Here is a 72,089-nt window from a genome sequence, read left to right as displayed (position 1 = left end):
TTGAAGCTGAAATATTAAGGTAAAAATACTACATAGAGTTCCTTTAAACTGAAATCTCCATTTAACAGAGTGGAACACTCTGACACTAACCCCAACCCCCTGAGGAACAAAGCTTCTAAGCCAGTTATTCAGAGAGCAAATACTTCAAAAATATTGACCTCAGCAAACTATTAATAACACCATGTCAAAGATAAATACCTCTGTTAACACTCACAAGAACTTATTTTCATACACACACCTATTCTGGGATGGTCAGCTCAGTATCAAAATGAAGACAACTATTTGAAGAATTTAGATGGAGTGCTCAGACTCTCAAAGGCTGAAATGTGTCTTAAGAAAGATCAATGTGTTTTCAGCCACGAGAGGTTATCTACTTGGGTCACAAGATTAATGCTGATTCCTTCACCCAGTGGAAGAACAGGCCATGGCTTTGAAGGTAAGAATGACAGTCAAAGAATAAGACTGAAAGGGTTTTTTTAGGGCAAATGAATAACTGTGCATGGTTCCAAGCCACAGTTAGATTTAGTGTTAGCTCAGCCATGCAGTGCAAACAAAAGAGTGCATGTGGAATAATGGAGAAAGAAATGCTTGAATCCAAGCTACAGCATTTCAAGTTCAGAGAAATACCAATGACACAGTGGGCGCCTTGATAGCTTCTCATGGGTCACAAGCTAAGAACACAGAGAGCAGAGAGCAGTACAGTTCAAAACAGTAAAAAGCACAGGTTCACAGTAGAATACCAAGAGTAGTCATAGTGAGAGATCAGAAGTATCCTTTCTAGGATATTCGCAGGGGTACCAGGATCAAAGGTACCAAAATTAAATAGGTATTATTTCATCATCATGCAAAAACATTTTTATTTTTTATTTTTTATATTTATTTATTTTAAAAAGGGGGGTATTTTGGTTGTTGTTTGTTCGTTTTTTATTAAAATTAAACCATTTACCATTTCACTGTGTTCATGATATATATCTGCAAAAGACAGCACAGATTTAGATACATAAACATCTACAAAATGTAGAAACTGAAACAAAGTACGGATTTGTTAAATAGAGAAATATATATTTATGGAAATTGTGAATTTTGGTACATTAATGAATCATGTCAAACAACACTCATGTGCAGAATCTACCCGGATGATGCGATGGCAGCCAATCTGCACCAGTATGCACACCACATATTGGCTATTAGATAGAGAGAAGGAGAAGCCAAGAGGGACTGATTAAGCCAGTTGAAGCTGGAGATGATTAGGCCAGAAGTAACCGCAGTGGTTTATTTAGCCAGACATCAGGGTAGCACCCAACTCTTTTCAAGGAATTGTCCAGTGATATTTTATGACCTTAGAGAGCCAGGACTTCAGTTTTACAACTTACCCGAAGGATGTAGTGTTACAAATGCAGAAAAATAAATATATTTACATTTAAAGTTAGAACATTTTGCAAAAAGTAATTAAAAAACAAGAATCTGTCATGAATCCTTCGGTACATGGCACATTAAGAGTGAAATATATTGTGAAACATTTCACTGTAGGCAGGTAAATGTAAGAGGAGCATCCAACAAAGGTAAATATTTTTCAAGCAATGTTGTGTAGTGGCTCAATTGTTTGTGTCAAACCTCAGGAGTGATTTGTTAAACAGTTTTTAAAAAACACTTTTCTCAACACAGGACTGCACAGAATGTAGATACTTCACCATTTACTGCACATTGCATTGTGAAAATATTGAGGAAATATGGAAAAATCTATAGAAGGCATGGGAAGACACCACTGTTAAATATGTTTTGACAAGACATTTATCGAAATGGTTCTAGTGAAAGGTTCAATGACTAATGTCTATCATGGAACACGGATGCATCATTGATCCTGTCGTGGGTGACATATATATGTGAAGGTACAATTGATATAAAGGTGGATATTGGTGTTTTATAGAGACATACTCTTCCATCAAGGTGACAACGTTTCCCAGGAAATCTAGAGTTACATCAGCAAGACAATTCAGGTCTTATACTGCACAAGCTTGAGTACAAAAAATTCTATTCTATAAAATTTGAGTTGGTCAAACCTAAACACCTGCTTTATGCTTTTTTTTTTTTTTTTTTTTTTTTTTGCAATTATTTGCTGATCATGGATCCCTAATCAGGATCTCCTGAAAGTATGGATGACAGAAACCCATCAACTTGGAGCAGCTGTTAAAATCTGGCTCGACACTCATGAAGGATGTGTTTACATGTCCTACCTCTTCTTCAAGTACCACAACAGGAGATAGCATCAGAGGCACCATTAAAGCAATCACCTTGGCAATTGGAACCTTCTTGGGACCAGAATACCGCTGAAAGTCAACAGCTTGCTTGTTCCCATGGAAACTCGGACACCAGAGATGTTGCTCTCAGCACACACTAAAGGCCTGGAGTTTCTTGAATTTGTAAAATAGTTGGAGAAGGCATTTGAAGACAGAACAAAACAATTCCTTATTTATTTTGAAGAGTAGTTCTTGGCCAGCATTGAATATTAATTTATATAAACCTTTTCTTTTGTGAATGTAGTTTATATTCTACCTTATCTTAATTTCCTTTAGAATCTATTTGTATGTTATCTCTTCTTTGGTGATAATGTTGAAGCAGGAGTTATAGGACAAATGCATTGCTAAGGGAGTTCAGTGCCTTAAGGGAAAGGAAAGTGATATATTGGATTTATATAAGAGCTAACATTCAGACTGGACAAATAGGACAAGGAGGGGTACCCTACCAAGCCAGGTGTACACAGATGCCTGCTCATCCAACATTTTTTTGAAAAGGCTGTTACAAACAGGTATTTTAATGGCTTCTTCTAATTAGGGAGGGCTTTAGACTTGATGTTTAAACATTGCTAAACAGATTTAGGTATGAGAGCATTAGTGAGAACAAGTACAGGTGCCTGACGATTAATTTTGAATCATAAAACCCACTCTAAACTCAATTCCAAAGGTAATGGTTGGGAACATAGCTCCACTTGTTCACAGCCTAGCCAACATTTAGGACTTAGCATGGTGATAATTAGCTCATGTGCAGCTGTTCTATAACAACCTTCTATTGTTCTATAGACTCAATGGATGGAGAAGTTACCCTTCAGATGACCTTAAGCTAATGCTTACACTAGAGCTGATAAGAGCAGTGCTGCTCCCTAAATCTTATACCTTTCTCAAAATAGTAATGTTTTAATTAATTATTTTGGCAAATTTTGTGGTGAGCAGTTCTGTCCTTCATTTGATGAGTCTGCAAGTAAACACACAATTACAACAAAGCAAATATGAAAGCGAGTTAGCATTATTGAAATAAAATACTAGATTGTTCTTGCTAACATTCAATAATTTTTAACCACAGCAGAGTTAGCTGAGCACACAGTGTATCGTTGACCTTAGTCCTTCAAGATTAAGCTACATTTAAAGGTTTTTGATGATAAGCCACACATTCACAGTAGGCTACTGAAACTGTTAAATTAATGCACTCACTGACATGAGCAGCAGTGTGCACTATAGGAAGTCTAATTCGACACATCTGCCGGCAATTAGATCCACCAGCTATTGAGATTAATAAAGACAGTCTGATGAATACCCAGTCCGGGTCTGGGCCCTTGGTGAACTGCTATGAGTGACTTGGCTACATGAAAGCCCAATAATGTGATGGAGAGGCAATTTGCTGCAGCTCTCCATCTTTTTCTATGACCTTTTCCCAGATGTGTGTAATGTATGTGTGTGTCTTCCAGCACGGTAAATAATGCCATGGCAGAATCTAGGACCTGTCAGTTCACCTGTGTTCAGCACCAACCCCACACAACCCAGTCATCAGCAGACCAAGGGGAGATTGATGTCCAAATTCAGCTCTGTTCGCCCACAAAAACATCACTCCGGCAGCACGAAATATGGAGCCCATTATCCCCCCTCATACAAAACGTAAATGAAATAAATAAGTAAATAAAAATAGCTAGATATTCCACTGGAGTCATCAGATGGATGGAGCACTGCTTAATGAGCAAATACAGTATTGTAATATGCTTTGTTATTGGTCAATCACATGACCAAAACATGTCTGAAGGTATTTGGTGCATTAAACTTAGATGAGAAAAACTAAATATATAGGCATGTCCACTTTTCCTGCTCAAGGCTCTGGCCAGAGATATATTACTCTCCAGGCCAATGGGACCAGTGCCCAAGGGCTAGGGCTCTCATGGGCCTAATGGGCCACAGAAAACAAGATCTGAGGTGACTTCAATGCTGGAGCTATTGAACATGTACAAATGACTATATAAATGAAATAACTAAAACAATGTTAGCGTTTCCATGGAACCTCTTATGTAAAATTATTACTTGTGGGACATTGATATTGCTATCTAAACTGGAAGCCTTAGACAAAATATTACAACTTCGTCTAAAAAAGAATTGTGCACAAATTGCTGTGCAGATAGTACACTATAATACACCTTTTAGAACGTTATTATTTTTATTTTCAAAATAAGATGGGAATGAATTTGCATTGCAGATAAATAGTCTAGTCTCAGCAGTCTTCCGTCTAGGCAGCAGCCTCAGAAGATAAGGTCCTTAGGAGGACAGTCCTCTGAAGGTTCCGAAAGCTGTCTTAAATGAAACAGTTTAAAGAAGCAGCGCCTCTTGCAATTGGGCTGTGAATATTCTTTTTATATATATTTTACATTTTTGTGGATTTCATAGGAGCACTGGACCAGTTCAACAGCATGAAAAAACTTTCATTTGGTGGTTTGCTTTGCACCAAGTCTATTTTTTTTTTCCTCCATGTCACACATGTGCAACAAACCAAAGGATACACAGAAAGTGTTTGCCATATCTTTTAGAAACAAGGTTTTATTGAAGGATCCTTCATACTGGATAAAGCAGCCAAGCCCATCTAGGTTGCAGGCAAGGCTTTAGGAAAGCAAAGTCAACCAAAAGAATATACACAAGAAGCTAATGATGAGCAGATTTTTCACTCTTGTGCTGAGGAATTATCGCATGCAACAACTCCATCCGTAGAACCTTTGCACAGTGAGGACTAGAGCAAGTCTATGAATAATTGATGGAACCACTGCTTAAGAAGTGCAAACCTGAAGAATCTTCAAATGAGCTCTCAGGTGTTAAGAAGATCAAGAGGAGCAACTGTGATTTTGGAATTGCCAGCGTTCCTGGGAATCCAACTGGGATCTTGCTGTCCTTGTTCTTTATCCTGCTGCTCTTAGCCAAGCCCTATCTGACGCACACAAGATCAGAGATAAAGCCACTTGACTGAAAAGAGTGAAAAAGTCCATTAATCAAGGACACATATTTCAAAACTGTTAATTTCTCTGGCCCTATTCGGCCGGCCCGCGCTTTATCTTCTAAGAATAGCAGACGCAGGAGATGAGGAGCTGCAGCTGTTCCTCCTGAATCTCATTTACCTGCTGTCATGTCTCTGCTCTGAGACCACATCGGTAATTAATAGAGGCCCCTTTTTTTCCACAGGCATCTTCTGCAACAGCCCCTCCAGCCACTTTCCCAGTGGGCTCCGGGACGGAGTAGAGAGACAGCAGTTGTACTCAGGAGATGCTCCTGCTAAGCAGCAAATTTTGAGGGACTGATGAAAAATTGAAGAGAGCATGAAGCCTGGTCTGAGGAAGAAAAGCGTCCATCCAAAGAGAAGCCAGCCGTGTTGTTTTATTCATTGATTGATTTTAGGCCTGAGCAATGTGTTGGCTTTGGCTGCCAATCCCCAGCATTAAAAATCTCCAAATGCATCACAGCCCTTAACCGCACCTCGATGGAATGCATTCTTCATGGAATGCAATAAGATGCAGGATTCCGCTTAATAGCAGCATCTGACTTTGGAGAACTGAGTACTGGGCTCTGTGAAATATGCATGTTCTTCTCATGTCTGTTTTGATCTCTTATATCTCATGAAATATGGAAAGCCAGTCGTGTGAAATATTCAGTCTTATTTTCAGGATTTGTCCCAACCTTTTTTTAAGTTGGATAAAGAATGCTAACAGACAGCCTGTCAGAACTTTAATAGAATTAGGGGAGTGATTTTAATTTTTGGTGCATAGAGAGAATTGAAATGATTATGCAGCACTCCATATTTGGATTCCCCTCCAACCCTGGCTCTTGGCTTCTCTGGGGCTCACTGAATGTCTCAGCATGTTCAATTAAAAACCAAAAGTCATTAAAAATGTAGACACCTCGAGAGTGCTGAACAGCACGATACACCAGTTTCATCCTGAGTTTTACGAGCTTCGCCCTGAGTTTGAACACTCCTGGAGATACAAGAAGAGGTGCTTCTCCTTGAGAAATTCCTTTGAAAATCAATAAAACAAACACAACACACATGAACACAGGGTTGAATAGTGAGAAGAACTAGTAGCTTAAGTGGATTATAACCTTGAGCCTGATGCAACAGTTAAACTGCAGCACCTGTCCAAGAGTAAACCAGAAATGCACTTCATCCAAGGACACTTTGAGCCAAGCATTACAATTTCTAAAACTTACCCTGGTGTAATTAATAACACAACAACATCTGCATTCTGCGCTGTAGCATGGGGAGCTATAGAAACTACCAAACCTGGCCAAACCGCCTCATGCCAACACTTTACACTTACTTCTCATAGCAGACCAGCAGTTGCAAAATGATTTTCGTTGTTGTGCATTGTTTAAACAGAGCAGTTTCATTATGAATACCCAAACTGAGATGCTGTAAATGTATTTAGAATAACATCTGCCAAGTAAATTCACCATTTGCTATGTGTATACATTAATTTATATTAAACATAAGAATGTGATTATTTGCTACTAAGTATGGGGGAGGGTTTTGCATAGACAATTTTCTTCCATGTTTTATATTTTAATGTGTCTTGTCATTATTTTAACTACCAGATTCAACTGACATCATGCTTAAATTCACAGTCAGCAACAGAAATGAGCCAAAATGATTTGAGGAAAAAATAATGACTTCCATAAATGCCCATTTAAAGAACGCCCTCCCATCAAAATCAAACTTTTACCCTTAATAACATATCCATGTAATATATGCTAGAAGATGTACCTGGCATGAAATAAGCATTTTGAAATCTCAGTGTCTCAATCTGATGAATTCAAACAGCCAGGGGTTCTCACGGCATAAACCGAAGAAACCAATACAGTCAAGTTTGTAATGAGGCTTTCAAACTGCAGGAGAATGGCAGTGGAGAAAGTGGAGACAAGAGTGGGAACTAATTGCATATTCAGAGATCTACACATGCTGTATCAATCTAAACCACTTTTAAGGCATTAGGGGATGTTTTTTTCTTGCAAATAAGCAGTCAGAGTTCCTAGTCAAACCCACACACTAAAGCTAAACCCAATCTTGCAAAGTGACTTTGAGTCCTTTTACTCTGGATCTGCTTACTGTACTTACTAATTTTCTAATGTTAGAATAAGGGGATTACTGTGAATGAGCAGGTCCTACGCCTGTTGTGCAAAGTCAGTGCTTTTGAAAGAGGAGAACCAACTGATAATCCTATTCCATGTTAGAATTGGACACTTTTAGAATTGGACACTCAAAATTGTTGGCATTCTGACTGTGTAAATGACTTTGTTTTCTCTTTATGACACTCATGGCAACACCCAACCGTATTAACTGTGATGCTTTAATGTTATGGACATTGCTGTTAAGGCACCTATCAACTGGATATGACCCTGAATCTGTTCCACTGAAGGCTATAAACAAAATGATCTTCCAAGTTCCTTTTTGTTATCTCAGGTATGGAGTTGCCTGTCTTTAGGAGATAAACGAGACAACACAGTAAACAACTCCTGCAGTGTAACATGAGGAATTCTCAGTCACAACTGAATATTTAATTAATCACAGAGGAATTTCATTTCTTTTTGTCATTTCCCAAATACTACAGTCACTGAATTGTTCAAGCATTCAGAACTGGTTCATATGAAATTATGCTTTCTAGAGAAACAGAGGTGCTAACAGTGCCCTGAGTTTGTGATGTGTACAATCTTTTTTAAACTTTTTATTTACTATCTAAAGCAACCAGTGAACATTATTATATCTTCTGGGTTAATAAATGTATATTACAGCTGTGGCAAAATGGTTATACATTTTTTTAAATAAAACTCTATATGCATCTCTGCCATTAATGATTTTATATATGCATTTTGCGATGAATACAGCAACAGAAATGATCACACAATGGCACGAGGAAATAAAACACTTGTTTAGTGCCACGACTGTTCTCTGTCAAAATGTTAATTTCCCTCCTAACCAGATTTGTTTGAAATTTCAAGGTCATTTTGAAGAGCTCAGGCAGTTCTAACCACTTCCTTAATTGAATTCACATTTGGAAAAATGTTAAATCTTTTTCTATCTCTCTCTCTCATGCATATGCATTTGGGTAAGGCTCATGCAAAACGTGGGAGGATTGTGAAAAGAAAATGTGGAGATATTTCAAGTGCATTAATGACATATTCTACATTTACCAAAGGTAGCGGTGGTCAATTTTGTGTGGGATTTTTGCTGCTTTTTAAAACCAGGCATAAGTAAACAGTCATGTCTCCATGTCATTGTTTGTTATCAGGAGAATGTTTTTAGCAGTGACCAAAATATAATGGCTAAACAGAATGGCAGGTCTAGAGAATGTGATTCAATGACATTAACAGAATATTACTATTTCAGTTCTGAGGGTCAGATGTATATTTGTAATAAGGATCAGGGAATATTCACTCTCAATGTGTGTATTTTTTCACATGTTGACTTGAATAATTCATTGCTCAACAATGTGTATAATATAATTGTATAATACATCATACAATGTTTAGTAGAATTTTTCTTTTTTTTTAACAATGATAAGACAATCATTTTGTCTGAATCCTACTGGTAAAGAAGCAGATGAATAGAATGTCAGCTTTTTATACTTTGCTGTTTGGCACTCTTGTTTTTTTTTTTTTTTTGTTTTTTGTTTTTTTTTTACAGTTTAAAACCTGAACCAACAGCAGGCATTAGCATGCTAGCAGGTATTTCCCTTTCTGCTACCTCTGTTTTGCTCTATTCAGCAAATCAATTGTTATATAAAGCCTATAGTGAAACAGTTCTTCTGGTTTGTACCTAATGATATTCCACATGAGCAGAGAGCATAGCAATTCTCTCATAGAAAGAGTAAAATAGTTCCACTCAGCTGTCATTCAGTCTTCTACTGCTCAAACAGTAAAACAAAACTTCTTTGTGTGTTAGTCAAAAAAATAATAATTTTTTGACAATTTTCCACAAACAAAATTAGTGTGCATCCTTAATATTGACCATACACTGTGGTGGCTTCGGAACTGGCCCACTGTGTTTTTATGGAGAAATGCTTATTGATATTACATCCTTACACTCAGTAGTAGTAATCCAGGCAAAAACATCATCTATGAAAAGGTGTGAGAAGTTCGCAGTCATGAAAACATTTGCACATCTGTTTGCTGGTCCAGGGGGAAGTTGTTGATTTGTGTTTGAGCCTTAACAGCTGTGAATAAGGAATAGAGTTTTTTTTTGACAGTTTTGAGGGTGTGATGAGTCATGCTATAAGAAGCGATGAGGAGATTTAGGTTTAAAGTGGATGGGTGAAGTGAAAGTAGAATGCCCTGGTTTAACTGACAAGAAAATCTGTTAAAGCCACACAAAAAACATGTCAGAGCCAAGTGTAAATAAGTGAAGCTCCTAAAATGTGCACATGGGTGATAACAATAATGTCAACAATATCTCTGCAGAATAGTGCAGGAGTATGGACAGACATTTTCTCAACTATGACTGTGAAAATATCTGTATGTGAAAGCTCATTTCATATTGTATTGTACCAACACTAACATAAATTACACACCCAAGGAAATTTGAACACACCAGTACACTGTCTTCTGTGCTGCCTAAGTCAGTAAACATGGGATAAAATGAGACGTTTTGATTTTGTTCCATGTCTGATATCAAGTGTGGAAACTTAAGAGTTGGCCTGCTGTGGGTATCTCCAATGGCTATATCTATATGAGAGGACAACAGCAGAGTTAAATGGAGTAACACAGACACAACAAGAGTGGAGAAATGAGAGAACTGAGGAAAAAGAGGAGCTGAGAAATATATATATTTATATAATTTTTTTTTCTTTTTCTTCTCGTGAACCAAACTGAAGGCATAGCTCTGATTCTCATGGTTCACCACTGAACGACAGCAGGGCAGGAAGTTAATGGAAGTACATGATTATTAAATTGCACTGGAGGAGAGGCTATTATAGTTTCATGTATTGAAGCTCACCCAGAGGTCCCAAATATTTTGCCTCATGCATGATCAATTTTATCGATATCCTTATTCAACTGGGGCTACTCTATGATGTGCAGCTGTGGCTAAAGCAATCAGTGAAGGCATCCACCAAAGAGTGTAACACAGTCCCTACCTTAGGACTGTCATTGCAAATGTGCACTTCCAATATATTGCTAAGTCAATAAAGATGAATATACCTTTTATTCTCTCACCGTGCTCTTTTAAATTAGCGTAGGGCTACGGCCACAATAATAATGTAACTGCTGCACTCACTTACTGTCTCCCTGCCACCGACTCTGATGATGAATATGTCCATTCTGCAATGTAAATAATTGAAGTCCTTGATTAATTCAGTGTATAATCAGTCAATAATAGAAGAGAGCCGTGACAGGTTACTTTTGGGTCTGCGTGTGAATCCTGCTGAATGTTTAATGATGTTTCAGTGCACAAACAAAAAGGCATTGAAAGAATAATCTGAATGTAATGCAGCGGGGCTTGCGCATTTGATCATCAGGCACAATGACAGCCGCTGTCACAAGTTAATCAGCTTCCTTTAATTTAGAGGATCATAACAGCGAGTGTGTGCGCTTGGCAATTTTTATCTTTGAAGACAAAGTAACATGCTTTAATTATCTTAATAAATTCTCTGCGAGGCCCTCGTGGGAATTGCCCCTACTATTACTGTCAGGGAGACCTATGGCCTTGCAGTGTTGCTGTTACATTTGTAGCTCATATTGTAGCCAATCACGGAGCAGGAAAAAATAAAACACAAACATAAAAACTACTAAACAAAGACAGTGACAAAGTAAACAAAAAAAGGGTTTCTAATAATAACTTTGTGTAACCATGCAATTACAGGCAGGGTAGGGACGCAGACTGCGGCGAGGCAGGACGAAAGGAAGGAAAATTTCCCATGCAGCCGAATGGAGGGAGGCTGCCAGACCCCACGCAATGAGCAAGCGCTCATCGCCACATGGATTCTTCATCCCTCCTTTTGCAGGGAAGCTCTCAAAGGGAGCAGGCCGAGAAGATGAGGGAATACTGACACCACTGGTGGTGCTGTTTGCCAGTAATGAGGGGGTCCGCTGACAGAGAGGCTCGAGGAGGGGGTTGGGGAACGCGCTTTGATTACACTGTTCCACTGCCTCCCTCTCATACATGCACTGACCAACAAACTAATCAGCCGAGCTGTCACAATCCGCCGCTCCAGCGCCGGATGGGAACGGCAAATCATTTCGCCTGTTTATTTCTGGGAGAAGGAAACATCCCCAAGGAAAAAAGCCCGCCAAAGAAAATAAAGAAAAAAGTTACTCACTCGAGTTAAGGGGAACATGTGTACAAACACGTTTTAAAGCCTTTCAGGTGCCCCAGAGCTGTTCGCACCATATCAAAAAAGAGAGCTTTGGTAGAGATGTTGTCAGTTAATGTTAATCGCTAATTCCCTCAGAGTGCCACACTCGGTCCCTTTGATGCAGCACATTCACAGGCCCTCGGGACACGAAATGCTGTATGTGCGTTTTCCTGGGTCGTGTAAAGGGTGGGGGGTTGCAGGGGGATAGTAGGGAGTGGGGTAAACAACATTTTTTGGCATGACTTCTATGAGCAACATGTTTATCCCATAGTGGGAGCGCCAAAACCTGGACTTCCTGGAGCTGGATTTTGCAAGGTCAGCCTGTAGCATGCCGAGAATATAGTGGGAGCAGGCTGTCGTGCACTCTTTCCTCCCTCCCTCTCTCTTTCTCTCTCTCACTCTGCAGAGGCTCTTCATCACACTCTCCTCTCAGTGGGCTTACAGCCACCTCCATTCGCCCTGTGCTCCATCAGACTGCTAGAGCAGCAGCTAACTCACTGAACCACTCATTGCATTACATTAGTGAGGTTAGACCAGCACTATTGACTTTGCATCACACAGTAGTGCTGGGAAGGTTTCAGTGGTGGTCTTTAGGAACTGTGTTCTTAAATGTTCTTTAGTGACCTAAAGGTATGCATGAATGTATTTGATGATGTCCACCATTCGCTAATTAAAACACCCATTAAAATTGTTCATGTTTAAGTGTTAGGTAAAAAGCAGAAAACTCAAAACTAATATTTCGTATCATATTTTATTCAGTATCCATTGAAACTTATTTTTTCAAAATACAGGAAATATCCAACGCATTCAAAGTTGTCAAAGAGGTCTAAGCTTTAATTTTACATATGTCTTTTCGGACCCATAAAACTGACTATCATCTCACAGTTTAAAGCCCTATTCGGACGGGATTAGTTTTACCTGTGGACGATAGGGTAAAGTAATTATTACCTGTGTATCTCAGTGGTTTTAATCCTGTCCGAAAAGACCATTTCAGGCATTTTTCCGGAGTGCGTGCTCCCGTTTCAGGAAAGATTCCTGAGCCTTTTACCTACTATAAAATGAGCAGTAAAATTGACCCCAGGTTATATTAAACCCGTCTGAATTGAAATGCTGGGTGATATTGCGTCATATCCCTGAAATAAAATGAGTTTTTCTCGGGTTTTCTCAAGAACGGAGGAGCGGACGGAGGCGTTTAGTGATGAAATACACAGTTTAAGTAAAAACTCAGCGGCTGAATGGAGTGCCATGTTCCAATCCACAAAACGACCTGTAGGTATGTTTTGTCCACATTAGTAGCCTTCATACTTGTTGTGAACGTGTGTCGTTACCATTAAACGGTTTATAATATCGGTTATAATAACTGTGTGAAGGATTAGTAAAGGTTTTTGTCACCTTCTTGCCCGTTATCTCTTACGAAGGACTAGAAAATAAAGTCGTTGAGGCCTGTATGTTTTGGTGGGAGGGCTGATCTCAGAACAGTTGTGAAAATCTAAAAACTCCAGTAGCTCTGTTGTGTCTCATCCACATTGTGTGATGGCAGTGCGTGAATCGAGTAGCCCCTCCCATCTCTGTTATTTTCACAGATTTCTTATCCAGTACGAATCCACCATAAACATTACTGACATCTTGGGGAAATTACATTATCTACATTACCCCAGCTGCACATGTAAAACTAATCCCGTCTGAATAGGGCTTAAGAAAGGGTAGAGACAGATATTTTTCCAGATCTGAGGTAAACGTGGAACTGTCATCATTGATCAGAGATGAAATATTTAAGTTCTGTTTATCATGATGGTAAGTGTATTAATTATTTACCAGCTCTTGCATGTTTTTCTCTATAATTGTTAGATTGAATTTTGTCTTTGATGCCATGTGATGGGCTGGTGCCTTGTGACAATGATTCTGCATAGGCTCCAGACCCACTGCAACCCTGAGCAGGCACTCAAAGATACAGACAATGAATAAATGTATGAATGAATGAGTCTTTGACTTTTCCTTATCTATGTGAGTAGTTTTATATCTAATTGTTAAAATATATTAAATAAACTGTGGTTTCTAACCTTCACACATTTGAAAGCAGGGATGGGACAGCCTTCATGAGAGAACATGTATTTTTTTCTTTTTCTCTGCATTTGTCTGTTTTTTTTTTCCAAGTGTTGACACTGGGAATGTTCTTTTTGTTGATATTAAGCCCGACTGTGTTTATCATGATTCCAGAGTCAAGCTATGGCTTTCACTGCTGACAAGATGATTTGGCAAGGATAAACTACTCCCAAAGTCCCTAATGCAGACATATCTTAAATAATAAATGAAGCCTTTTCTATAATAAACCAATGGTTACTTTCTGTATTCATGTTGTTGATACTTGAAAAAAAGCATGAAATTGACACACACTTTAAAGTGTGCTGGCATTTTAGAATACTGTGCAAAATGAAGATAAAAGGCAGAAATGAACATAAAAGGGTTTTTTTGACACACATATATACACATATTTATGACACATATATATATAAAAGCAGATATCTACTCAACAGTTTCAAATTCAGTATTTTTAAATTAAATACGTCTACATGAACAAATTTACATAATAGTGTCCCAACACAAACACGCTTAATGGTCTTGTTCTGAAAATGAATGAAACTAAATCCTACGTAAATCAAGCAGGGGTTAATATACGGGGCAAGTTTTAAAATAAAGTGGTCTCAGGTGGGTTTTGAACACGCTGTTTAAGAGTTATTGCCATGGAAATGAAGAAGGTGTTTCTGGCTTTCCGAAATATTGATGGTACGTCATGGGGTGGAAAGTTTTCATACAGAGTGTAACAGTATGCACCTGCTGTCTGAGAACTGTGCTGTGGAGCCCAGTGTTTCTCATTTGGCAATGGGTTAGGCTCACTGAGCAGGAATATGAGGGTGCTATCTGCAATGCTGCACAGCACTCTAGTGGTCACTGGGGGAAAGCATGTGTGTATGGTTTGTGTGTGCATCTCTCTCTCTCTCTCTCTCTCTCTCTCTCTCTCTCTCTCTCTCTCCCTCTCTCTCTCTCTCTCTCACACACTCTCTCTCTCTCTCTGTCTGGATTTGGGTGTGTGTGTGAGAGCGCTCTTACTTATGCTTTCATGTGTGGTTTTGAGTAGGCAAGAGCTTTTATTGATAGGCAGCTACTCCTATTCCATGAATGAATCTCTGACAGTAGCATCCAGATGGCAGAAGAGCAATTTTCATTACTTGTATTGTTGCACTCCACTTAAGTCATGAATCCAGTCTTACAAATCGATAAGATTTCCATCCTAAGGGACTGAGACACACTTTAACCCAGAGACGAAATGGATATAACAATCCATTCAGATGGTATCAAAGACGCTGATGATCTATTTCTTGCGATGTAAACAGGCATGAATATGCAGCGCAGAACTTTATGGTTGTCTCTGAAACTGAAGGAAGGAAGTAGCATTTTAAAAAAATGTTGTTGGATAATTACTCACATTATATGCAGAATTCTTGTGGCCCCTTTTCACTGCTCTAAGTCAAAGTGTCTGAGCTTCAGTGAGAGATGGCTGTCTCCAGGGGGTGATGTGTCATGTGTGTGAATTTCTGCATAATCTAGGAGGCAAGCGACCCATAGGGCCTCCTATTAACCTCCGCCTGTCCCCCTTCCACACTTTTTCCAGGACTTGCCCTGAGCCTAGACCTTTTTTGATTCAGACGCGAACACGTTGAAAAATGAGCCCCACGCTCCAGGCGAAGGTTCTGAAACAGCTGCCAAGCCTCTGTACATCAAGCTCCGTCGCATAGCAGGGTCAACCTCGTGCAAAGAGATGTTAAAGAGCTGGTTCGAAGCAGTTGCTAAACCTTTCCTTCTAATTTCACACACTTTTTCGCTCGTGTCTCATCAGTGCGCATAATTACTCGCCAGAGCTATGGGACAAAAACGCTTTAATGAGCCCATTTCAAGTCATATCGCCTCCGTCAAGTGAATTGGCCACGTCCATCATGCCTGTATAATCCTCTCCTCATTAGAAGGACGGCTGGAGAAGGAGCCGAGCTGAGCCCAGACAAAAGAGTGAAGGTATGTTGAGGCACTGCCACTGTATAGAGAAGGAAATGTACTTTTAATTAAATCCTGCCAGCCAATCAGCCTTTATCTCCCTGCCATGGAAGCAGGGAAGGCTGCCTAAACACCAGCGCACTTTCCCACCAGAACTTAAAACAGATATTAAAGTGATAGCCCTCTTCCACAGGCTGAGCTCATGAACAATAGATGTGCTTGTTCTTCCCTTTATTAGACATGATAGGCAGCTCGCTCGCTCTCCTCCCCCAGACTGGACCCCCAGTGGCGCTTTAGAAGCACGAGGTGTTTAACTCAGCTCTGATGGCCTAACTGTCCTCTTCATGGAAAATTGCTGGTTGGAGTTCATTTGGCTGGAGACTCTCATGTTCAGCAATGACAGCAATAGGCTATCAAGGCTATGGAGAAATGTTAGTAGGGAAGCAAGTGTACAAGCTAACTTGGGGTAAAAGGTATCACGGTGCAGTTCAGCAGGTTCAATAACGTGCTATATTATGACTATATTATTATAATCACCCTCATGAATGGTGTAATGTAACACCATTGTAGAGCACATAAGTAAGAGCTAAGCAGGCTAAAGTACAGCGTTCAAATGGCAGAGTTAGATAAAAAACTTCTACCGTGTTTCCCCGAAAGTAAGACAGTGTCATACATTCTTTTTACCCCCAAAAGTCACACTATGTCTTACTTTCGGGGTATGTCTTATATTGGTAAAAAATGTCGATTTTCGTTTTAACCATAAAATTAACATTTATTAACAACCTGAACAGTATGGTATTCACCATAAAACAGTTTTATAAAAGCAAGTGCCAAGAATGTCTTGTTACAACCGTATCATGACGGTATTTCCATGTATAACATGTAAAACAATGAAAAACGGTAGGAACGAACAGTTTGAATATGTTATACTGGAAGATGAAACAGATTTATTCCATGACAACCATGGCTGCGTGTTGGACCACGGACAACATTACTGCTGCTCCCGCGGCCTCCACATCCCTCCGCTCGTTCCGCTCCAGATCCGTCCGCATCCCGCTCTAACCGTCCGCATCCCGCAGTTAATGCAGCAAAAGGTACCGGTACTATGGCTTATATTTTTCCAACGTACAGTTTACTATGACTTACTTTAGGGGTACGTCTTACATTAGCCGACCCCCCTAAAACCCACACTGCGTCTTACTATCGGGGGTGTCTTACTATCGGGGAAACACGGTATTACATGCCTACCATAGAAAATAGTTAGAGCAGCGTATCTGCAATTGGACAAGAAACCAGTAGATTTAATGTACAAATTAACCAAAACCATAATATAAACCTATTATGTGAAGCCCTTAAGGCCTTAATATTTGCTTATTTTGGTCATTGTTGTATATTAGATTTTTTTTTGTTTGTTTTGTGCACTTTTTGATTTTTTTTTTAAACAAAATTAAATAATGATATCAATGTTCAATGAATGCAATGCTCAGCCTGACTTTGTTTTCACGCATGTTGCACGAGGTTTGATCACACTGGAGTGATCAGCATCTCCTGTTTGTTAAAGGGGACATACAAAGTCTTAATAGAATGTTTGTGGCATTCTTTGCTCATAATCAGCAAGAATCAAACTCCCCTCAGAATTCTCACCCTGTCTAGACAGCCCTTTTCAAAACAGCCTAAAAAGAGTTAGGTTGTGCCCCACTCTCCCCTGTGTTCCAGTGCTTTAACCTGATTTGGCTGGCCGCGACTGCCCAGTTGTATCATGTTATTTCTCAGGTCTTATACAATTACTCCGCATTTACTTTAATTGATATCACTAATCATTGTGACGGTTGGTGAATGATGATGATAGATGATCAATTACATGAGTGGATTTTCTGCGGGGGGCTCTAAGTAGTTTTGCATTTGGTTGCGTGTGACCCTTCCTTCACCCCTTTTCTTTGTCAGGCCCTTAATTTGCTGATGAATTGGCTGTCTTTGTTGTCTTTGACACGTTTGGCTTGGATCATCTCTAAAAGGCCTTTAGCTTGTTGAAAAATCATCTCCAACAAGCTAATATTTCTAGCAAACAGACCACTGAGCTGCACACTGTGGCAGACTGATTTCTCAGTTTCATAATAGGGATATCAGACCGGTCAATCATACACAAACACAAATCACCATCAATGACTGGGTGGAGCTGCTGCTGCAGCATAGATCCCCACACGTGCATGCAAATAGCAAGGGGATGGTGAATTGACTTTGGGAAAATGTCTCAATGAAGGAAAGCCATGCATTTGTTACAAATGAAAATGACCTACAATGAGCCTTGTGGACCTTTTAAAGAAATTACATGGGAGGATGGGATGTTCAGCTCGGGGCTAAAGGGAAGAACAACAAATGGGCAATAATCAACTCGAATGACCACCGATCTTCACCCTGAGGAGCCCATTAATTTGCACACAGAGGGGATGAAGATGTTTTGCTGAGTTATGCAAAAGAGAGAAAAACAAAATGGTGCTAGCGTGAAAGAGTATGTCAACAAAAAGAGTCCATCCTCTGCATCTTCTACAGCTTTCCACCAACACTGTTGTATAATGCAAGCAAACAGGATTTGAAACATTGGGATTATACATAGGTATGTTGCAGCATGAATAAATCAGAAAATAAGAGCCTTATGTGCTTTATCTTTAAAACAAGGCAGAAGCTAAATGCTACAAAACCTGAGTTTAAGCTCCAGTCCCCTGTCAAAGGCAAAGAGTGTACACATTGCTTGGGTGGGAGACAGAGCATACATGAGAGAGAGAGAGAGAGAGAGAGAGAGAGAGAGAGAGAGAGAGAGAGAGAGAGAGAGAGAGTTGAGACAAAGAAAAAATGGTGAGAGGAGAGAACAAGGGCGATAAAGAGAGAGAGCAGTGAAATAGATGTGTGTGTGTGTGTGTGTGTGAGAGAGAGAGAGAGGGAGAGAGAGACCTGTCATGGTTAGTCAAATGAAAGGGGAGGCAGTGCGAGGGATGAAAGTGCAGACATGGCAACTTCTTTCAGGTGGCTGAGCCTTCAGAATAGTCTGCTAGAGCACTGGCAGACTGGCATACAAAAAAAACCCTTCTGTGAACATGACACACTCTGTCAAACCAACCAGCCTCAGCAAAAGTTTGAGCCAGAGACAGGGCCACTGGACAGAAGTGGGAAGGCAACAAACTAAATAAATAATACACTTCTGAGATGGCTATTACTACAAGCTAATAATAAGTGTTGGATATCACATAATCATAAACTATGCAGGTTTGGCCCAGATATGGCCCACATCTACAGTTCATTTATTATCTCACATTTGGCCTTGAATGACTGCAATGATGTGCCCAGTGACTCTGGGTAGGCTCAGGACCCACACTGAACTTGATTACGGTTACGGGCAATGAACAAATGACCGCAATGACTCTGAATGAGTCTTGCTGCCTCAACTCGTAAAAAATTGACCGTTGGCCCACGTCTGGCCCAGACAACACTTGCCAGTGCCAAAAATGAGCCATAAGTGGCAAAAGTGACACAGATTAAGCCAAAATGTGTCGGCTATCTGGGATAGTTATCAATTAAATACAGTATAAGGACACAAATCTTCTGAATATCAAGGTATTAATATGTACTTTGTTCCACCTGTTGCTTCAGCAAAAGTTTTAGCTTAGATACTAGAACATTTCTGTGCCGTTTTAATTGCATTAATTGCAAGATTGAGGTCAGGTTCTAACGCTGATTAGATAATCCTTTTGTCCCACAGTGGGGACATTTACAGTGCTACAGCAGCTTAGGTAAAGCAAGGCACACAACAATAAAAAGGGGCAGCAGAGAGAAAAAAATATATATATTTATAAACAATGTGAACGTTATAAAGAAATAGTCTAAATACTCTGAAGTATATTTACTTTCAAAAATTGCACAAAAAATGTATTGAACATATATTGGATGTTGGTATTATATACACATATCATTTATGATTATATGAGTCTGAGTCTAGTGGAGCCAGAATCATTCTCCACTATAGATGCTATCTTGGGTAACATCCTGCTTTTTTCCCACCAACTGCACTGGGTCTAGTGGACTTCCTAGGTCAGAGCTGGCCTTCTTAATGAGTTTATTCACTTTCCTCCTCTCTACAGTAGAGATGCTGCTGCCCCAGCAGATCACTCCGTAGAAGATGGCTGATGCTACAACTGAATTGAAAAAGGTATTCCGAAGTGCACCTTGCATATAATCTAAGTCTCCTGAAGAGGTCTACTTATAAACAGAGGTGGGTAGTAACACTCTACATTTACTCTGTTACATTTACTTGAGTAACTTTTTAGATAAATAGTATCTATAAGAGTAGTTTTAATGCAGCATACTTTTTACTTTTTCTTGAGTATATTTGTGAAGAGGAAGCAGTACTTCATTACGTTGAGCTACATTCTGCTTGCTACTTGCTACTTATTTTTATTGATCTGTCCCTTAGGCTCTGTCACATAACTCCAATTCACCACAAGCAATGTTTGACTCTATTTCACCAATCAAACAGAATCAAGCCGTCACGTGACCACACACAAACTCCCCGCAGCAAACACGGGCAGAAAAGAGCTTCACGCTGCAAAACCTGAGAGCCAGCAGCTGTTAAACATGCAACATAAGTGAACATACAAAGACACACATGCGCACACACACACACACAGAGTTTATGCTTTATGTGCAGATTTCCTTGTTCTTCTTGTTGTAATCTCTACCTATTGAGCCCATTGTTTTGTTAGCGAACATGTAAATGCACAGAACTACACGCACACACACAGTGAATTGTTTACGTAAACATAAACATATGTACAGACTGCCTATTTCTTATTATTCTTATTCTTTGTAACCTCAAACCATTAAGCCTATTGTTATTGTAGCTTAATTCAATATATATTACTTTGTAAAGATTTAATTTATTATTGTTGTTTACGAGATATTCTCCGGCTTTGAAATTGTTTATTGTTTTATATTTCTGTGCATTCAGGTGTATTATTTGACGTCCTGATTGTTAAACAATGAGGTTACTCAGCAGTTACTTGGTACTTGAGTATTTTTTTCACTTAGTACTTTTTACTCTTATTCAAGTAATTTATTGGGTGACTACTTCTTATTTTTACTTGAGTCTTATTATTCTAAAGTAACAATACTCTTATTGAACTACAATTTTTTGCTACTCTACCCACCTCTGGTTATAAGAGTCTACTCTCTCAGTGTCTGTACCTGGGATGTTCACAGTTGGAAGTGTGTTTGATTCTGCAGAAATCCACCACCAATTCTTTAGTCTTCCCTAAACTGATATGGGGGAGTAAGTTCTGATTAGTTCTGGATCACAAACAATACTACTCATCCGAAAGGTATTGAATATTACACAATCACTTCAGAGAATACAGTTCCAATTCTGGGGGATTTAAACACAGTTCAGCACCACCAACGCGTGGAGCATTTGGCAAGAGTCCGCTCCTACCTTCATCTCCGTAGCTGATGTATGCAGATCCTTTACTGACATATACAATGTCTCTCTCTCTCCCTCTCAGTTGTGCCATCATGTTTTTAACTGGCCACCATTGTCCCAGTTCCAAAGACTACCAGCATTACCTGCTTAAATGACTGGCTCCCAGTAGCTCTAACCTCTGTATTAAGCAAGTGCTTTGAGGGGGTGGTTAGAGACCTCATCTGCTCTTCTTTACCCGCCACCCTGGACCCACTGCAATTTGCATATAGGCAGAAGAGATCCATTGATGATGCAATAGCCCTGACACTGCACACTGCCCTTTCCCAGCCAGAAAAGAAGGACACCTATGAGAGGATGCTTTTTGTGGATTTTAGCTCTGCATTCAGCACAATTCCCCCAAGTCTCTGCATCTGGGTCTGAACTGTTCTTTGTGCAGCTGGATCCTGAAGTTTCTGATGGACCGAAGGCAGGTGGTAAGGATGGGCAGCATCACACCCTCATCATTGATCCTCAGTGCTGGTGTCCCTCAGGGCTGTGTGCACAGTCCACTCCTGTACTCCTTGTACACCCATGACTGCACAGCCAAACACAGCTCCAAAGTGATCATTAAATTTGCTGATGACACTAAGATTGTGGGCTTGATCTCAAACAATGATGAGGCAGCCTATAGAGAGGAGGTTAGCTTCCTGACCAACTGGTGCCAGGAAAACAACCTTTCTCTAAATGTCAAAAAGACAAAGGAGCTAACAGTGGACTTCAGGAAAATCGGAAGAGAGTGCACACTCCTATTTCCATCAGTGGAACCACAGTGAAGAGGGTCAGCAGCTTCAGATTGTTCGATGTTCACATGGACAGAACACAACACATGAGTAGTGGAGAAAGCACAACAGACAGCTGAGGAGGTTTGGTATGAACCCTGACATCCTCAGAACCTTCTACATTTGCACTGTGGAGAGCTTTCTGACAGGCTGTATCACCACCTGGTATGGGAACTGCTTTGCTCACAAGAGGAAAGCTCTGCACCAGCCGATTCAGAGACAGCCTCTTCCCCCAGGCTATCAGGATGCTAAATAGCCAGTAACACGGTGATCTGGTCCACAGTCGTCACAATCCATCCATCTTATACACTGACTCTGCATCTGGACTTTACGACTGGAACAGTGTAAATTACTGCACCCTCCAGGTCTTTTTTGTCACAACACTTTTTTTTTTGGAGGGAATGTGCACCCAACTTTTTCACTCACATTACACTAGTGTTATGTGATGTGACAATAAACCTGATTTGATTTGAACACCTCTAGCACATGCCTGCATGGCAATGGGCACACTGACATTAAGCTTATTTGCAGCTGCTTGAGAAGGTCAAATTTAATATCATGCTTTTTGGGGAGATTATATACAGTGTGTATACAACTGAATGTTTGTGTCCACAGAGTGTATTTTAAAATAGGTGAATCCAGTCTTTATAATGTTTGTCTAAAATATTTTGATTTATAGTGTAAGAATCATATTCGCCTCTGCATTCTAAGTTAATTTAGACCTATATATTATAGTTGGGGAAATGCACTGTAGAGATGCTACTGTGATTGTTGGTTATGTGGCACGTAACGTTCAAATGGAACTGGTGGCGCTGAGCATGCATTAACGATGCCAGTGGGCCTAGGTACAGCCTTAGTCACCAGGGAGGCCAGTGTGGATTTATGGTTGTTGATGGTAAAGGGTAAGGTAAGACTGTAAACCTGGCCTGGTTCTGAGACACCAGACTTCACTGTTGAGCCTTCTGGAGGTATTGTGGGCTTAATTCAGGGGAGGTACAGTGGATGGTTTGTGTACTCATGGGCTGGGCTCAATGAGTAACCGTAGTTGTTAAGGATAGCTGGTTGCTGGCTGGATCATAAACAGCCACAGCAACCATAGCGTTGAGGTGTAGGATTCAACAGGAATTTTGTGGCTGCAGGTAGGAAGAGAGTGAGGTGGGCCCTATGTGAAGCTCTGATGGATTGGCATAGGATATTTTACATCTTATCTTGTGTATGATTATAATAAGATTATTAAGAACGAGTACTCCTCTCATTTAGAGCTACAAAAAGGGGGCAGTCAATAATTTCAGATAAAATGATGGATGAGCAGGTGTCTATACACTTTTCACCATATAGTGTATTACAGATTTCATTTATCAAGAAATCTGAAAAGTTAGTGACCATATCTGGACCAAAGGGGACCAAACATGTCATTTTTGCACATTTTATTCTTATTTTTTTAGGTTATATTTACTTTCCCTAAATGAACAGAGAAGAAGCTTTCACAAGAAGAGATGCATCTTAATGACTCCATAATGAGATTCATCTGAATTAGTTTATGTGCAATAATGATATGCCTAAAGCAAATTTAATGATAGCCCATTAAAGATAACAATAATAAAGCAAATGCTATTTAGAGTAAGGAACCTTACCTGCCAGTAGGATAAGATTCCCCAGAAGCTGTGTTTAAGGGAACCACGAACATAAGCATAATCATCCCTTCCATCATCATCATCATCATCCGCTCTGCAGTTCTCCATTTCACTTCACAAGTCTAAATCACTGTGAAATCATATCACCTATTTCAAAGCGTGATGAGACAGCCCCAACCGTACGAGTAAAAACGGCAAAAGAAAAATATTATGCAGCTAGAGATGTTCCAATTACAGAATAGGTTTTCAAGAATCTGTAGCTAAAAGGCAACGCTGTGCAGAAAACGGTCCTCATCTACTTAAAGATGCTTCAATTACAGACTTATTAAATTTTAAAGAGTTTTTATGGCTACCCTGCAGCCTGGGAAAGGTCAGTCCTGTCACAGAGAGATTAAAAGTTCACTAACATAGCTATTTTAATAGCCTCTGTGCAGAGGTGCACATCCAACAGTTTTCCCAGACAGTTTTGACAACCAAACCTTCAGGGAGACTAAGCATGAATAATGAGTCTTCGTTTTGATATTAATGGCAATTCATTAATGTTTTAATTTAGAGTAAACAAATACATTTACTTTTGGAAGCTCTTGTGACAGCTATCCTTCATTTTCAATACAAACAACAGCTTGTTGTAGACGGTCAGTGGCAGCCCTAGTATCAGTGAACATCCCAAGCTCATTAAACACACATTACATAGGAACGTGTTTTGTTTATCAACATGGCTGTTAGATGGATAATAGACTAACAGGCTCCTCCAATAATATTCAATGTTATGCTTTAAAGTTAACATTTAGTTGAGTAATCTATTAATGGATTTACTGAGAAACCTATTAACATATATGTGTGTGTGTGTGTGTGTGTGTGTGTGTGTGTGTGTGTGTGTGTGTGTGTGTGTGTGTGTGTTAAATGCTTGCATTTCAAGCTTCATCTGTGTCTGATGTTGCGTTTGAGTGCTCATCAGAAGGTTGTATATACCTAGTGATGAACAAGTAAATACGACATCACTCTGTTTGGGTGTTTGTCTGCAGATCTGCTCACTATCCTTAATTGTCCCATAAAAGAGATTTATCATTAAATAAACAGTAAGCCCATTCTTGTGTAATTAACAAATCTGATCTCAATATTTATTTTTATCCTTTAGAAAACATACATAAATAGACAATTTACAGTCCAATGTGCCATTTTCTCCATGAAGAAGAGGTAAAAGGTCACGTATATGTCACATCCCATAAAGACATGTGTCATCTAGACTACTGAGTTCACACATGGTAAATACGACTTGGTCAGCCATTCAGACTCAAATTACCAGTGGGGAAAATTGGTATTTCCCAGTTTCCGACATCACTAGCTAGAATTGCTTAACAGTATTAAATCCTGCATGATAAGTGAATATGCACCACTTTCAGCTTAGTGCCAAACAAACAATGCAAGCCTCATAGAGAAGCTAGTGGAAATTATTGTTAGAGTGACACTAGGCTAATTGACGTTTTCAAGTTGTTAATTTTATAAATAACTCAGGGAGAATGTAATAATATAGCTCTAAACATTTCATATTTCCCATTGCTTTTGTGTTCAGTATTATTTCTGAAAAGGTCCAAATTTCAGTATTCTCAGAAAAAACAGTGTCACTGGTGATTTGTTCATGTGTGCACCCCTTTAGTGCATTTAATTAGGGAACATAATTTTACCATATTCTATATTATTGTAAACATTTATTTAATTGAAACTTACAGATACATTTCATTTTGGAGAATAGAGTATACCATTAAAGAACCTAACAGGATCATATATACATTCATTCACTGTCTGTAACCACTTATCCAGTTCAGGGTGGCAGTGGGTGTGGAGTCTACCCGAAATCATTGAGCACAAGGCAGGAACACACCCTGGAGCAGGTATCAGTCCTTCACAGAGCGACAGACACAAACACACATTCACACCTACGGACACTTTTGTGTAGTCAATCCACCTAGCAACTTGTGTTTGTGGACCATGGGAGGAAACCCATGTGGACACAGGGAGAACATATATTTTCACAGTCACCCAGAGCGGGACTTGAACCCACAACCTCCAGGTCCCTGGAGCTGTGTGACTGCAACACTACCTGCTGTGCCACCGTGCTGCCCATTGTATATATACTTATTTTTTTCATTTATTTTCCAAATACTAACAGATATTTTGCTATTAACTAGCTTTAATTATATTTAATTGTGGTTTCATTTCGAAATTGAACAACCTGTTTAAGTCAGAATATTTGAAATATGTTGAGTATAACAAAGGATTTCCACAGCTCTGCTTGTATATCTGCTAGAATACATTTATGCACTGACACAGAAATACTAATATATTGAATATTTTTAGGCTCAGTAGTATGAAAATTATATTTGTAATATTCTATTCACTTTACCAAGCATGTGTGCTGAAAGAGAGCAGTTTACTTACCCTTCAAAAGAATGAAAAGCATACAGGGTATAAATAATAATCAATATGTATGAATTGCACTGCAAAGCATTTCTACTGATCGTCTGGTGATGTAATCCTCACAAAATGCAAATCAAGAAAAAAAATCTCTACACACATTGGACTTTGATATATAACTTCTGCAAAAAGCATTGCTTAAAGACAGATATGCTACCTGGCCAAAAGTGAAAACTAATATTTCACCATGGCATTGTTTTGATAATGCAATGCAATGTTACAAAAGTTATTTCCATCCAGAGTCCATTATTTTTTGCCTGTGACTTTATACTGATCTGTATGTAACCTGGTCATTCAGTACATTCATCTGAATGTTGGTAAGTCTAGACTTTACAAGTTGAAACAAGCCCAGATCATAGAACTGCCTCCAGCTTGTACAGTGGACACTATTCATGGCGAATGCATCAATACATACTTCTTACCCTGACCAATACATTATAGTAGAATGGAGTAAATCTGAGTAATTGAGTAAATTTCAGACATTGTGACCCTTTTCCTTTACTCCAGTGTCCATTATTTACGCTCCGTAACAAACAGAAGCCTTTTTTTCTGATTAGCCTCTAAAATTAACAAGTAGTATACAGTCCTTGTTCTTCTAGTTTTGTTTGTTTGGGAGTGCGTTTTCTTTCACTATTAAATATTTGCCTGTTTCTATACTGTCATGTTTTTTATGACTTGACCAAGTTTTAAGAGATGTCCGATCAAGATAATTGAATTTTTTTACCATATTTCTTCCATGTAAGCTATCCACCACAGGTGCAAATAATACTTAAATCAGTTCTTATCTCACTAACACAATCAAATATATTACACAGCCGTTCCATCTTCCATCATGGTTAATAATGTTGCTCCTGGGATCCCCCTACGCTTAAAGTGCAATTAACGTTTACAACACTGTACCGTTTATTTATTTATTTATTTATACATACATACATACATACATACATACATTTTGCCCGTCAATATAAACCAGACATTAAATGCAGATTCCACTTATTTTCCGAAATGTATATTTAAATGCATTATAAGTAAATAATTCAGAATGTGTTCATAGGAATAAGAGTAGTTTAAATATAATTAATTATTGATAAGATTTTGTTATAATAAATATTACATTGTAGAATAACTAAACAAATTATTTAGGTTATCTTTTTCATGATAAGTATTTTGTTGTTATTTATAACCGTTATAGAGTCTTGACAGCTTTGTAGAAGATCGCAGGGCTGAGCCTATTCGCTGATTTACAGACCATCGTCCTCACTCAGCGCTGCGGGCCGTTGGAATGTAGATCTGATGCCGTGCTGCACGTGAACAGAGGAAAGTTGCAGTTTTGAGCGCGAGGCGAGTGTTTATGAGAACCTGAACCGAGACGTGAGCTGTAAGTACAGTTATAAGTTTTAAACCGTCTGTGTTTTATATTTCATGTATATTCCGTTCAAAATGTAGTTATAATCTCGATTTAGAGCACTCTTCCGTATTCATGCAACTCAATGGAAGCCTCGGTGTTTCCTGAGCTGTGAGCCGGACCTCCCCAGCTCCTCTCCGTTAACAAATGTGGCCTAGTGCCGCTAATCGTGCTATGTTTTTAGCAAATACATTACGGGACAACTGAATGCTGAAACAAGTTTTAAACTTATTTATTCTATCGCTGATAGATACTAAACCGTCATAACTCATCAAGTCGGTGTACAGGAATAAAATATAGCAGAAGTTATTGCAAAATGCACTTAACATTTTAAAGTTTAAATACTAGCTAGATAAATAGTTACAAAAATGTTCTAAACGGGAAAATAATACAACCGTATGTGCTGTATTCTGTATGTTGCCTGTTCATTTTTATCAGTAAGTGTATTGTATGAAACGTGCTTCTGTTTTATATTAAGAGCAAGTGCTTAACAGAGCTGATGGGTTAAAAGGGCATTCCGTCCAAAAACAAGAATTCGATTTATGTAGCTAGGGTTAGGTGTATTATTGGGTATGTAAGTAAGCTATTGCTACATTCAGCACTGCTCGCGGCTCATGGCACACATTCACTGGTAATTCCTTTGGCACTAAAATCCTGACTGCTAACCGTGGATCTGGAGGCCAGTAAACACACCTATGGTGAAAGCATTTAATTGACCCCACAGTACTTGCAGTCTTTCAGAACTGCTTCCAAAAATTACTTGAAATATAAATAAACAAAGCTATACTGGTATAGATCTAGAGATATACTATCAATAACGTAAATAATCAAAATACATCCAGAACACCTAACAACCTCAGAATCAGAATAACTTTATTCGCCAAGTATGTTACACATACATGGAATTTGTTTTGGTGAGAGCACACCTATATGGCATGGACAACAGACCGGACAATCAAACAGACTATTAACAAGTTTTAATCTAAGGGAAAAAAAAAAACTAAATAAAGAAAGAACAATAATAATAAAGAGCCATGGAGAAGACATAAGGAGACGTGTGAATATGTACATACACTGCAAATTCTCCAGTGTTAAATCAACACTAATAGTGTTGATTTAACACTGAGAGGGTTAAATTATTACACCAACAGTGTTAATTTAACACTAATAGTGTTGATTTAACACTGGTGAATTTACTGTGTATGTCGGTAAGAATGTCTGTAGAAGAGCTACTGTATTAACCTTGCCACCAGGTTTTATGGTCTGCCAAAGTCAGAGGACAATAGATTAAATGAGCCATTCTAATTTTGCTCACCTCTTGACATCAAGAGGTGAGAATTTAGAAATGTATAACACCCTCAAGTGAGCATCTGCAGTCACAGCAAAGGACCCACAGTATATTGACCAAAGCAGATTACCAGCGTTTCATTAAACTGTGTTAGCTTGTAGAAAAGGGTTTTGATTAGACTTCTTTAAAGCCTGGGTGTGTTAGTTTAGCCAGATAACTTCAGCCTCAAGTCAAATGTGTCCAGTAGGGAAAAAAGCTGAGGGACATTGCTGTTTTCAACAGTTGGCTCAAGTTATCTAGGCAACTAATAAATCCTGCTTCGTAGAACAGACCCCAGGACATAAATGCAAATAACATTTTTACAACAGATGTAGCCATCTTTAACTTTTGTACGCTGGTTATGGTATTTTTTTTTCCCAGAGGAGAAAAACATAGCTACAACTTTAACTATGTCCTTTCTTTGTGTCTGTACCTTCAGGTGACCAGACCTGCCATGGCACATCAAACATTCATAAAAACAAAACAGACTGAGGGAATAATTAATGGAATATCAACTCAAGTTGTATGCACTGAATTCAGCAACTACATATTCATTGTTCTTACCCAGTATGGGAAGATTGGGACTCTTGTATCTGTAACACCAGACACAAGATGCAGTGACATCAGCACACCTCTCTACACTACAAAGGTGCTCCTAGGAAAAGATGAGGTACTGCAACATTTTAAAATGTAAAATAAAATGAATGGCAGAAAATATATTTTTGTGTTTTACATTTCTCCTTTTCTCTTTTTCCAGGCTATGACACATGTTTATGCAAAAAATATTGCAGCATTTGTTTCCCAGGAAGCAGGGAATCGACCAGTTCTTCTGGGACTTGCACTAAAAGACTGCAAGGCTGAAAATATTAAAACTGTAAAAGATATGATCAAAAGCTGCCAAGTGTGGTGACCAGAAGGGCTTCTTGGAAATATTCATGAGACAGTTTCTGGACCAAAACAAATATTCTCATGAATCTAGTTTTAATTGGTTATGTAACTGTCATATTTTCATATTTATTGTTATTACATTACTTTGCTGATATGGACTGTGCCCTCACTGCTGCTTAGCTTTTTGAAGAAGTCTGGATATTCCCACTTAGGCTAATGATTTATACATTTAGAAAATGTGAGTAATAATGAATGTTGTTTGCTTGTAGGAAAACCACCACTTTCACAGTATTTGATTGCATATGTCCCCACAACTGAGAGTTTGCTTATTGGTTTTTTTTTTTTTTTTTAATTAAAGATGTTTGTTTACAATTGTGGTTAATGAATGTAAGGGAACATATTTCATTTTCCAACCTTAGGTCCAATTGTAGTATTCATCTATTTTAATGTTCAAAAGAAATTATCATTTATTTACACATGACTCTTCTGTACCCCTCTGTCTTAAAAATGCAGTTTTTGTTACTACCACCAACTAAGACTGAAAATGTTATGAATTCTTTTCTAATAGGCTGATCTGTGTTGCTGCTTATTTAAAATAGCAGTCTAGCCTGAAACACTGCTGACAGCACAAATTAATCTGTATGATTCAAAGGTGTTTTTACAGCATATTTTCTGTAGCCTATTTGAAAACAACCTTTACGTAATTACTTTAAAATTTGGAGTTCATCTGTTGCTCTGTACACTGTTAGCACTGTTTTTCTTTTTCAGTGAGAATTATTCCCAGCAATGAAATAACCATCAAGTGGTAATGGTGTACAAGTGCATCTTGTGAGAATGATCATGGTCAGGGTCATTGCTGCATTCAGAATAGTTCACTAAAAATATATATCCAGTCAACAGCGTCATGTGATCACTGATGGTGATTAGATGTCAAAGACAAACTGCTTCAACGAAAGCTTCTCTCTCTCTCTCTCTCTCTCTCTCTCTCACTCTCACTCTCACACAGCATATCAGTGTCATTAGTGTTGAGAATTATCCAGCACCCAAGTAATGCCTGCTCTGTGGTGGGCCAGTGGAAGTCAAAACCTTTAAAAAAATAAATAAATAAATAAATATGGGTAAACAGAAGTCCTATACTCTGTAGTTACAGTCTAGTTGTGGAACGACAAAATAAACTTTTATGACCAGAAGCTGATAAAGACAACAATGAATGTTATGGCTGACTAGTCCATGTCCTTTAAAATAAAGGGAATGCATCTTGAATCTGTTTTCTAGAACCGGATCAACAGGTGCATTCACCCTAGGAGTTGAGACTGAGGCCACGTGATTAAAGACGACTTTGGGTCACGTGGTGTAGGTTACTGTTTGTGTGTACCTGGTTATCTGTCTAGGGAGGGAGAGAACATTTTAACACCCGAAAAAAATACCAAGAAAGAACGGAAACGCACTTTGTAAAACTTCGGCCTCATTAAAGGCAAATCGGGTGTATTTAAGCGCTAAACGCCTGTTTATTTGGAGCTCTGAGTTCACAGTGGACTTCGTTCTGTTCGTCCTACCTGTTCATAGACAACGAGGAAGTCTGTCGTTGGTTTCAGCGCTCGGGCGAGAAAGCCATCTATTTCCACTGATGGCAACTTTTTACGTCGAACTTTTGCTCAGTTTTAAAGTGTACACGCTATTTGCCGTGAAGCCGCGTGTTTAAGCGAAAGGAGTTGGAGGAAAAGGAGATATTCTGAGTAGAGAGCTGGTCTGGACTCCGCTGTAGTGAGACAGGTGTCTGTCTTGTCGCTGAGGGTAAGTGTCGAACGAAGTATTCATTTCCACTGTTTTCAACATTGAGTTTATTTACAAATGTGCAGCTGGGCTTATTTAAATGACGAACAACAACTTTTTAAATACAGCGTGAATACTAACGCACATCTACTCCACCCCGGCACCATTTCACCTGTTACAACGCACCTTAAACTGTAAAAATGGTTCCTCCGTTCCACCTTAAAACGCGACTGGATGTACACTTATTTTCATCATAATAATACTTTGGGTTAGACTTGGATCTATTCGATGCATGTATTTGAGTAGAATATAACTGCATTTCCTTGTCAACACTAATTTTTTAAGGTGGAACTGAGGAGCATATTAAACAGTGCTAGTGTGACTTAGCAAAAAAGAGTAGTACAAAAATAAGTTGTGTGACTTGGTTGACTTTCAGGAAATTGAATATTTTTATGCAAATCTGCAGCTTTAGGATAACAAAATATGAACCATCATAGAACCGAATCACTTTGCATTTAAATAGTTCTCTGAATTGACAAGGTTTTTAATCTCTTTCTAAAGGAACCCTTAGAGAATTTATTTTTAAGGGAAAATGTATTTAAAAGCAGGAGGTTTCAAAATGGAGAGTGACTTTTAGATTTAGATTTTTATGCAGCTAAATGTGTAGTATGTTGGGTTAGCTGAAACTTCTCAGTGTCCATGGATGTATTGTCCTGCAAATTACTGACTCTCAAATGAAACTTACTCTGTGTCCACTTGTGGTGGGTAGAGCCCAAAACTTTACTCCAGTCTGTTTTTAGGTTACGTCAAAGAAATAAAAATGCAAATTCACAAAACTACTGATATGGCTTGAACATCAGTAAATTTTAAAAGCACTAGTACTGAGGTCCACTAAGTGCTTCATATGTCAAGTATGTTCCAAGTGCTCAGGTCTGAAGGCACTGTTCTTCTCATTTTGTGATTGTGTACTTGCACAAATTGAAATGCAGCTGTATTTCCTTCACAAACATACTTCATGACAGATAGGATAGAAGTCTCTCACTTGTACTGAAGAACAGTGCAGAGAAATATTCAGAGACCATCTTTCCATTTATTTCCATTCAAAAGCAGCCACTGAGGTTTTTCATTTTTCAGCATCTGGAAGACAAAAACACACAAATGTCAAAATATAAGTTTAATATTTTCAGTATATATTGGGTCCTGCTTTTTTAATTAAAGCATTGATTCTGTCAAATTTGATTTCCATAAAAATATTTCCACACATCTAAATTTCAGTCTTAGAAGTGGCTTTTAGTCCTACTTCTCACAATTCAAGTAATCCCAAATATATTCTGTTATGTGGAGATCTGTATTTTGGAGGGGTCAGTACGGTGGCCCCCTGAGTCACATCATAACAACATTTTGACTGAGATAAATGTAATGTATAACCCATGGCTTAAGGGGAGCACACATTATCGTACGTACTAAAGCCACAGGGTGAGATGGCTACAGCCAGACCGAGTCTTTGGTTTGGTACTGATGCAGGTGGTGGCCCACTGGCCTCACCTACACCACAACCCTAGTGGTGCTTTTAAACGTGCTCCCAGATTTGCAGATGCCTGCAGTGGCTGTCTACTGACAGGGAGTGAAAAGTGAGCAGCTTATCAACCAAAGACCAAATTGTGGCTTTTTGTCATAGATGAAAAAAATAATTGACCGTGTTTTTCAGTTCTCTGCTATTCCTGAATTAACATTTATATTGGCTGTCTACAGCCTTGGCCACATTTTAAATACTGACATTGTGAAAACTCACATCTTATTACATGCAGGTGACAGGGTTATATTTCAGGTTGTTTTCAGTCACGGTGTTACAATCTATAAAGACAGATTTTATTTAGTTCTCACCAGTTGCAAGACAGTTATTGGTAAGCAATTATATATAACTACAAAATAGCATAATATGACAATATTCATAATATATTTAATTAATTAGAATTTTGCTAACATAAGTGTCTTTTTTTTCCACAGATGAATGAATCATTGGATATTACTAACATTACCACAATAATGGCTTCAAACACCAGTGTTCAAGATTCAGTAGCTCCTTCTTCATCTTCATTGTTATTGTCAAACTCAAGTCGCATGTCTAATATGACCATAATCATATCAAAAAATGGGACACCAGAGGAGGATCAGATCTTCCTGAACACAACCGCTGCCCAGGCTCTCTCAGGAATATTTGTCTGGTCTGCCCTCCTCATTACTTGTCACCAGGTAAGTGGATTTTATTACATACATTTAGAAGTAATGTATTTTTTAAGCTGAATATCAAACATTATAAATGGAACTACTTCAGTGTCATACAGTATTGACAACTTCTATGCCACTCACTACAATATTCTAATGACTTTAATTCTTATCAGTTTTAGTAAGCCAATAAGCATACTGATAGCACAATTACACATACAAATAGCGGCAGCAGATCGAAACACCTCAATACATGTCTTTCCAATTGAAGCTGAGTGCAGTGCTGTGACTGAATATTTTTAAAGCTGTTTCAAATGAGAATGACCTCTAATTGATATGTGTCATGTGATTTTATTTTTGTAAACTCTACCACCGATATAGAGATATAAGACTTTATATTAAAAAGAAGTTAAAACAATATAGAAACTTACTATTTAAGTATTGTTTGGGATTCTTAATATCAAGGTATCTGCTTTTGAATGTTTATTGTTGAATTTAAAACACACATCGCCCTAGCTCTTATATTAACTTTAACATGGCTCATAAAACATCTTTGCACAAACTCAAAACAATGCCCAGACATTCTGACTAATTTTTGAGCCCTGGGTTTAGAAAAAAGCTTATTTTATAAGCAGCAGGGAACACCTATTTTCTTAAAGATGTGTCTTGGCAAGCTTGTGAAAGCCTAGGTGAAATGTTTGCCAAGAGGCGTGAGGAACAAATCTCAGTGCTGAAGAGCACAGGAGGAGCTGGAGGTGCTAATGGCCATGGCTTGTTGAAAACCCAGGAAAATATAAAGCAAATAGACTAGGCGGAGTACAGGACTTTTGTTTGGAGCTGCTTGCTACCCCCTCCCACCGCCCTTGCCAGAGGGAGGTGGACTATCCACATCAAGTCTGGATAATACACTGTAATTTGAGCCCGACTTCTGAACTTTTAGTCTTTTTTTCACATTGCCTCAGCAACTAATTGTGACTAAAAGTGCAACACAGTTAAATAAATTCCAGCCAGCTGGTGCCTCGCATGTATTGTTAGTTCCTTATTACAGTGTTATCCATTAAGAATAATGTTGGCTGTCCTTGACCAACCAGAGCTGAGTCTGAGTAATAGCTTTGTTACCCAAGCTGATAAGATTGTAAATGCTGGTGCAATATTCACACAACTCTTTATATATATATATATATGTATATATATGTATGTGTGTGTGTGTGTGTTTTATTAGATTGATTTCAGTCAAAAGATTAGCAAGCAAGCCCGTTCATATATTAAAAACCAGATTATAGTTGAGGCTATCTTTCCAAACAATACCTGTATGAATGAAGCTGTAATCTGAGCTAAAGAACAATATCACTGTCAGTCTCCTCAGAAAAAAATCTTGTGCAGCCCAGATCTAAGCGTTTTCTTGTCTAGACAAGACACTCTGAATGGAATCGACAGATAATTACAGGAATCTAAGTGTAAATAAATTAATCACTTCAATTAATGAGTTTCCTGTGTTGAAACAATCTTATATAAATATATGAAAATGACTCTCATTTTCATATATTTGGGCGGCACGGTGGCTTAGTGGTGAGCACGTTCGCCTCCCAGCGCTGGGATCTTGGGTTCAAGTCCCATCTGGGTGGAGTTTCCATGTTCTTCCCGTGTCTGCGTGGGTTTCCTCCGGGGGCTCCGGTTTCCTCCCACAGTCCAAAAACATGGAGGGTAGGTGAATTGGCTTCTCTAATAACTGTCCTGGTGTGTGAATGAATGTCTGTATGTGTGAGCCCAGATATGGATTGGTGCTCTATCCTGGGTTAAACCCTAGTGCCCGATGCAGTCCTCCAGGTGTACGGTCGTTCCTGGTTGAGAGTACGCTGTGCGCGTTTGGCTGCCGCTTCTCACCAGTGTGTGTATGGATTGAGCGTTCTGAGCAGTGTGGATTGTAAAGCGTCCTTGGGTGTCTAGAAAGGCGCTATATAAGTGTAAAGATAATAATAATGATTTGCCCTTCAAAACCTCGGTAGAAGAACCTCACCTCATGTTCAAGTTACACTAATGTTACAGCAGTTAATTAATGGGTAAATAAATGTACACTACCTTTCCAAAAACAGCTCATGCAGCATTATAAATGTAGTTAATAAATACTGCATACGTTTTACACTAACGGACTACACATTTCAGCATTGTGTTGGTGTTACTGTTTTTTTTCCACTGAAATAAAATGTTGACACTCCTAAATGATGCACACCACACCAACCACCAAAAGTTAAATACTTGGGCACATGTAGCTGAATAAATGTAGCTTGTACCTGGCCACCTCTAATGACAGTACCCAGAAAGATTTATTCATTCATTCACTCAATTATTTCCCCAACATTACCATTTCAAAGTAAATTAAAATGATTTCTGTGGTTTGAAAACTTCCATAAGTTACAGTGTCAACCAAAGTTATGAACAGTCTCCCAGTGGCCACAGCTCTTCGCTGCACACGTGCAGTTGTTTTGTGTTAGGGGAATCATGGCGTAAGGATCGGCACATGGTGTGGTCCAAATTTTCATTCCTTAAGAACCCTTGGTTTAAGCTAATGGGTTGACTACTTCTGATTCTCTTGTAAACGTGTGGCTGTAGAAATGAGCTGGTTTAGTCATTTCGCTTCATTTGTAACTACAAACAAGACGTTTCGGGCAACAAAGATCGCTTTCCAGCCAAAATTACAAATTCTGTGCCCATTCCACCTTAAATGGTGCTGTGCTCTGCTCCACTTTATATGGCACTATAGTTATTCCCCGACAATAAGTTCCACCTTAAATGGTTTAATGTTATAATCAAGCACATTCTCCTTTGTGCGATAGAAGCTATTTGAAATAAACATACCTCTTTAAAAGGGAATAATGTTCTTGCAGCAGTTTTTTCAACAATAACAACTACATATAATAGAGTTGCTTATTAGCTTAATCCACATGATAACACTTACAAGTTCACATAAAGAAAAAAAACTGCAGTTATTGTTCAATTTGGGCTATTTTGTAATTAAACTCTATTTGCATAGTGCTGCTAATTTAATTTGTGTTGTTCAGTATAAAACTTGGTGAAATGACTTTTGTGCATCAGCAATTTTTTAACTCTTCAGCAGATTTAAAATTACCATAATACTGATAACCATGATAATTTTGGCTACAATTAGTATATAACATTTTCATACAGGTTCTTGTATACTCACCTGACTATTTTGCCAGAAGTACTTATATTTTAGGGTATTGATTCACTTGTGGGTCACAGTATAACTGAAATTTAATTTCACTGCTTTTGCTGATGCATCCTATATGTACTTTCCTTTGCTGTAGACTACATGACCTGTGGGAAAAAAAGAACCCTGTTATATAGAATATGCTTCTCAGTGATGTGTTACATATTTGCATTGCTGGTAGTGAATGTAGGAGGGGTCAGAAAAAGAATTTCATCCACAAAATGCCTGGAGTGCACCTGGAGGACATGTTTTGATTGCCTCCAAAGCTTCTCATCTTCCCTCTAACTCTTCAATGCTGTTGAGAAATAGGAGGTTTTGAAGCAGTTAAACAATGTAAGGATAGTGTTCGGTGACTGAAAAATGAATCTCCATGAAACCATGTTCCTCTGTGTATAATTATTGTCTTCATCCCAGCAGCCCTGTTTTGCCTCTTAGACCAGAAGCCAAGCAATTTGTTCACCACCATTTCATCAGAGGCATGGCAAACAGCAGCCTGTTGAGAACTGGTGGAAAGGACTGTGTGAGGAAAACGTATGTAAATTGTGAAGAGATTAAAGCAGCCCTGGTTGCTTTTAGTATTCTGCTGTCCTCCTTGATTTCCCTCTCAAAGATTTCTTCAGTGATGCTTGCAATTCTGTGTGCATACTAAAAGGGTAAGATTGGTATTGTATTTCTGAAGCACTTTGTTCTTCAGAGACTGATTTGGATCAACAGATTTACCCTAGGTGCCTGATGAACAGGATGTGAACTATGAACTCAAACACTCAAGCCTCTTATAATTGATAGCCTAAGCAATATTGCAGATATAGTATGTAAATGTAAGCTCCAATGTATGGGGGAACATTGTTTGCCTCTGGATTGACTGGTGTGCATTGAAAAATGCAAATCCGTTCTTGATGATCAGAGGGCAAGACAGTTAATATAAACAGCTCACTTACATTACTCACTCTCTCACACTGTATCAGTCCAAATCATAATGTGCTTCATAGCAACACCATAAAGACAAATTCACACAGTAGGGGCTTCTTGTTGGCAGGGCCAGTGCTGACAAAGGGTATTTGAGGAAGCGTGCTGATCTAGGATCAAGTTTTAAGCTATCGTTGCCAAGCTCTCACAATGTGCTTAAAAGCCAGTTGCTAATCCAAGTATATTTTTCCAGCTTCTTGCTGTTCTGTGAATACTTCCCCACATGAGAGTCAAAATGTTGTATGTGAAGATGTCTTTGGTGATAGAGCATAGCTTAATATCACCATTTCTTTATATATATTTTTTCACTTTTTTTGTAATTCACTATTTAATCAAATTAGGAGAGCAAAGCTATTAGGTCAGTGAACCCAACATGGATATTACAGATGTTTCGCCAAATCTGTCAATATTGGGGTATCCCTAAAACTTCTGGAAACCTAGGAATCTTCTGGAAAAAATCTTCTGGACACCCAGGAATGCAAGCCGCTAGTCATCTGCAGTTCCTTCTTATATAAACAAAATGACTGAAGATGAAAGAGGAAAAAATCCTTTATAAAGATGATCCAAAATACATGGACAGCTATGATGAGGCATTTTTAACAGGCAAGGAACAATTGGCATAATAGTACATAGAAAAGCAACACTGAAACAGCCTGCAGTATCTACATAAAGGTGCTCTTGCACTGCAAAATGGAGTTCATGACTGTGATGTATTATTTGGGCGGCACGGTGGCTTAGTGGGTAGCACATTCACCTCTCAACGCTGGGATCTTGGGTTCAGGTCCCATCTGGGTAGAGTTTCTGCCCTCTGGTGTCTCCGGTTTCCCCCCTAACTGCCAAAAAACATGGAAATTGGGTGAATTGGCTACTAAATAACTGTCCTGGTGCATGAGTGAATGTCTGTATGTGTTTGAGTGTTGTGTGTGTCCAGATATGGATTAGCAGTATATCCTGGGTGAATCTCTAATACCCGATGCAGTCCTCCAGGTGGATGGTCGTTCCTGGTTGAGAGTATGCTGTGCTTGTTTGGCTGCCACTTCTGACAGAGTGAACCCTATGCCGCTATATTTAATATAGCAAGGGTTGCATCATTGACATCACATTCAGGTTCCATGCTTAGGCACAGTAACATATAACCCTAGGTCCATACCATGCCAGAGTCCAACTGAACTGTGCCTGAACCCACCTGTTCAAGATCAGTTATAGATCTAGATATTGGGGGTCTAACATGCTCAGGCAAGGTACAGATTGCCTACTCTACGACTATAAAGCAGCCTAAGATACTTGGACATGTGCTGGGCCTGCAAAGCCCAGTCCAGGAAGCACATTAGTATGCTAAGAGAGGAAAAAGGTAAAAAATGACAGGGAAATAACAGTATGAATAAAGACAAATTACTGGAGAAACTTGGATGGATCTCCTGAAGGGAAACTTGTGTGTTTTAGACTTTCCTGCAGCAAAGTCTGTAGTCACTCACTTCACTGGGTGTAGAAAATAAGTACGCCCACGTCTACAGAGAGCACAATCTTAAAATTGAAAGGTACTAAATAGCATTTGGTTTGATGTACATTTGACATACAGTTTTAGGATAGTCTAACAGTTAAAAGCATTTCCATTATGTGGAGACTCTTTCAACATAAAAAAAGCTCTTTTTCTCTGCAATCAAGTCCTGTTCCAGCAGCTAGCATAAAGCATTCCCTGCAGAATAGTTCTGTTACTGCAGCAAATGGGCAGAGGTGAAGGGGAGTGATGAGCAAGTGTCTTCAGACATTTTTGCAAAGGGCTTGTTTAGCTGACTATGTTCCCAAGGTGTCTCTAGTTACTTCTGTGTGTAGAGTTGAACATGTGCTACATGCTGTCTAGGGCCAGGGCTTAGGAATGCAAAAGTGACTTAAGCAATTTGACGTCATTTATAGCCCATAGCAGTCATGTACTCCTTATTTTTTCAAAAACATTCTTAGAAACATAGATTCTTGTACAAAGACTGATAGATCAAATGGTCATGTTGATTGGAAAACTAATTCATCCAATAGGGGGGAAAAGGACAGCATCAGTGTCAGGAGCCATTACCTTGCGCAGAGTTCACTGAACCAGTGAGGCTGTGGGCTTATTTCTCTTCCTGCTGCAAAGGACAAATGGACCACATCAGTCTAGATGCTGACTCATTCTGGTTCTCCCGAGTGCCCAAATACATCAGTCCACCACCCACGCAATGACAGAGCTGGAAAAATTTCACATCTAATTTCATGTGAGTCAGAAAACCATGCTTAAATTGAAGCTAGTCTATAACTCACTGTACAGATTTATTGACATGTCTCACAAGATTTTCAAGTGCCAGAAAGCTTCTTTCAGATCATCTCTTTTGGATGTTGTGTTCATTTTTATCACACAAAGGCAATAATTCGTTCTTACAGAGGTAAGCCTTTGGGTAATAATTAACAGCAAAATCTATCTTGGGTGTTGTAAAACAGCAGTGTAAGAGATAAGGTAGGCTAGAACATTCCTGTAACAGTGGTTTTGCTGGAACACATTTTGATGGCTTTCTCCCTGTGCGATCATATTCATTACTTAGTATTCAGATTTTTTTTATAGTTATCTGATTTTGGTGTCCTTGGACACTTCAATTTCTTTATAATCAAAGACGTGTTTGATACCTTATTTCCTTTGGCCCCATGTCCTCAGTCACCCCCAAACTCAATTCCAACTTGCTCCCAGATTATTCAGTTTAATCACTTGAATATCCTTTTATCATGCAGCTCCTTCTTCTCAACCTCTGGTGCAGTAAAAATTTAGAGAAATGCCTTTTATCCATTAGCTCTTTTATTCAGTGTCTAATGTGTCATAAATGTCCAACAGTTAAACTTAAATTCTATGCTCTTTTTTGTTGTTGTTGTTGTTAATATCAATCCTAAAGCCTGTAATTCAGTAACTACTGTGATTTATTTGGAAACATATCTACAGTGTGTTATATTTGTGTTTTGAACTGAAGCGTGGGCCCACATACAAGCAATTAGGGTCTGACCCAATATAAGGATTAAGCATTGTCCTGGACTTCTTTCAATGTTTTGAATGCAATTTGTTTGAAATTTTACTACTCTAAGCCACATGAACCAGACAACACTGAGCTCGGAAATGTGTTACTGAGTTGGATTTGGTATGTCAGTAAGACACAAATAAGTAAAACCTTCATAAGTGTGAGGTCGCCAGGCTAGGAAGTTAACAGGACTTGGCCATCTCCTAATGATTTCACAGCAGTGTCTTTTCTCTAAAGATTATCATAGTATTGTATGTTTTTGCTTATGTGACAGATCTACTCACACCTGAGGTCATACACGGTACCGAATGAGCAGCGATACATCATACGCATCCTCTTCATTGTCCCCATCTATGCCTTCGACTCCTGGCTCAGCCTCCTCTTCATCAGTAATGACCAGTACTATGTCTACTTCGACTCTGTCCGGGACTGCTACGAAGGTAATGCAAAAGAGTAGAAATTCTCTTCTAGCTTTTAAGTCAATTTAAACTGCAGTCACTTTAACAGCAATGTATGATTACTGAATAGAAATAAAACATTGCTCTATTTAAGGAGATTATTAGAATATTTCCGCTTTACTTGAGTCTGTATACATGTTTCTGTCAACACAATTTTAAAGGGTATATGCTTTTAATTTAAAATCAATATCTGAAAGAGTGAAATGTTCAAATCCCAATAGTTACATTTTAACTACAGCATACATTACAAAATATAATGTCTTAATCTTTAAATATGGAAATCTAGATATTTCTGGTCTTCTAGGTTTTAAAAATAGGCCTGGGCCTATTTAATCAAAATTACAATATTGGCCAAAGAAGTGCAGTTAGATACTTTTCCCAAATAGTTCAGGCCTACATTTAGTGTTTACTTTGAAAAGCAAAAGCATTTTTCACATATGTTTTCATTATCTTGCTACAAATAGACCTCTAAAGTTGTGAAATTCTGTAATTGCAAACACACCCATATTAGGAATTCGGTCTCTAGAATATTCTCCATGGGGAAAGAAATCACTGCTATCACACCCTGTGAAAAATAAATATGTTTGAAGTTCAATACAGTTTGTCCCCTTTTAGAGGTTTATTTGCAATAAAAGTACATAGAAGTGAATCAGCTAAACACAGTGCTGTAGATATGATATATTATTTTAGAGCATATTTTTATATTTGTACAGATATTTTATTGTAAGATATCCATAAGAATATCTTTAGGTTTCTTTTTTGTTAGTTAGTTTGTTTGTTTTTTCAGGTGGGGTTTTTAGAACACTGTCTTTTAGGCCGGTTGTGTACACTTTTTAGATCAGACTATGTATAGAGAAAACCAGCTGTACAATGCTATTTCATCTCAACTCATAGGCTTAACTGCCCAAGCCTGTTTCCCCCGTCCTTTCATTGGGTAAAGAAAACAGTTCAGTTAGGTTCATTGGTATCATAGCTCCTTTTTTTCCCCTTCTTTTCAGAAAAGACTTGCCCTGTTTTTTTTTGTTTTTTTTGGTCCGTGCTGTCTAAGTGTGAATATACTCTCTTTTATTAAACCAATATCATTAAAAATAGTGCAGCTAACAAAGGGAGTTTTAGTTTTTAATACAAAGCAAATATTTTTATAATCCTTTTTGAGGCTATGTTCTCTGTAAAATATTCATGTATTGTGTCTTGCTATATATAAGGACCTCATGTTGTGTGCTATTAAGCAAAAGGCAAAAAAGTGGTGTTGGTAAAAGTGATGATGAATCATACAAATAGCTTATACACAAATTTGAGAGATGTGAAAAATGAATACATTATCTACTTTTTAAATTTCATATATGGCTAGACTTGTTCCAAATGCTATCAAGGGGGAAATAAATCATGTAGTGAGACAACAGACTCACTGTTGTCATAATGCTCTGGCAGGGAGACAGAGTGAGTGAACAGTCCTTCTAAGTCTTTATCTAAGCCTTCTTTAAATAGCAACAACGGATTAAGATGGATTTTCCTGGACAGACAACCTATTCCATTAAGCCTGACCTGTATTACATTCACCATGTACAGGCAGATAGATTTTATTTCTTTTTTTAAAATCCAGTGAATATAACACTCTAGTTATCAGTGCACTCTTTTTATTTTATGTATTTATTTATTTTGTTTGTTTGTTTTGTTTATTATAATGCGTTTACCCACATTTAAAACAATATTAAACTATTTATAATTATGTATATACTTTGCTGTCCTTTTCAGCCTTTGTGATCTACAACTTTCTGAGCCTTTCATTTGAGTATCTAGGAGGCGAGAGTGCCATCATGGCAGAAATACGAGGGAAGCAGATTCGGTGAGTGTCTGTCTTTATACCCTTTCTGGAATAATGAATATAAAATACACTGCATTGTTGATTACTGAACTGACGTTCATGAACTTATGTTTTTGAAAACTGTTAACAGTGTCACATCCACTGAAAATAATTTTATCTTAGAAAATATACATGGTATTTTATAATGCTCATGTTTTTTTGGACTAACAGCCCCCAAATTATAACTAATTTGCTGAATTTTCTAAAGGGACAGGAAGCACTCTTCAGGCAACTCTTTGAATTTTCAGTCAGACTGAGGGCCACGCTCTGTCAAGGCCACTTGAGGACATCTGCCTTTCTGTTCTTTAGCCTGACCCTTCTTGTTTTAGCAGTGTGCTTTCATTCCACTGCCAGTTGTCAGGCAGAGTACTGTAGAAATCTTCAGTGGTCTGTCTGGTTTGCAAGGTCCGGATCTGCTTTTATAAGTGCCCCACTTTTTTGCTGAAGATAAATACCCCCATAAATGTTGGGCTATCTAGGCTATCAAAGAGAGTTGTAGTTTTAATATCACATAGACATCTTCATTGCCTTTTCACCCTCTTCAGTGTAAAATATTCATGTTGTGTGAAACGGCTTAGAAAACACTAAAATAAAAGTTCTTTCGCTTTTTATTTTAGACTGAATGCAATCTATCATTTCTATTTCATCACACCACGATCATGCTGGAGTAACCTCATTTATACCATAATATTACAAGCCACAGACTATTTTGAGCATCATTTTGAACACTTAAATGAGAGTGCATATGGGCTTTGTTGAGTACTGGCTTCATATTGGCCTCTCTCACCTACAGCCCAGAACTGTTCAAAACATATTACTGCATCATCTGGCAATCAGCACTCCTCATACAACTGCACTGATGCTATAATATTCCTCTCTTGAAAGACCTTGATTAGTTTCTTGCTATATTGGATCAGGGTTGGACCTAAACTCTGCAGGATGGTAGCTTTCCATGAGCAGATTTTGAAGTGCCAGTTTTTAGGCTTTTTAAAACCTTTTGCTTCCCATATCCTATTCTGTGTCTTTCCATGGCATTATTCTGAGGGCTTCTAAAAGCTCCCCATTGCCCTCTTTCCTTTAGGAAGCACTACCGACCAAAAGAGTGCTTCAGGAACAGCTGGATTTATTCGGCTCTAATCAGAATCGCTACAGTTGAACACAGATGAGGCTAATTAGCATTTTGTTATCCGGAAGGAAATTGGTTACATCTCAGCTTGTTTACAGTTTAGGGGTGTGTCAAACTTCCCCAAACCAAATTCTCAGTTTGTTTGTGCTTTTTGGATTTTTTTTTTTTCACATTTAACAGAAAGTGTTTCCTCTGTATTATTTGAATGTAAATGTAAAAGTTATAAATACATTGGGAAAATGCAACGATTTTTTTTAATCCTACAGTACAGCAGTCTAAAGGAGGCTGCAAATTTATTTGATATATTTATTTTGAGAGTTCAGCAGGTTTTACAGCTGTGAAACTAACTCTAGCTATATAAGTTATAGCCATTTTTCCAGTGTTCAAGCTTCACGTAATCAACTTTTAACAAAGGGCCCATTTAGAACAAGTTATTCTTTATATATATATATCTTCCATATGCAGGTGAAATATCAGCTCCACTGACCGTACCAGAGAACTTTGTAGATCCATAATTACAGACTGTAGTAAATCTATTTTTTTTTTACATACTTTCATATCTGCATTTCACCCTGCTCTTCAATGGTCAGAGCCACCACAGAGCAGGTATGATTTGGGTGGTGGACTATACTCAGTCCTGCAGTGACCCTGAGGGCTTTAAAAACTGTTACACATCAACACAATATCTATGTCACTGCAGCAAATAGAATAATACAGTACCGAAATCATACGTGCTCTGTGGTGTTCCTATGGGGGTCCTGACCATTTGAAGAGCAGGGTTAAATGGGGATAACAAGTATGCAAACAAATAGATGGACTACAGTCGGTAATTGTAGAACTACTGAGTGCTCCTGTATTGTCAGTGGAGATGATGAAATTCACAAGGAGTATAACATAGGTTAACATAACATAACATAGGTTATTTCTTTTTTCAGGAGATATCCAAAAAGATTATACTTCAAATAATTACTGGATTAGGAACACCTATCTTGTATCTAACAAGATAGGTGTTCCTAATCCAGTGATCATTTGAAGTATAATCTTTTTGGATATCTCCTGAAAAAAGAAATAACCTATGTTTAATTTCAATTTTGACCAGAAATCGAATCTTGTCATGTGTTCTCAGTGTATGCTATAGCCCTTATATCACATAATAGGGACAAAACTAAATAATACTTAAAATAAATTTGACATTTCTCTATTATTATTTTTTTTTTCTTTCTTACAGGTCAAGTTGTCTGTATGGTACCTGCTGCCTGGCTGGAATGAGTTACTCCATTGGGTTCCTAAGGTTCTGTAAACAGGTTAGTTTCTCTCTATGATGAGGCATCTGGATGGTGTTAAACATATCTTTCTGTTTACACTATTTAAGACTGATATCATTAATAATTTATACAGTGACCACTGTGTTAGATCTGGATTTTGATTTAGTGAGGTCTGCATGAAATGCAGCCAGACCCAGGCTCATATATTTACATGGTTCAATGCCTGTCTTGTTTTAATGTCAGTATTTAACTGCTGGAGAGGGCAGCTACTGTCACTCTCTGCCCCACCGACTTTACAGAGAAAGCTTTTGATTACAAATGCTGTTGGCAAATGAATGTAAGAGCATCTGTCTGTGTGCCACCACCTGAGACTTTTTTTTTTTTTTTTTTTCCTGCTTGTATATGTGAAACTGGAGAGTAAATGTTTACATCTAGATATAAGCAAACCTTCAGTCTTTTTGTCTCTATACTTTTATCTAAACTATCATCAAACCTGCCCCCCCCCCTAAATTATAAAGTGACAGAGATGTAAAATTGTCTGTCCACTTTCTTTTAGATAACATCTAGCACAGAAAGCAAGAGAATAAAAATAGTGAGGACTAGGTGTGAGCAGCTTAGTAATAAACATGGAGAAATAATAGGAGCTGTCAGGCTGATGCTGTCTGCAGAGGGACTGTGGAAGCTGCCTGCACTCAGAGAATAATACTGATGGAAATTGGATTTGAATGCTTTGTCTTCAAAATAGTGAAGAGTCTGTGAAATGAACTTTTTTTTTCTTCTCCTTTCCTTATTTTTCCAAGGAAATGGAAACTGCTAAACATGTGGTTCACTTTGACAGGATGCCTGCATGGAAGTTTTTCAAAGAAGCTCCTTGCCATATGTACAACCATAGTTAGTGAGCAGACAGCTTTGATTAGGACATTTAATTCATTTTAGTGAACCTTCGTGCCTAATTGTGTGCATTGTGCTATGGTAACAGTCTCCTGAGCTGTTCAGACTGTACATTTATAATCTCTAACATTATGACTCACTTTATTTGCAGACCAATATTAAGATCAAGGTAGATTTGGTCCATTAAAATATCTATCTTCGAAATGTTTAATGCTGATGAGTTATGCTCATACATTCTTTGTTTTGCATTGGCCATGTCCATGAGCTTGAAATGCTTAATGTTGTTCCATTGTGATGTCTTCTAGGCCACCCTTCAGTTCTGCGTTGTGAAACCGATTATGGCCGTCATCACTATCCTTCTACAGGCTTTTGGCAAATATCATGATGGAGATTTTAAGTGAGTTTTTGATTTCTTCTTACATTCTATAATGTCATAAACTAATATTGCTTCCAAAAAGATCAGTACTAATGCTTTACAGTATTGAATTTAGGCCAGGGCTGTCCTGAGCTGACGTGAAGCAAAATAATATGACCATTACTTGTGCCTCGTCCTTTAGTGTGACTGGAGGATACCTCTACATCACCATTATCTACAATGTCTCTGTGAGTCTGTCCCTGTATGCCCTGTTCCTGTTCTACTCTGCCACCAGTGACCTCTTAAGGCCTTATGAACCTGTACTTAAGTTCCTCACCATCAAATCTGTCATCTTCCTCTCCTTTTGGCAAGGTGGGTGAATTCAGGATTCATCTTTGTCAAACGCAGTTAAAGGGCACCAGCCAAATGACCAGTGATTTTAAAGTAGAAAGCATTCTATGGGGTTTGTCTGCAAGCATGTCATAAAACATCAACCTGTCAATCATCTGGGGGTTGATTATTATTTTGCGTGTTGCCTTTTTATTGTGTCTCATTATTTATATAACTTTGCGTTGTAATAACTGTGCAGCTACAATACCAGTACAATTTAAAAGTTGTCATATTATTTTCATATGTTTATTCCAAAGTACCCTTTGGAACTATTGGATTCATGTGAGACACATTTGAACCATTTTTATTGGTTTGATCGTCATTACAGTTTGAAACAATGTACACAGCAGCTGATATGTTTAAATTATTTGTTCAAATCTATTTTTTGGAGAAGCTTTTTCTTCTCCCTTGGCTAATGGCAGATGTTTATAAAGGCACCAACAATATTATGCCACCAGTCAAACTTCCTAAACTTATGGAAGTAAATAAATCTCTGCAAACTGGGAACTAAAAAAAAAAACAGCAGGAGATATATTATTCACATCAGAACATAAGCTGACTTCTTGTTCTTATATGACAGTTATTCTCTTGCAGAATATGTACAAACAGCTATTGAACATTAACTTTGAAAAGACGCAGGGCATTGCTGTCCATAATTTTCTTAAGCAAAAGTTATAGTATTAGCCAACCTTTTCAACTCAAATTTGCTTATAACATTAACAAAACTTCTTTATTATTGGTATGTGAAAAAGAAATCGAGATGTCAGGGAAATGAGCCTCTGGGAGTCAAACTTCAGCTCCATTTAATTCAGGAGTCATGAATAATAGAATTAGCTGCAGTATTATGGGATTTGTTTAATTAACGGGTGTGTTTGTTTTATAAATGAACCTTGTCTTGATTTTCTTAGGCATGGTCCTGGCCATCCTGGAGCGTTGTGGAGTGATCCCAGAAGCATTAGTCATAGACGGTCATCACGTGGGTGCTGGAACAGTGGCAGCTGGCTGGCAGAACTTCATCACCTGCATTGAGATGTTCTTTGCTGCTATTGCTCTTCGCTATGCCTTCACATACAATGTTTACCAGCAGAAGAAGAGCCATGCTCCAGGTTAGTAACATGCTCCATGCCATCTAGACATCTAACTGTTACCATTTCCCACTCTTGTGCCTTTTGAAGAGGCTTTGCTGGGTTCTCCAGGCTGCTTCATAGGAGACGGATTTTGAATAATGTGTCTCAACGGGGCGATTTAAGACAGCAGGAATCTGAGCTGTGAGTCAGAATTCAGAAGAACTAAAATGTTCAGCTGCTGTCTGGAGCCCAGAGAGTGTTCAGTGACTTCTGTTTGCTGAGGAACACAAACCTGTAACAACTAGAGGTGTCAGAACATTTTATATGAGTGGAGGAGGAATTTTGCCATTTTTTTTTTTAAGCCTGTTTAGTTTGGCCTGATTTTGGGGTTGGAAGCAAAAGAAAAGAAAGGATTATTCATTCATTCATTGTCTGAAACCACTTATCCAATTCAGGGTCGTGGTGGGTCCTGTGTCTACCCGGAACCACTGGACGCAAGGCGGGAATACACCCTGGAGGGAGCGCCAGTCCTTCACAGGGCGACAAATACTCTTACATTTACTCACACACTCACACCTACAGACAATTTTTGTCACCAATCCACCTACCAACGTGTGTTTTTGGACTTTTGGACTTTGAAACCGGAGCACCCGGAGGAAACCCACGCAGACACACCAACACACCAACTCCTCACAGACAGTCACCCAGAGCGGGAATCGAACCCACAACCTCCAGGTCCCTGGAGCTGTGTGACTGAGAAGCATGAAAAATTTTCATTCATTTTCTTATGACTGACCACCCCTTTTCCTCATCTCACAGAGGGCTTCAAAAGTACCTTCATTTGAAACAAATCAGTCCTGTTTGGATCTGTGCGACTTCCAAGTCTGCCTAGAAATATTCTATTTAATATTCTTCAATTTGAGTGCTAATGACGCTGTGACCGCTGAATGTTAAACACTGTGTTAGATTTGCATTATGATTCAATGAGGTCTGCATGAAGTACAGCTCAAACTCCAGCTCCTCCATCTGCAGGGTGCTGTGCCTGACATGGTCTGAATGCCAATTTGTAATCTCAGGGGGAGGTCTGCTGTCACTCTGTGTACCTTAGGCATTACTGAGGAACCATCTGATGGAATATTCTTCTGGCAAATTGATATAAGATCCTCTGTGACTGGTCATTTGAACGCCTGGGAACCTGCCGTCATCACCAAATACAATGTCCCTTTCCTGCCAGATGGTTCTAAGGCCTTGTCTAACCCTGCAGCCAGGGAGCAAATGTTGTCACTGATCAGGTGACCTTTAGCCGATAGGCAGAAAGGTCAGGAGTGAAGTGGATCTCAGCGGAGGTGTAAGGGGTCGGCCGCAGCTCTAGGCTAGAGGCTTTTCTATCAGAGCAGACCAGCTGTGAGTTGAAGCTCAGGAGAACATACTGATGAACAGGGCTTTTGGCCCTCCAGCACTTATCACACCCTCCCTCTGACCCTCAAATGTTCACTCCAGTGGACTGGAGCAGTCACTTATAGGAGCCCTGCAGAGATGAGCCTCTGGAGGATAAAGGCTCCCTGAAGGCAGGTCATCCTGCTGCCCACTAGAGGGCGAGAGAAGAGATGGATGTTCTCACCTCTGCAGCAGCCCATGGCAACCTTTATCCAAACCATCATCCATCAACAACAACGGCAGACCCAGTCAGACGAAGCTCCTCGTGCCGCACTACCTCGGGTATCCTCCTTTCATACATATACAGCTGAGTGGTGTTCATGAGCAGCCAGGTCAGGGATTTTGCACTTGTCACTGAACATGGCATCTCCTATCTCCTCCAGCAGGAATGGAGAAATGGAGCAGAACAGTGATTTAGTGTCCACGTCATGGAACACTGGCATGTTTCAATGACTTGCTTTGTTTTTTCTCTTTTATTATAAATTCCAGAATCTACATGAGGTCAGCAGGGTCATACCTTGGCTCTGCCGACGGCGGAACATGCTCACAAATGTGCAAATAATGTCAGAGCTGCAGTGCGTGGCAGAATGTTAGTGACATTGAGAGATTATGTAATAGGGGAAAAGTGATATGCTTAGAAAGGTCTCCTAAAAGCAGAGGTTATGTAACCTGACTGTAGCAGTTTGGAATCCTTACATTTGTGTGGCTATTGAATTCTGTATTTCTTTCGAATGAGTGCGTACATGTGTTTAATTGTTACAAGCATATGTTCAACCACGTGCTGTACATTTTTAGCCAGTAGTGCAAGTAGTGTTGCTGCCACAAGGCTCCAGGGTCTTTGGGTCAAGGGTTCAAACCCCACCCCAGCTGTCTGAGACTTTGGTGGGTTTTCAATTCAAAAACATGTGTTGGTAAATGAATTGACTATGCAGAATGTCCCGAGGTGTGTAGGTGGGTGCATGGTTCCCTGTGATGGACTGGCATCCTGTCTAGGATGTGTGCCCATGCCTTATGTCCAAGGATAGCCTTAAACAGGATGAAGCAGCTACAAAATATGATTGTATGTTCTAAAAAATTAAGGTCATCCTAAAGTGCTGTGCTATAGCAATTTTGTGACATCTTAAGCTTTTCTTACATTGCTTGTCCTTGTACCTAGAGGGTCACTCTCATTCCCCTTCAAGTTTGAATCCACTCTCATGCAAGGACTCATTTTCTTAAAGGGTCCAAGCGTTAAATAAATTTAGTAGTTCTTAAAATGATTCAAAATACATTTGAAATTCATAAACTAGAGCTGACCTCAGGTCACAATTAATAGCATAAAACCCCATCTCTTGTCACGATAAGAACTAACTAATTCCATTACTGTACGTTTGCAGATAATGTTGCCCCAATGCACAGCATCTCCAGTGGATTGAAAGAGACCATCAACCCTGGAGACATGGTTCAGGATGCCATCCACAACTTCTCCCCAGCGTACCAGCAGTACACACAGCAGTCCACCCAGGAGGTGGTGCAGCCAAACCAAAATGGAAAGACTGGCCCCAGCATCACAAAGAGCCCTAAGAAGTCAGATAAAATCACACTGATTGACACAGATGACGAGTTCTAGAGAGCACTCCACAGTGAGTACATTGGGGGCAGTTTGCAGTTTTCATAAACATAGAAAAAAGACTTTTGGGGGGGCGGGGGTTGGAAAACTTTGACTTGTGTTATGTGCGCTCTGCCTCGGTTTACTTAATCCTTAATTGATCTGGATCCTCTTAAGCCCCCATTAATAAAGTCAAGTTAATAATGGACGTGCCCACCCTATTCTAGGGAAAAAGAGTTCATTAGTTAATAAGAAAGGATTAGGAGAATTAACACTCATAACGTCCATGTTAGCACCAAGGGAAGGAAGCCACTTTGCACTGTTTAGTCACGTTGCCCATCTGTGCCCCCCTCTGCTCTGTTCTAGCAACCAGAGGATGATTACTGCTGCTACTGAATTCCCCTCTGACTCCTGGCAGTGCAACAGCACGGTGGATAAATGGAAGGGTGGGATGGGGATGGTGGGGTTGGGGAGGGTCTGTGGGGGGGAGGGTGTTGGGGGTGCGTTCACACGGCTCACACTGGCTGGAACTGACACTTCACAGAGCGGCTCTCTCGCCTACCCGTTTGAAGTATTTGCTCAGGGGTCCTCTGCCTGGGTCTCCTGACGAACGGAACTGTCTCTCAAAGACACCCTGGCTTTGGAGCACACACTTCAAACTGTTTACCTAGACCCTTTGAAACACTTGGTATCTCTCACATCACGGACAAAATGGAGGGCTTTCACACTGCTCCTGCTGACTGGGAAACATTAATTTTCTCACCATGTACTCGGAGCATGGCCCATCTGATGGAAATCAGGGAATTTTAGCAGTCTTACTTTTGAAAGGGACCCATGTACTTAATTGTAAATAATTTGTATATGATTATTATTTTTTTTCTTGTACAGGTTAAGTATGGGGAATAATTAAATATTGATTGATAGATTTTTATTAGTGTTGTCCACTGTCTCCTTCACATTTATTTTTCACTCAGTAAGTAGCCTGTTAGAAAATCACAGATTGATTGATTTTTTTTTTTTAAGGGAAGTTAAAGTTAAAATATTGTGTTTTTGCCATAACACTGTTAAGTAAGTAGCTTCCTAGCAAACCATTTTGAAAGTCTGGTTATGTAATCCTACACATCTTTATCCCTTTAATGTCATAGTGCTCTTTGTTATTTATGTCCAGACTGTGTATCATAATTGGTATATGTTTTTAAGAGGGACCAGTAATTGAAATAAGTTGTAAAGCCCTTTTTCATTATTTATGTATTGTAGGACATACCTTTTCATTTTTTAATAGGACTGTAGACTCTTAACGTATCATTAATAATTTGTGACATTCCAATCCCAGTTTGTAAAACTACAGTTTTAAAGTACCTGTTGTATTAGGAGCAGGCTCATGTACGAAAACTGACTTCTCACTGTTTCTTGTGCCAATGACAGCTGCCTTACTGGTAACAACAGTTTAGGGTTTAATGGTAATATAATGTTAAGATGTGCATTATGCTATGGTTCACCTGATCTTAGGCAGATGCTTTTTTAAAATGAGCCCTCTTTGTTATTGTTTTGTGGAATGTATCTGTTAATATTTAGTTTATAAACGCTTCTCTCATAAAATTAAAGTATTGATAGAAAATATTTCTAATATTATTTCATTCTTCTGTTTATTAATAATAACACCCACTTATGTGGTGTAATCTTCTGATGTATACTGACGCCTTCTTAAATGGGGAAGTTTTATATAAAAGTACAAAATGAAAACTGCATACGGTGTACTTTCAGCCAGAGTGGAAAATAGAGAATCATTTTATTTGTACATGAGGGTAGTTCATTGAAAAAAAAAAAATAAAAAAAGTAAATAAAATAATTTAAAGGTTGAAAATTTAAAAAAAAAAAAAAGTCAAAAATAAATATCATAGTTCAAATGTAATACATACAAACAGATTAATGATGTAAATTATGATAGTATGATTAATCTAAGCCTAGGTTTGCTGCCTTTCTTGTCTGTATTTACAATCACTATTTGAATATCGAGCAGTTTAGATTTACGCCTCAAACTTACCAGAACTAAACTTTTGTCTGTGGTTGGCCATTTAAACAAAACACTACCTCAGCCTTTTCTACAGTACATAAACAACACCAAGCTACAGCTCCATAGAGACACTACTTTAAACTACACTTAATATGACTTTTTCCTCCATTTCCTGTTCATTCAAACTTAGTTTTGACAGTTATGAAGTTATAATTTGGAGCAGCATACCTTATCAAGAAGTTCCTCTGTGTTTATAGGCAAGTGTGTTCAAGAGCATTGGTTAAAATTCCTATGTGCGTTCATGGTAAATAGCTTTTAAGGACTGTCTGAGCGCATATATAATATATACTTTCAAAAATAGATATAGTCTTGTGTAAAATATAGAATAATTTAACCTGTTCAGCCTAAAAGGCCACATACAGCATACACAGAATATAACGACCAAAAAGTACCCACTTAGTCGAGATGCTATGCTCGCCATGGACTGTGTTAGGAGAGGAATGAGAAGGATCTATAGAGAGAATCTGTTACAGAAGAGTACACCTTTTATCCAGCAGACAACATGGCCGCTTTTTTGTGCAGAAACGTCAGAGTTCACAAGTGGCTAATGTCATTTCTTTAGCATCGTATTACACTCTCAGAGATTTGACTGTGTGCAGCAAGAAGCAGGGTCCCAAAGCTGGCTAACAAAACACTGGCACCATTTTGGAACTGCACATCCCCTGATTTAAGGCTGACATGGCCCAGTTGAAACAAATTGGGCCAATAAATATACTGAAATTGAGGGAAAAAAATAATAATAAAAACTTCACTTCTGGTGGTAGCTGAGATCCATACCATAAAATGCACTGTCTCGTTTGTTTAGGAAAGAGAGGCAGTGTCTTGGAATCGCCAGCATTTGTTCACAGCATTTTTGAAAGGTTACCACCAGATGTCAGTAAAAAGCACAAAGGAGATGTTTAGTCAGTTTTCTTAAAAAGTCCCAATTGAAAGTATATGATCAAATTAAACAGAACTTGCTCATGAGGAATTGTGAGTAAGGGTTTGTAGGGAAATGGTAAATGATTTCCACATAACAGGAACTGAAAAAAAGTGGGCATGATGCTGGGAATTTCTGGGCCTTTTCAGAATGTCTTTGTGGTCTATGAGTAGAGTAAAACTGGAGGGAAAAACACGTCTGAGGTTAGAAAATAAGCCAAAGAACAACCGTGGCCTCAACATTTTTTAAAACTGCACATTGTTAGCCAATGCGGCCGAACATTCTTAAAAACATACTTTGAAATGCCGTCTGTCAGTTAATAACCAACCACAACAATGACTTTCAACCCTGTGAATACTGAAAGCATGTGTTTTCTTTCACAACACATATTTGACAAAAGTAGCAAAAGAATCCGTGTGAGCCAAAAGTACTGGATCACCAAGAACACTGCACGTTTGAGGAGCTGACTGACTGACTATTTAGACATGTGCTCATTTGCAAGCAGGGTTTTTAAAAGCAGAATGGAAATGGTGTCCAAAATCTCAAAGTTGATTATACAACTGGAAAAAAAATGAATTGAGTAAAACTGAAATTAAACAGACAAGGTCACACTACTCCCAAGATATGCCAATCATGCCCTAAACCATGTAAAATACAGAGATAAAAATCACACAGAAACAATAGAAAACAACAAACAAAAAAACAAGCTTTTGGACATAAAAAGAACATAAAAAATGTCAAAGGAAATACAAAAAACATATGTATGCTAAAAGCACAGCAGTAGACCGCTGAGCTGAGGCTAGCAGCAGACTACACAGCAGCACAGTCTTCCCCCAGGGCTCTCCACTACAGGGAACTGGAAGAGAAGGAACAGTCATAGCCACTTGGATAAAGAGACAATCCTGACTACAACTAGCTATCTCACTTGCAGCAAGTCATTTCACTAAGACACTGGGAGTCAGAACAATTGCTCTTGAACAATTAATAGAGAACCTCAATTCAAGTCAAGTTAAAATGTCAGGATTGTCTTTACCCAAGAGTCTGTGTCGAAATTTCAAAGTATTTGCAATTTATAAATGTTTATTCAGGGGTTACCAACACCGGCAGTGCCACCTCTCGTGACCTAGCAGTAGGAATGCTTTCTATACGGACGGAATTCTTTGTGTGAAATTGGAGGTGGATGATATTATTCATGATATTATTCATGAGGCCGTAGCTTAAGTTCTGTAATATACAGGTAATAATGGACTTGCATTACTTTACCAAGGCAGCTCCCATAATCTCTATATCCAATATGGATTACCTACCATTCATTATGGTGCTAGTGAGGAAGAAAATTGGGAAGGTGAGTGCATATCTTTTCTCAAGATAACTGAAAACTTAAACTCTTTAGCTGATGTTATCAATGGATAACACAGTGAAGGGGGTAGGCTTATGATTAACTGTCAAAAGTAGCCTGTGTTTTTGTGAAGTGTCTGATTTCTTTGCTCTAGATAGTCTACATGTAACGCTTGTTTGTAAGTGCTCTTGTATTAAACTGTAATTATTAGAAAAATAAGTGCTCTTCTAATATGTCATTGAAATGGTTCAACAGTTCACTCCATTGGATTCACTAATGTTACCATATTGAACCAGGTAATGGACTTGTACTTTATATATAATAAAAATAATAATAATAAAAATACATCTTATCACAAGTCCTTAGGATGCTAAAACGTCCCTGCTCTGGATTCTCCTCTTTACCAGTTGACATCGTAATTATGAAGCAGATTATGGGTCCGTATTTCAGTGCTGAAAATCTACTCTGCCTTCACATATGGCTGGCAATGTAAAAGTTAAAATGAAAAGCGGATAGAGTCTGTGCTTTTTCAAATCGTTGCAATAAAACCTTTTTGTCATAGTGTAAACTATTTAGAAACAAAATAAGCAAAATATTAACAAGAATAGAATATAGTCAGTTGTATAATGCTAATATACGTTTACTCTGATGTAAAACGTAAGATACCACAGGCATCAGAGCTATCACAGACTGCCATGGCAGGTAAATCAAGTACTTAGTCCCACTTTCAGCCAAGTCTCATCTCTGCTAAGTCTCAGTCTGGGCGGAGAGAGGGGAAGAGGCCAGTGTGCCCTGCCGGTGCTGGAGGTTTTAGAGCACAGTGCACAGACAACGTAGAAAAGTTTGTGTGAGAGATTTTTAGTGCATCCAGAAAAGTTACTGCTTTGTTCCTACCAATCCTCCTTCACGCCTTCATGACCTGGAAACAGCTTTGATCTTGCTTGCTGTACCAATACTGGGGGAGATGAGAGCTGAATTGGAAGGATGGACAATAGATACCCAATAGGAACCCAGATATACCTTTCATACTGGGTTTGTTCATATTTACACAATTTCAGTGTTGTGTATATGTTTGAAATAAAATGGATAACTGGGCCAAATTTTAGTCTTGTCCTGTACTGTGTAGGAACTGCGACTAATTGAAGGAGGATCAGTGTTTGTATTGAAGAGAATACTGATGGGGATGGAGCAGATGGGTCGATGAAGCAAATCATCTCTCCCTCAGCTTTCTGTTCCTCCTGCTCCTTTCCTATCGACGGCTCACCAACAAAACTATGAGGTAGGACAGGAGCATTTGGAAGAAAGAGATAGGAAAAGAACAGTAGCAGAAGTTTCTGGATGCTGTTTGTGTATTTGTATGTGTGTGATGACAGAGAGAAAAACAAAGAGAAAGAAATCAACGCAGTCTACGGTCACGCAGTCAGTCTCCCTTCCCCCACCCCACCCATTCAAGTCTGATCACTGAGCGTCTTTCTCAGCTGCAGGTCGGTGGGTTCGGAAAACTGGATCAGACCAGCAGATTCCCTCCTGCTCCTCTATGATGGTGCGGAGAATGGCGTGGAGCTGGGGCTGTGGTTGTTGGACTTGACGATGGTGATGACGCTGGTGGTGGCTGCCACCTTTCCCGGCGAGAGTGGGCCACGGGCCACAGTCCGAGCGAAGCACTGCAGAGCCTCATACTTGGCCCGCAGTGCGTCCAGCTCCAGGCGCATGCTGGCGTTCTCGCGAGCCAGCTTGTCCACCTCCTGCTGCAGCTCAGTCTTCTGCCTCTCCAGCTCCTCCTTCTGCGTGACACGCTTGATGCGACAGCTTGCGGCGTAGCCACGGTTCTTGAGCGTGCGCCGCCGCTGCTTCAGCCGGACCACGTCCTCTTTTGTGAGGCCGCGCAGGTGTTGGTTCAGCTCCCGCACAGACATAGCCACCAGCTCATCATCGCTGAGTGCCGGTGCATTCTCGCCCACCTCCTTCTTTACCTGCAACAGGCAGCAGGGGGAAAATGGGGGAATCTGGTCATACTCTGCAGTACTTTAATCATTTTTTAACACGTGACTGGCATCAAAATATATAAATGTTTTCTAATGTGTGAAATAGGAACAAAAGAAAAATAAAGTGTACATTGTTCAAAAACAGACTACAGTTACAATGACTAACCCTAGCATTTCTCTCTATTTGCAATACATCTGTTTTCCAAGGGCTCACAAAAGCACACAGAGACCATTTATCATGATAACAATAAGATATGTTCATATTGCACCATGGTGGTAAACACAGTTTATTATACAGACGACGTGTACAAAACAGGATCTCAGGCCCAGCATAAGCAGAGCCTTAGAATAAATTGCAGAGCCCTCGCTTTAAAAGAGCATATGTGCATTTCTTGTTTTAATGAAAATCCTTTTTTTTATGCTTAGGCTTAATCTGGGCCTGGGAAAAAAAAAGTCCCATAACACTAAATGAACCTTGAGAACAAAGCTTACCTTTAAAGCTTTGCTTGGTTTAAAATGAGTCGTCATACCCTGCATGCAAGCAGCTGGTCAGAAGCTCTAAGAAATGCCTGTGAAGAGAATAGAGGAGGCTAATTAGTGCAATACGAACAAAAGGCAAGTACACAGTTGGATTGTGCTGTGTATTTGTAATATATTTATTTCCTTACAATATTTGCACCCCCCTTCTAGGCTGTGTAACGTGGTCCAGTGAATGGAAGCAAAGAAGCAAGTTGGTGAACCTCTTACTCCTGCCTCTGTTGTGATTTATTTCATGATTATGAACAGACTGATGGGAATCTCCAATCTAGTCCTAGCAGTATCACTATCATATACCAAATGCTTGATAAAGTCAATGAGTAATTCTGGAGTCAAAATAAGGCATTTAAGGTTTGTAAAAGTAATATGTTTTCTGCATTTCCCTCCTTTTCCACTCTATATGCTCATGTTCCTCTGTAACCTTCATTGTAATTTGTGCTTCGTTTTTGACCCTGTTTTGATGCGGGGCAGTGGGAGTGAGGCATGCCCTGCAAAGAAGGCGCATGTGTAGTTTGCTGACAAAGCGCTAGTTTATCCTGCTGTGCCTTTCTACGTCTTTTATTATGGAAGCTTGTTTGCGGAACTGTTAGTGCGGCTCTAAAAATAACCCCGGGTTTTACAGCACAACTGAATCTAAAAAAAAAAAAGTGTTAACATTTGTATGTAGAATATTGGTCTAAATAGTTGGAAATTTAGAACGTACCTGTTATTCCGAATTTTAAAATGTTGAAAAATATATCAATTTTTTTAGTGAAATTCACTAATGTAAAGAACAATTGTCTAGACGCTGTTGGTGTGACATTCTTGTCTTTACTCAAGGAATGTGAGAAATGCAATGTTAAAAATTAATACTCAAACTCAGAAACAGATAGTCCACAAACTACAGGGCCATATAATACATTTGAGGCGAGCCGTTGATGACGTGAAATGTACACAACACACCTTCTCGGGGCACGCCTCCCTCCTGTGGCCCCGCCCCCACAGGATCACAAATTTAGTGTAGAGAACATTAAAGTGTTTAAAGGGGAAAACGTCGCGTTAAAGCAGAAATTATTGAGCAAATCTTAAATATGTGTATTGTTTGTTTGCAAAATCCTACTTTTAATATCTGTATAAGACCCAAAGTTGACATTATGGATAATTTCCGTAGCCCTGAGCAAAGCTTCAGTAATACCCCTGAAAGGGTTTTCAAAAATAACCCGATAATCTGAATAGAGTAGCACGGGAGGGGTATTAAAATGCTGAACATGAAGACAAATAGAGAACCACCGGTCTTCAGTAAAATTAAATCACCTAAAATTCTGCATGCTGGCCACCAGAGGTCAGCACCGCTCCACAAACTGAGCTCCAGACATGGGCAACCCTGTTTACTTGCTGAGGGTGCGTTCTCACAATGTAGTTCACTAGACCATTGCGAGGACAATAATAGAAGCAGGTCAGCCCTCAACATGGGGCTTTGTCTGATCTCTTTGCTCAGCTCTCTGCGCCAGGTTATTTTTTGCTCGAGCGAGCTTTAAAAAGGCTCTTCTGTACAGAGGAGCCTGTGGTGTTGAGAGGGTGTCACAGCCGAAGTATAGAAGAAATGTGACCAGTGTAAAGAAGACTTGGAAATGCACTTTCAGCAGCAGTCTCCATTTCAGGAACCTCTGATCCAGCGTCCAGAATGCACTGTGAACTGAGAGTGCGCTGTCATGGAGACGCCCTGCTAATGGGTGTGGGAGTGCTGGTCACATGAGCAGCCCAATGGTAAACAAGGTTCATTCATAACGTCCCCAAACAAGGTGGGCGACCTTCTCAATAAGCCCAGTATACAGCTTACAGCTCTCAAAGAGAGGAAATACTGATAGGGACACTTATGAAAGCCTAGTATTTACACAAGGCTGTTGGGCAGAAACCCCAGCTTGTTTCCAGGGTGTTGTGCATGTTATATATTTAGGCCTGTGTGAAATCCGCTTGTCTTCTGTGTACACCAAATTCCCATTACACTTTTAAGCCACTGATGACATCTTTTCTTCAAATGAACAAACACAATCTCGCCCTAAAAAGGGAGAACAAAGCGTGGCAGAAGACGCTGGTCATGCACCTTCTTTGGAACATGTTGGGATATGTTTTTGCTAAGCTGGGACCATACTGTATTTTTCTGCAGGAGATATGCTTGAACATTCCTGAAGGCACTGTCATCCACAAATAGTTTCCCTTACAGTCACTGTTATATTTTTGTTTTAAGACAATGTACTTTATCAGCTTTAGAAGTGCGGCTGACAGACTGGATTCTGTTACACAGGGCTTTCCTGGCTTGCTTCATGCCCTTATTTAACTCACCCGGTTATATTTAGCTCAGTGTGCTGACCATAAAATTCTGCCAACAATGCAGTTTAAGTAGAAATGTGATAAGTGATACCTCATTAAGAGGGAAAAGACTCTCCATGTCTGGAACAACAGTAGCAATTCTCTCACCAAAGGAAGAGGGATTATTCCCCTCGGACGTTAATTCTTCATTCAGGGGGAAAATATCAGTTCACAGGCGGTCTCATATCTCTTCCTAGTAATGTGTGTTATCTGTGATTCTGCTGGTGTCACTGCATTCCTCAGCCCTTATTCATATCTTCCTAAACCCTTTCAAAAGGCCATGTTATACGGGATGCATTTCTATCGACCAAAATAAAACTGTTGCTGTTAGGACAAACACTCCTGTTTCCAAAATAGTAACTTCGGAGGGAAAGATACTTTGAGGTTTACCATTGTCGGGCCTTATTGTTACCTATACAAAACACTTTCTATTATACAACTATAAGAAAATGTAGTTTCTGTCAAAACCGTTCACAATAGCATGGTGGTTTTATTTTGACAAGCAATCTGCTATGTTGAGTAGTACACAAATGTGCAGGTTTGAGCCATGATAGTTAGCTCTTAGTCACTCTTGTGGTCGGTTTCAGTAAGGCCCACCTGCCATGCATTAACCAGTGGTCCAAATGGTTTAGCCATGACGGGATCAAAGACTGTAGTTTTGGGATCGTCGATCAGGTTCAGCATAGATAATGAACCACACGGTTGAAACTTAACACCACATGAAAAGTATGCGCAAGTCTTGATTCATACCATCTGGCCTTCCTTGTAAGGTCCCATATGGGCCAGGCCACACGTTTTATTCAGATTGAAATAGAAGAGTACAAAACTAATTTTAGTGTGCACGGAAAACCTCAGTAAAAAGACAGTTGCCAAAACCTTATATAGCAAGATTTTGAACGTTAGCAACGGTATGCATTAAGGAGATGATGCCGTCCCTTTTGCTTTTCCCACTCGTCTTTTTCGGAGCATGGAAAACTGCACAGTCCCCAAGGGTTAATGTCAAAAACAAAAAGTATGTGACAAATGACGCAAGGCCAGCAGCAGTGAGAAGAGCATTCCTAGACAGCAAGTTGGCTTGCAGTGACTGTTTTTAAAAGGGCTGCGTCAAGGGGGGAGCCCCTGCTTTTCTTTCCAGGGAAGACCATCGAAGTGAGTGGAAAAGAAGACCCCCTCACTCTCTCTCAATATGTGAGGCCTCCAGCCTTTCAGCTCACTCTCTCACAAACATACACTGTGAAGTTCCTTCAAATTCCAACGGCGTGTGGTCGCCCCCCTGCCTTTCCATTTGCAGTGGGAAGTGAGGTGACCCGACCAGAGCGGGGCCCCCCTTTTCCTGCTCAATCTTACTAAAGAGGAAAAGCCCTAGCATCCCAAGGCCGCGTTTTCATCATCTGAACTGCAGAACAACGGGTGCATTTTCACCCCCCATCACCCCACCCGGTTCAGCAATGCCTTTGGCGACGCACGTTCAACGGGCTGCAGAAACACTGGGGCTCTTATTCTAGCTATCAAGAGCCAAGCTACAAAAACAGAAAAACATGTCACAGGGAAAGGGCCTTGGGAGAGAAGCCATGGAGAGTGCACCAAGTGGGGATAACAGAGCCACATTCCTTACAACACACACACACATACACTGGGCATGGTTTAAGGGGCCCCCACTTTCCATTTAGAAAAGCTGCATACTTAATGTCTTTCCTGCATAACTTTCTTTCAGAACAGCGTAAAAAGCTGGTCAAGTTCAATTTCCAATTTTACTACGCTAGCTAATTTCATTTAAACCCTTAAGAAATGTATTTGCTATTATTTTTTTTTCCTAAAATCATGTTTATGAAATACTTGGCATAAAATGATATTTGAAACTTATTGAAGCATAGACAACACTGCAGTGCAGTAGTTAACAGGCAAGTATAAATATGCTAATACCATCCATAAGGCAGACAGTTACTTCAACCCTGATTGGTCCCCCTTGTGCTACTAAAACAGCTCTGATCCATGAAGGCAGCTATGCAGACGCATATACAGTAAGCTGCAATCCACTGTGTGTTCTAACAACTTATCATTAATAACCTTTTCATCAGTTTGTGCTATATTAGCTCATCTGTGAGATCAGTGCAGATGGGCTTTGCTTTCACTCCCCTCTTGTGTCAGTCAGCGTTGAACACTCATGCTCCTCTCATTCTGCCTTCTTTGGAACACTGTTTGGTAGGTACTAACCACTGTAAACAGCAATACCAGATTCTCTGACCAAACCCTCTGACCATCACTCAGATCCTTACACAAGCCCATTTTTCATGCTTCCAATAAAACTTAGAGAACTGAAGAAGCACAGTTTGCTTTCTGTGTACCATACTCCACCCCTGTCAGTGTGTTGGATAGTGCTGATTAATCTTGTGGCTGAGCTGTATATGCTAACACTAATGTTCAAACATTTGCTAAAATGTCTGGGCTGTGTTTACAATTCAAAATAAAACAAATAAGTTCCCTTACATACTGTTCTTAATTTTAACCAAACTCCAGTTTACAAGTCTTGACACAAAATGATATTCAAAGTCTTCCTACACAAGAGTAGGAAAACTGCAGCAGCGTAAGGTGCTAGTTTATGAAAGAGAGCAATATGTAAAAATGTACTACACTGAAAGTGTTTCTGGGGAAAAAAAATGTACCTGTGAATGTGTTTTTACATATGTGCACTAATGATATTAAATCTACACTGAAAACCTATCCTTCCAGGTAATTTATGCTGACAACATTCCAGTGCTAAGTAACCTTTTGGGCAGCACGGTGGTGACCCAGGGACCTGGAGGTTGTGGGTTAGAATCCTGCTCTGGGTGACTGTGTGTGAGGAGTTTGGTGTGTTCTCCCTGTGTCCACGTGGGTTTCCTCCGGGTGCTCCGGTTTCCTCCCACGGTCCAAAAACACACGTTATTAGGTGGACTGGTGACTCAAAAGTGCCCATAGGTGTGAATGTGTGTCACCCTTCGTAGGACTGGCGCCCCCTCTAGGGTGTGTTCCAGTCTTGCGCCCTGTGATTCCGGGTAGGCTCACAGTGACCCTGAACTGGACAGGCAGGTTCAGACAATGAATGAATGAATGAATGAATGAATGAAGTAACCTTTTGGCCACTTGGACTATTAAAGGCCCCTCAATGTTGGCATTTACCAATTTCTACAACAACAAAACTAACAAGAGCCATGAGGACACAATGAGAGTTTCCGATTACTTTTCAAATATATATATTTAAAACTCCTAAATTTATAAAGTATGAGCTCAAATGCTGATGTTTTCTAAAGACATTGGGATTTTAAACACTGAGCAAGACAGTACATTTCCCTTTTATCTGTAAACTACTTTCACATTCACTCCAATACGGCCCTTTAGTGATTAGTGCCTCAAGCAGTGTAGTTTTACTAATTTATATGCCAGGAAAATTTCATTCAGACATGTGTAAGTCTCCAAGAATTCTGCTGCAATCTTATATCATGACAAAGTTGAGTCAGTGAGTGAGTTGTTACTATGGTAACAGCAACTCGTGTGTAATCGTTTCATTCATTAATTGGTTCAGTGTGACCATATTTTTATCACCATCATGATTCATATAGGGAATATCAGATCTTGAATGTCTTTGCCTGGAAACATTAAAACTGATCTCATCTCATACTCCACTTCCAAACGAATTGTTTATCATTTTGTAGGAATCATACATCATACCGTAAATAAAAATTTCTACTCCTGAGAAAACAACTATTGCACCACCAGCTAGAGAAATAAGCCTTGTCATTTGTTTATCATGACAACACTAATATCAACAACAATAATATCACAAATTGTATTATTTAAAGTATGAAATGTTCTTGCAAAAACCAGTGATTCCACTCAATGTCAAGGAACTCTTACTTAGTAGTTGATCTTCATGGTCACACTGGGATACTGCTAAATAAAGAGTAAAAACCGAAATGGACTGTTGGCACTCGTTGGTATGTGTATGAGTACTGGGCCATAGCAAGCAGAAACTGCTGAATCAGATATTGGAGATAGAACAAAACAATGAATCTGATTGAGTCCTGTATTAAGTCTGGTCTGAGGTAGCACATTCACTCTGAGTGATGGCATGTTGTTAGTTCTGCCTGTGTATGGAAAGTTAGAAAGTTTACTTGTTCCTATTAAGAGCGCCAATTACAAATAGCTCCATTTCATACACAGCTTTTAAAAGTAAACCGTATTGGATCAGTATAAGATTTTACTCAGAGTCTCAATGTAACCGTAAGAAAACTCAACAAACCGACCCTCACCGTTTTAAACAGACAAGCATCCTCACTAGCATAGGTTGGTTAAGTCATTAATGAAGAAGCATAAGAAAATGAGCAGACAAAACAGAACTGAAAGTTTTAAAGCATCACAAGGGAAAGATGGTCATCACCCTGTGTTTAAATATGAAGGTGGTATCATGAGGATGTTAGTCACTGTATCCAAGGTCATGAGGTGACTACAGTCAATAATATTATTGTTAAAACGTGTTTTAACTTTAGCTTGATTTCGTTCGACCCCGATAAAACAAAGCAGCAGAATCCTTTATGAGTAAAATTTGGGCCAACAGCTTTACAGTTCACACTGAACATTCATCTAGAAATCTATAGATGTGTCTCATATTGTCCTAAACACTCTATGGAATCTGACATGTAACTAGTGTTTTTGTGCAGTACAAACCTGTCATATTTTGGCAAAGAGGACTTTGTTCATGTTCAATGCCTAATCCTGAGTTGAGTGAAAGGTAACGTATGAGACTAGACCTCAGGCGATGTCAAACAGTACTTCAAAGGCACCTGTGCTTACGCTGGCATGATAAATAGCATGCTGCTTTGTCCTAGCTGTTTGTTTTGCTATCTCTCTACCCTCTAGTTAAGTGTGCAGGCTCAGCACTGAGTAGACTTGCTTTGCGGCGAGGCCAGATGGAAAGAGCTGACTCCTCCCTGCTCTGGAGCCCCGTCTGTGTTTTTCACAGGGAGGTGAAGAGGCCCGTCTCTTCTGGACCCTGCCCACTGTGCTCCACAGCGCTGCAGCGGCGGATTCGGTGGGATATTATGTAAAGGAAACGGAGAGCATAGCTGAGAGGTGAGTCATGCTGTTTACTGGTAAGAACGAGGACGAGCGGCAGGGAATCACACCCTCCCAAACTGACGTTTCCTGGAAAATCCCGTTGTTTCGCAGGGCGGAAGGAAAAGTACGGGGAACAGGGCTGGCGTGATCGCCGGAACTTTCTGCGGATAGGGAGGAGAGGTAGAATTTTGAGCAGAGCTACTTTTTTCCAACTTGGGACGCAGGGATTCAGAGGAATGTAAAGCATCCACAAAACAAAGGCAAGCCCGTCCAGTATGTACAAGGGGAAGCTATTACACTGTGGGTAACGAGTAAAAAGCTGCGGACAAATTCCCTAAGGAAGAACATGCATAGCTCAGATATTTTCAGCTGCCATGCAAACCCAGCAAATCATACAGGTGTTAGACACATAACCTCAGCCTTTAGTGTGCAATCTCTGTGTCCGTTAGTATGAACTGCTCTGTCATTTCAGGATTAGCAATAAAATCTATCAGTGCAGTAAAGTTATACTTGTTCAATTTCTCAGAACATGAGTTATTCAGAAAAGATAAGACAACAATCAAGTCCAATAGGAAGAGAGGTGGAGGTAATTCCAACTGAACAATCCCCATGTTATGCTTAAATTATCCATCACATCACCGTTTCTTAAAACCATAAACATCAAATCACCCAAATGGGTTCCTTGCTCCAGACGGCACATCCCCAGCCCAAAACCACAGTGTGGCATAGTCACTCCTCTCAGATCCAGGAATTGGTGAGAGCAACAGGAAAAGGGCAGGGAGCACTTGGCACGTCGTGGCTCCGACACCCCCACAGAGCTCTCACTGGGACCCAGAAAGAGCTAATGTACCCTCTACACACCCTAACTCAAGACACATCAACCTGCTAATAATTCATGATTACGAACTGTCTGTTCTCTTGCTGATGAAATGGTCAAATATTGGCCAGCCATCAGCTCTTATATTGCTCATCACTAGCTGCTAGGAAGCTGCAACAAGAAATGTGTCCCCTGACACTATTGCAATGAATTTAGTCAGAATAGCTAAACTTTGTCTCATGATGACTAAGGTTAATATTGCTGCCTCTGTCAAGACACATTGCTTAAATAGAAAGTTTCAGACTTTGGAGTTCCCCTTAGTTTCATTCTGAATGATTAATTCAACAACCACCAGTTTCATTCACTTTCTAAACCTGCTCGGCAAAACCACAGCGTACTGTAAGCATCCGGTCCCATTAACCCAGATGTGTGGTTCTTACCACAACTTCTTTAAGCATCTATCAGTATGTCTTCTGTTGACACTTAATATGCTGTTGACAAATATCACGTCTTTGAGTCTCCCTGACCTCCTGCTAGACATGTGACAAACGTCTGGTGATCAAAGCAGCGTGAGTACAGGCCATTGCTAACTATGTGCGGAGGCCTGCGTGGGCTTTGCTGGTGACCAGCCCACGTGTGCATCTTATGATGGAGAAAGCATGCACTTCTTCTTGGCTACTAAAAAAGGCAGGCAGACGACGCAATAGGTGTGGGAGGTCAGCGCCACAGACACTTTAGCCACTGAGTCAGACAAACCTTCAGACGAGGTCACGCTGCCTGCGTACAGTATGACATAAAGAGGAGCAATGGGGTGAACCACCTCCAAGAATTTCCACACTAATCATGAGGGCAAAGGTCACTGATGAACAAAAACTCTTCCCACCATGAGATGCACACTTGGCAGCAAGAACGGAAGTCACTTTGCATACACGCTGATAGCACATACTTTCTGAAACTTTCATTTGTCTCAGCACAGCAACTGATTTTGTCAGAGAGCAGATTTAAAGATGAAATCACGACAGCTGTTGCTCATTGTAATCATAGCCAGCCCAGCAGACAGAATTACATCATTGTCTGATAGAAGGTAGAGCCCATATTTTATAAAAGCAAGAGTGTAAGCAGAGGGCTCAAGCAGGATTGTTTATCGCAAAAGACAAGGTATTACAATAAAACTAAAGGCCAGCCTCACCACTAAGAAAGTGAGGGAGAGCAGTCCTTCACAAGTAAATGGATGGTGGCCCTTTTAAATTCTCCTTAAATGGACATGTTTCAGACATAACATACACAGAGTCTGGTTCTGAGGGAGAGCTTTAGAAATAATCTGCATTGCTTAAATTTAAAACACCCTGTTTTGTCACTATGTAGGTACTAATGACAACTCTTTTATCGCATGTGGAAATGAATCACATTATCCAGTTATGAGTCATTTTCCTATGAGGGCGTAGCTGTAGTACTAGCCACGCCACAAAATGGACTATTGTCCAATGTTCCTGAATGTGAACAGTCTGCAGATTTGTTGCACAAACTGTGGAGTATTCAATCAGGGTTTAAATAAACAAGTTTAGCCTGCTAGCTACATGGATGGCTCAAAAGAATAGTTCATAATGCTGTGTTAAACCTATGCCTTTCATGACATAAATGTACAGAACATTTTTAAAGGTTTATTTTCAAATAGGTTGTTTTAGACTGTCTCCTTCTAGAAAGTGCCATTAAAACAGAGGCTTTGGGCTAAATGTAGAAATGTACCATAGGTTTACGGCAGGTGTCAATAAAACTTTAAAGGCCCATGTCAGAGCACTGTGGCTTAGCTTATATATATGAATGATGAAATGTATCAAAATGATGTCATGGGAACCTCATGTTGCTCAACCCTGCTGCCTCAGACACTGTAAAAGCGTTTCTATGTCCACTTATGGAAGTGACCTATTAATAGTTCACGGTATAAGAGACAAGACTGGTTACGTGAAGAACCGTACTGTGAAGACACGGTAAAGGCGCGAAAGAGAGCGAGCAACACGCCGCGCGCCTCGGAGAGCGCCGCGGCTGACTGAACTCCCTCTGACACAATGACGTCATGGTGAACTGCGCCCGCCGCGCGGACACTGGACACTAACGTTCACCCGTTTGTCATTAGTCAGGTTCAAACGATAGGCTTCAGCGTGTCACAGCGGACCGCTAACACGGCCCGAGCTGCCTATAGTGCCCTTTGTCCCAGAAATCCTACAGGGCACAACACACCACGTGTTATTTCCTGATGGCGTAACATTAAGTATTCGTGGAGAAATGTACGGAGAGTCAGACACAAAAATGTTATTCTTATTTTTACATTAAGCCTAGTTTTATACATGTATTATTAAGTTTATTAATTCAAAATGTTTGTATTCATAACCCTATATAACTGGGTGAATAAAAGTTATTTTTTGCCAAAAACAAACAAACAACCATTTCATCTCGCGCCCCTCCATGTGATAAGAGCGAACAGCGCAGACACATTTTACTCTTTATTGCGAAAATACTATCCAAACTACTTTTCATGGAAGAAAGTTATTCTCGTGTGAAATAAAGGCAAAGCGCAGTGCATCGCTGTTTGTCAGCTTTCACACGTGTCTTCGCTTTAAACTCTTAATCTCTACTACCACACATTTTAAAAACTTTGAACACTTAAAGCAGTCTGCTGAAGAACGACAGCGCGCTGGGAGAAAAGTGCTTTTAAAAATAAAAGCTGTTTATCGGACTCGCGTCGGACTGAGATCCGTCATCAGGATGAGAACATCAGCGATTTCGACAGGAATTTCAAAACATCCCAAAACTGAAAAAAACGGCTCGTTCACCAGCTTACCTCGTGAGCGCGGATTCTCTCGACAGGCGCGCGCACCCTTGAAAGGGTGTTTATCCTTCAGCGCGGACTGTTTTGCCGGGGCTCCTTCGCAGGTTTGTGGGGTCTGAGAGTCCCGCAGCCGAGCTGAAACAGAACCGCCAACTACATTAAACTACAAAAACAACAACAGTGTACCAACATTCCACTCTCCGCTTCCGCAAGCACGCACGTCACCGGCTCCTCGTGACCGCCCCCTCCATTCATGAAAATAACTTTCTGCTGACGTCAGCCCGGCGGGAAAAAAACACTAGGCGAGCCAGAAATAGACGCAGCTGGTGAATTCTTTCAGAGAGATGGCGATATTAAATATGGGCAATGTAATATAAAGTCTGAAAAAAAAAAAAAAATATATATATATATATATAAGGCCTGTGTTCAGTTTATATATATATATATATATATATATATATATATATATGAACTGAACACAGGTATAAAATCCCAAAAGACACGACTGTAAAAATGTAAACACACGTTCCTAATTAAACCTCCCTTCAAAAAAGCAAAATTTCTAAGCTTCATTCACACGACCACTGTTAAACCCTTACAACTAATAACGAGAAAATAATGCCATTTCACAGCTTTCACATTTATAAACTTATTTTACCCTGTGCCTTGTCATACGCTGGTGTGGCATTAAAAAGGAACCAACAGCGCCCTCTGTCCGCCCGACATTGCCTAAACGCTAACTTGTAAAAGCAAGCTGTTGGAAATGCCTGCCATATTTCCGAGGCGACTGCATTCCACAAATCCTGGGAATTACATATTGCACAGCGAAGCAATTCAGCTTAAAACGTCTCATAACCTCATACCTCAAACACAAAGCCCGCTTATAATTCGCTTTGGAAACATCTTAGTTTGCATAAGCTTCACATTTGTGCTCAGTATTTAGGTCCTTTATATTGCTAGTATTTCTCAAAATCTACACAGAACACTGTGCACACAGGCGTTGTAGCTGTTCTTTAGGTGTAGAGAGAGGAAAGCAAGCGTAGCCCTGCTCACCATCCCTGGCCCTTTAAGAGGTCAAAGCAACATATTTTCTTAAAACAAATACAGGATCTAAAACAATTAAAAAAATAGATACAAAACTGCCATCTCATTTCCCTCCAAAGGAACTGACTAAGTGTAGGCTGGATCCGCTGTGGCTGGAGGCATCAGGCCAAGTTAGCTGGCTCATTTTTCTGCAGAACAGGCCTGCCACTGAGTGACTCAACACACGTGCATTTCTTCTTGGTAGACATATGGATCTAATTGCATACTGGTGTGCTGGGTTCCTTCATGTGCATCAAGTTGAGTGCAAGTTGGCGGCATGAGCTGATGAGCAATCGTGTACACATTTTGGGTGGCTTCTGCTGGAGAGTGATCGGCAACACTATTTCCAGGAGGCGTTTCAGAGGTTCCTAAAACATGAACATTCGCTTGGCCTTTGCAGCCTCTCAGAAATGCTTTATCATTAAATCACAGAGCTAGCAGTAGTATTCCCAAAAGCTGTGGTACTTGCCCATCAGTTGGCATTCAGAGCTAAAACACAGTTGAACTTTATTCATAAATAAAGCTTGCTGAATGAGGGGAAAAAACAGACATGTAAATCACTGTGAAATTATAACTTTATGCAGGAGAGGTCCCAGTGTTTTGGACATTTTTCCTCAACAACACTGAGTCATAACCGCATTTGAGTGGTTTGGGAGAAACAGCTTATTTGCAAAATACTTCTGCAGGTTTATGGACTTCCCTTGTGACACTCCTTTTAAATTTGGAGACTTGACTAAGCATTCCACTGACCTCATCGAAATATGCCTAATATGAAAAACACTTTATGTAACAAGTTGGTGTGGCACACACAGATGGCGGAGTACTCATTTCGTGCATGGTCACTTTTAGTTACACTCAGTTATCAAGAGTTGTAGATAAGGCTTACCTTAGGACACAGTTTAAAAGGACAATCACATCTGACCCACATGTTGCATTTGCTTTTAATATTCCTTCCTTGAATAAATCTGTGTGGGAAGAAGAGTAAAAAAAATATGTGTGGCACGTACATTGTGATGTCATTAAGGGGTTTTCAAAAGACAGAAGGCAAAATGTATGTCCAGTTGTTTTTGCTTCCCCTGGAGAGAGAAAGGATAAATTTTCATTCAACATACACACGACTAAGGCTGTTTTTTTACATCACAGGTCAGGTTACAAGCACATGTTGTTTTCAGCAAGGCCTTTACTGTGCTCCGTGGTGTTCTCTTCTGAGTGAAAGTTCTGTTTTCTTTTGTCTGGCAGGCACAAGTAATGTCTGTTTCCATGCCTGACATCATTTTGTAATGTGAGGATTCTTGGAAACCTTATTACTTGTAACTCCCTGAGTGCTAGAGTGTGGCAACAGTGCCACCCAACACTGTTCAATTTACCAGAAACTGTGTTCACATGCAAATGTATGTCATTTGCTTTTTGTGCTGTTGATTAGCTAAAAAAAAAAAAAAAAAACTTTGTTGATGTAATGACTCTTTCACTTTATGAGAAAACAGCCTCATTTAGGTTTTTTTGCCTAAAAAAGCTTACGTCATGTTTTATTCAAGATGAGGTAAATGTGATCCATGAAAAGACAACTGCTGACTAAGATATGTGGTGAACAGGGAATACGTATTACACAATTTATAATTTTGTAATATTGTAAATTTACAGTATTGTAATTATAACATGATGCTATAGTTACTAAGCAAATTTAGTGGTATAAAATAAG

At 39.4% G+C, this 72,089-nt stretch overlaps 3 protein-coding genes across 4 annotated transcripts; 2 read left to right on the top strand and 1 right to left on the bottom strand.

Annotated features, from left to right (window-relative positions):
- Nucleotides 1–27,306: 27,306 nt before the first annotated feature.
- On the top strand, nucleotides 27,307–30,705 carry psmg3 (proteasome (prosome, macropain) assembly chaperone 3). Its single transcript, XM_066675464.1, has 3 exons — nucleotides 27,307–27,457; nucleotides 29,251–29,481; nucleotides 29,569–30,705. The coding sequence occupies exons 2-3, from the start codon at nucleotides 29,266–29,268 to the stop codon at nucleotides 29,719–29,721; spliced, it is 369 nt and encodes a 122-aa protein (XP_066531561.1). The 5' UTR covers nucleotides 27,307–27,457; nucleotides 29,251–29,265; the 3' UTR covers nucleotides 29,722–30,705.
- Nucleotides 30,706–31,018: 313 nt separating this feature from the next.
- Nucleotides 31,019–51,813, top strand: tmem184a (transmembrane protein 184a). Of its 2 annotated transcripts, XM_066674691.1 has the most exons (10): nucleotides 31,019–31,493; nucleotides 33,480–33,725; nucleotides 41,200–41,365; nucleotides 43,139–43,229; nucleotides 45,602–45,677; nucleotides 46,835–46,926; nucleotides 47,087–47,256; nucleotides 48,183–48,380; nucleotides 51,155–51,400; nucleotides 51,733–51,813. In XM_066674691.1, the coding sequence occupies exons 2-9, from the start codon at nucleotides 33,480–33,482 to the stop codon at nucleotides 51,385–51,387; spliced, it is 1,272 nt and encodes a 423-aa protein (XP_066530788.1). In that variant the 5' UTR covers nucleotides 31,019–31,493; the 3' UTR covers nucleotides 51,388–51,400; nucleotides 51,733–51,813. The 2 variants fall into 2 exon arrangements, with proteins under 2 accessions (XP_066530788.1, XP_066530787.1); XM_066674690.1 differs by having other exon boundaries at nucleotides 51,155–51,807.
- A 1,324-nt stretch (nucleotides 51,814–53,137) lies between these two features.
- On the bottom strand, nucleotides 53,138–69,472 carry mafk (v-maf avian musculoaponeurotic fibrosarcoma oncogene homolog K). Its single transcript, XM_066675921.1, has 3 exons — nucleotides 69,320–69,472; nucleotides 58,176–58,252; nucleotides 53,138–57,671 (listed from the first exon to the last, which is right to left on the bottom strand). Exons 2-3 carry the CDS (start codon nucleotides 58,218–58,220, stop codon nucleotides 57,234–57,236), a joined length of 483 nt encoding a protein of 160 aa, XP_066532018.1. The 5' UTR covers nucleotides 58,221–58,252; nucleotides 69,320–69,472; the 3' UTR covers nucleotides 53,138–57,233.
- Between the last annotated feature and the right edge of the window lie 2,617 nt (nucleotides 69,473–72,089).

The sequence above is a fragment of the Hoplias malabaricus genome, chromosome 6 (assembly GCF_029633855.1).
Source record: "Hoplias malabaricus isolate fHopMal1 chromosome 6, fHopMal1.hap1, whole genome shotgun sequence".
Lineage (NCBI taxonomy): Eukaryota > Metazoa > Chordata > Actinopteri > Characiformes > Erythrinidae > Hoplias > Hoplias malabaricus.
This window is presented reverse-complemented; position numbering and strand designations above follow the sequence as displayed.

Excerpts from the sequence above, each read along its gene's own strand:
- psmg3 (XM_066675464.1), top strand. The coding sequence starts at position 29,266 with ATGGCACATCAAACATTCATAAAAACAAAACAGACTGAGGGAATAATT. Across the intron at positions 29,482-29,568 it reads TGCTCCTAGGAAAAGATGAG|GCTATGACACATGTTTATGC; the intron begins GTACTGCAACAT and ends CTCTTTTTCCAG.
- tmem184a (XM_066674691.1), top strand. The coding sequence starts at position 33,480 with ATGAATGAATCATTGGATATTACTAACATTACCACAATAATGGCTTCA. Across the intron at positions 43,230-45,601 it reads ATACGAGGGAAGCAGATTCG|GTCAAGTTGTCTGTATGGTA; the intron begins GTGAGTGTCTGT and ends TCTTTCTTACAG. Across the intron at positions 47,257-48,182 it reads CTTCCTCTCCTTTTGGCAAG|GCATGGTCCTGGCCATCCTG; the intron begins GTGGGTGAATTC and ends TGATTTTCTTAG.
- mafk (XM_066675921.1), bottom strand. The coding sequence starts at position 58,220 with ATGCAGGGTATGACGACTCATTTTAAACCAAGCAAAGCTTTAAAG. Across the intron at positions 57,672-58,175 it reads AACCAAGCAAAGCTTTAAAG|GTAAAGAAGGAGGTGGGCGA; the intron begins GTAAGCTTTGTT and ends TGCCTGTTGCAG.